The 72,089-nt window shown below is 44.6% G+C and overlaps 1 protein-coding gene across 2 annotated transcripts; it reads left to right on the forward strand.

The window, feature by feature from the left end:
* The first annotated feature begins 4,789 nt into the window (after positions 1-4,789).
* Positions 4,790-43,839, forward strand: LOC121272656 (transforming growth factor beta-1 proprotein-like). 2 transcript variants are annotated; one of them, XM_041179357.1, is made up of 7 exons: positions 4,793-5,829; positions 16,426-16,571; positions 28,016-28,130; positions 35,028-35,111; positions 36,156-36,294; positions 37,483-37,639; positions 43,343-43,839. In XM_041179357.1, exons 1-7 carry the CDS (start codon positions 5,493-5,495, stop codon positions 43,499-43,501), a joined length of 1,137 nt encoding a protein of 378 aa, XP_041035291.1. In that variant the 5' UTR covers positions 4,793-5,492; the 3' UTR covers positions 43,502-43,839. The 2 variants fall into 2 exon arrangements, with proteins under 2 accessions (XP_041035292.1, XP_041035291.1); XM_041179358.1 differs by lacking the exon at positions 35,028-35,111 and having other exon boundaries at positions 4,790-5,829.
* Positions 43,840-72,089: the final 28,250 nt, after the last annotated feature.

A 72,089-nucleotide genomic window follows, 5' to 3' on the forward strand; every position in this document is an offset into this window, starting at 1 on the left:
GGAACCATGAAACCATGTACTGTAGGCCACTGAACCACCTCAGCCAATCCCTCCTGTACACTAACTTGCCAAACAAGCCCATCCCTCTTGTACATTAAATCTCCCATTGGAACCTATAGTACTTACACATCAACAACTCCCAATCTTTTTCCCTCTTCTACTTGTTTGCATTTGGCATATTTTATAGTTTTGAAGTAAAGAAGTTTATCCTGATGTTTCAAAGTTCACTTTTCAGTTTACTGAAAGAGACTGGGAATGTATTTGTGTAATGAACTGATAGTAGAACAGTACTGGACTGGCAGCATGTTACAAGCGGCTTGCTTGTCTGAGCAGGAGGGATGGTGTGAACCACCGAGAATGCAGATCAGTCTTTGTGAAATAGGTTTTATGACTGAAGCTCAAGTTAAATACCACAACATCCTTCTACCCAGTCACAACGCACTTCACATTGACAATCCTATAATTCAGTCAGTCCTGTTACACACTCTCAGTCAGTGCTGTTATACACAGAGCTGGGGCACTCAGTCCTGTTACACACTCTGTCAGTGCTGTTCTACACACAGTTGGGACACTCAGTCCGCCCACCATGGGGCCGGAAAATCCTGGCCGCAGAGTAAAGCTCTCTCTACACTGTCCCCATCAAACATTCCCGGGGCAGGTACAGCACGGGGTTAGATACAGAGTAAAGCTCTATCTACATTGTCTCCATCAAACACTCCCAGGGCAGGTACAGCACGGGGTTAGATACAGAGTAAATCTCTCTCTAAGTTGTCCCCATCAAACACCCCCAGGACAGGTACAGCACGGGGTTAGATACAGAGTAAAGCTCTCTCTACACTGTCCCCATCAAACTCTCCCAGGGTAGGTACAGCACGGGGTTAGATACAGAGTAAAGCTCCCTCTACACTCTCCCCATCAAACACTCCCAGGACAGGTACAGCGCAGGGTTAGATACAGAGTAAAGCTCCCTCTACACTGTCCCATTCAAACACTCCCAGGGCAGGTACAGCGCGGGGTTAAATACAGAGTAAAGCTCCCTCTACACTGTCCCCATCAAACACTCCCAGGACAGGTACAGCACGGGGTTACATACAGAGTAAAGCTCTCTCTGCACTGTTCCCATCAAACACTCCCAGGACAGGTACAACACGGGGTTAGATACAGAGTAAAACTCCCTCTACACTGTCCCCATCAAATACTCCCAGGGCAGGTACAGCGCAAGGTTAGGGACCCTGTGTGTGCGGAACAGGACTGAGTGTCGTAGCACTGACTGTGCGTGTGTGTTGTACTTACAGCTGGGACACTCAGTCTGGCACACAGTCAATGCTGGAACACTCAGTCTTATTGCACACATGAAATTTAAAATTGAGAAGAAATAGTGGTCCTGTTCAACACAGACAAACCATAGTCCACAGACTGCATCTGTAAGGATTGTACCATTAATCCATTTATTGAATTCACCACATAGCAGGGGCATTATTACCTACATTGAGCTGCCTTGTGTTTTATAGGGTGGAAGTACAGATGGGTGACAGATTGGTGCATGCCCTTGGGATCGAGGATGACCTGCTTCCACTCCGATTCGAGACTCCAATGAGTGATCTGGAGATTCAGCCACATGCAAGGCAGGTGGTGCTTGAAGGGTTGGGTAGATGAGCTGCTTGGAGGCTTGAGTGCTCTCTCCTACATCTCAACTTCAACTCTCTGTGTTCCCGATGAAGTTTCTCTGTGCTCTTCCTGAAGTAACCTTCTCTATTTTGGATTCCCTTGATTCAGTGGGGATGTTTGACCTCTTCAGGGATGCTTTGAGGACATCCCATAAAGCATTTCCGCTCTCCTCCTGGGAGTCTCCTGTCACGAACAAGTTCCAAATGGAGCAGTTGCTTCGGGGATCTGGTGTCAGGCATACGAACGACACGTCCCACCTGGCGGAGCTGGTTTTGAATGATTAGCACCGCTTGAGAGAGGACACTGCTGTTGGACTGCCTTTCTTGTCACTGTATTTGGAGGATCTTGTGACGGTCCCGCTGGTGGTGGTACTACAGTGCTTTGAGGTGCCTGCTGTAGGTTGTCCAAGTCTCTGAAGCATTTAGGAGTACAGGGATCACCACTGCCCACTAAACTGTGACCTTAGTCTCAGGTAGGAGATCCTTGTCCTCAAATACTCTCTTCCTCAGTTGGCTGAGGCTGAGCTGGCACATTGGGGGCGATGATTAATTTTGTCATCTATGTCTGCCTTTGTCAAGAGGAGGCTCCCAAGATATGGAAAATGGTCCACACTCCTAGTATCCCACCATTGATCTTAATCGGCAGGGGGAGATGCTGTGCTGTAGGAGCTGGTTGGAAGAGGACCTTAGCTTTTCGGGTGTTTAGTGAAAGGCCCATTTTCTTACATAGTTCAGAGAAGAGGTTGACAATGATCTGGAGCTCAGTTTCTGAGTGAGTGGGCACATGTTATTGGAGCTCAGTGACAAGTTGGAATGGCTTTGGTTCTGGATTGAAGATGGAGTAGGTTAAACAGTTTACTCAGTGTTCTGCCGTGAAAGCCACTCTGTCTCCTGTCAAAAGCAAGAGGAGCAGAGCAGAGTAGATCTAGTGTTCTAACACACTTGTCCCAACTTTGTTTTACTTGCTCTGTTTGATGGGACGGTGTAGAGAGAGCTTTACTCTGTATCTAACCCCATGCTGTACCTGCCCTGGGAGTGTTTAACTGGATGTCCAACACCAAAAAGCTTTCCAAATATGCCATCCCTTAATTTTGCTGAGTAAATTTGATTCAAAAAAGATTGCTAGTTTGATTTAATTCATGTGTGAAACCGGCAGCAGACAAACAGGAGCTGAGTTGAAAGTGGCAGAGATAGTCTGTAATAATCTAATGTGTGATGTTGGAAAGCCCCTAATTAAGTGAGGAGTGGAGTCAGGAGTTTCATAACAATTAGGTAACATTAACTGGGAGGTACTCTTTGCTTCTGAATATGTTATTGTGTCTGTTCACAATTACTAGTGAAACTCTGAGTTGGATTATCAGCTCCTCATTATAACAATTATCCTGGGAAATTCAGGACAACAAGAAGAACTGGGAGAAATAAGGAGCAGGAACATCTGAACCATGGCATCTACACACGTCACACACAATTCCATCCTTCGCAGCATTCTGGTGTGGGTGGGCTGTTGGCCATTTTGTCTACAGGCAGGTCCCACAATGCGCATTAGTTTGGGAGTGACTGTATTTATTCCAATATTGTTTGAGGGATGAATGCCGGCCAAGCCACCTGCTATGGGTGGTGATTTCCACTTTGGATGCAAGTGGACTGGTGGTTGTCTGCTAATGCAAGCCCAGTCCTGGTTTCCTTTCTGTGAAGCCATTGTGGATAAGGGCAGGCTCATTCACAAGTACCAGCTCCCAGGGCAGGTACAGCAGGGGTTAGATACAGAGGAAAGCTCCCTCTACACTGTCCCCATCAAACACTGTCAGAACTGGTACAGCACGGGGTTAGATACAGAGTAAAGCTCCCTCTACACTCTCCCCATCAAACACTCCCAGGACAGTTATAGCACAGGGTTAGATACAGAGTAAAGCTCCCTCTACACTGTCCCCATCAAACACTCCAGGACAGGTACAGCACGGGGTTAGATACAGAGTAAAGCTCCTTCTACATTGTCCACATCAAACACTCCCAGGACAGGTACAGCACGGGGTTAGATACAGAGTAAAGCTCCCTCTACACTCTCCCCATCAAACACTCCCAGGACAGGTACAGCACGGGGTTAGATACAGAGTAAAGCTCCCTCTACACTGTCCGCACCAAACATTCCCAGGGCAGGTACAGCAAGGGTCGAGTAATATCCCTGCACACAATCCAAAACTAAAAATTAACACCTCCCCTACTCTTCCAGCACTGCCATGGGATCATTATCATCCTCCTGAGCAGGCAGGAAGAAACCTTGCTTTAATATCTCACCCAAAGGACAGCAGCTCCAACAGTGCTGCACTCTGTGCGTACCGCAGAGGGGTGTGCTGGCTGAGATGTTGGGCTTCTGTCACCGGAGCAGGGCTTGAACCCACAATTTCAAAAGAGAGCGAATGAAAGCTGCTGCACTGCCAGGTGTGCCGTTTTTCAGGTGAGACATTACACTGAGGCTCTGACTACCCCCTTGGCTGGATGTAAATTATGGGCACTATTTGGAAAAGAAGAGCAGCGAGTTCCCCCCGGGTGCCCTGGCCAGTATTTCTCCCTCAACCAACTGCTGAAACAGACGGTCTGCTCTGTATGGTTGCTCTTAATGGGAGCTTGCTGTGCGCAAACTGGCTGCTGCGTTTCCTGCAACAGTGGCTACACTCGAGATGTCCTGAGGTTGCGAGAAAGACTAGCAAAAATGCTGAGTTTTCACTAACCGGCCAAAATGTTGCAATGGGGGCAGTCAGTTGAAGTTGCTAAAAGGCGGAGGAAATGCAGTCATTTGTGTGTGTGTGTTTGTGTATGGGGAGAGAGAGAGAGAGAGACTCTGCTGGGCTCAGCAGTGCCGAGAGCCGCTTCCTCCCATTGCTTCAGATGTGCACAAACTGACTGTCGGCATTAAGCCCCTGGCCCACCCCCAGATTTAGCAGCAGCCTTGACACTGAGCAAGTCTGCAGAGCTTGGAGGGAACCTGGATGGGAGAAACACCTCCGCCAAGGAACAGAAAATACTAAGAAGGTCAGGCAAGCATCCGTGGAGAGAGAGGGAGGGAGGGAGGGCTGGTGGAGAAAGGAAGGAAAGTTAACTTTCCAGATCGATGACCTTTCGTCAGAATTTGCAGGTTAGTCTTTTTAGAAAAGGGTTCCAGGAGATTGCATTAATTGTTAGAGAAAAAAAACCCTATCTTGTTGCCTCTGTAACATGAAGGAAATGATTTACAGACATGCTGGAATAGAGGCGCACTATGTTACCCACAGCTGTTACACCACACCCACTTCCTGGGAGGAGTGTGTGCCTTATAAATTCTCAACTTCTCGCCCACAACAGCTTCGACTCTCCGGCACCAGCCTGTGATCTCCCTGGAGTATTTACCGAGTCGGTCTCAAACGCCGCGGCAACTTTCAAGGAGGGTAGCGAGAGAGAGAGGGAAAGAGAAAAGAGTTTCACTGAACTTTTTGTTGCATTTGTGTCAGACGAGATCAAAAACAACACACAAGATCAACAAATTTGCACTTTCCTGACTTGCTTGAAGAAAGGTATCGATTCTAGTCATGTCTCAATTTAAGCATGAGTTTGAAGCCTGCTGAATCTAATTTAAAAATAATTGTTAAAGATCTGGTTTGCCGCTCGGATTTGGACTTGCCTTTGCTGGGTGCTGTTGTCAAGTCATCTTTCCTGACCTGTCGTTATAAATGTAATTGATAAATCGTGTGCAAACGACAAGTTTTTTTTTGGGGAGGGGGAGAAAAAGAGAAAATAATAGCAAGTTTATCAGTTTCTGTGGTGACGTTGACGAGTGAGGGCCAGGGAAGGATGCAGCTCCGTGTTCTCCTCAACCTGCTTTTCCTGTGGGACATTCTCCCCGTCACCCTGTCCCTCTCCACTTGCAAGACCATCGACATGGACCAGATCCGGAAGAAGCGGATCGAGGCCATCAGGGGCCAGATCCTCAGCAAGCTCAAACTGTCCAGCCCCCCCAAGGCCGAGCAGGTGGCAGTCACCAACGATGTCATGGTTCTCTACAACAGTACCAAGGAACTGCTGCTCAAGGAGCAGCAGCAGGTAGTCACTGAGACCGTGGAGGATTATTACGCCAAGGAGATCCACCGCTTTGACATTTTAGAGGACAACACAGGAAACAGAGACCAGGGTAAGTGATGTTTACGGTCCTTTTGATTTAACGCGGTACTCACCCTCTCAACGCCAACACCCTCACAATCCACGTTAGCCCCCATCCCCCCCTCTTAAATTCAAATTTAATAAGTGCAGCATTAAATCCGAAAATGCTGGAACTCCTCACACAATCTGTGGAGTCATCGATCTGAAACATTTATCTGTTTCTCTTTCTGTGTGTGTGTCTCTCCCTCTCCACAGAAGCTGCCTGACCTTTTGAGTATTTCCAGAATTTTCTGGGTGTTTTCGTGTTTTTGTTTTAAAAAAAAAAGAAAAATCAGATTTGTTGTTCTGTGTTGGAAGTTGCGCTCAGTGCGGGAGAGACCCTGGAATGATCAAGGTTAAGACTTGTATAAGATCTGAAGGTGCCACAGGGTTGCTGTGCTCACCCCACACTTCGAGGCGAGAGGCCATCTGGCCCTCCCACCAGCCGGGGCGCAGATTGACCCTCGGCTATTCGACTGCAGGAGGCATCGCAGCCCTGCCCGTTTCTGTGCTCCTCGGCCCCAAATCTCCATCTCCTTTGCAGCAGCAGCAGCAGCAGCAGCCCAGGGATTTTGTAAGAGGAGCAGAGACAACCCAATCCCCCACACCGGCCCCCCACCCTCTCTAGTTCGGCTTTGGATTCTGCTTCTCCCCCCAACTGAAATCAGCTAACCTTCCCCCCTCCACCCCACACACACACAGGCCCTAGACTTTACTGACAGGGGCTCAGTCTTGCCTTAAATCTCAGGAAAGGAGCATCTAATGCTTACACTGATCTTATCCAAAGGTTGGAAGATGCATGTGTTTGATGATATCTCAAGATTGTCCTTGTGTGACCCAGGCTCCATAACTTTGCCTGGGCTACACTGCTGACCGAGGCCTCTGGATTGTGCTTGTGAGACAGAAACCGAGGGAATAGTGGAATGTGCTCCGTTAGGATAATAGAAATCCCTTTTGCAATTAAACCAAATTCTGGTGGAATCAGCAGGATTCCAGCTCTTGAGCGGCAGGGATCAATACCTGTTTGAGCTCAGGGCTTAAAATAGTTTGAAAACATCCATCCACCACTTGCAAAAAGGCGAACCAAAGTCAAAATTTGCCTGGCTGCTTTCTTTCAAGGGTCTGCACTGCTGGCTAGGGTTGCCAACCCTCCAGGATTGGCCTGGAGTCTCCAGGAATTGAGTATCAATCTCCAGGATGCTGCTGTGTGCCACCCTGGAGAAAAATCATCGGGGCATTAAAAGAGTTTTTTTTTTTAAAAGATTTCTTTGAATATTTCTCTTTATCAGATACAAAAATACTGAAAATTGGAGGGGGGGGGCAAAAAAGGTTGTTTGGCTGACAGTCAAGCGTCATCCAATTGGGTCTTCTTGCTTTCCAATTGGTGTAGGAAGGCCATACGTCACAAGGATGGACGTGTTGGCCGACTAATGGCTGGAGCGTGGGGGCAAGTCATGTGATGAAACCTCCAGGGATACATTTAATCACAGTTGGCAACCCTGTGTTCCCTAGGGATCTGCAATATCAGTATTTCTGAGCCATGCACCTGCAGTTCCTGATGTGAGTGTTCAGCTGTCAGTTCCACCTCCCAACATCATTCCTAGAGTCCACAGGGATTCTCGAACAATTTGTGTATTTGCCCAAAACGTCAGTGCCAGATATCAAGTGTCAGCTGTGGCTCCGTCGGTGGCTCTCCCACCTCTGAGCCAAGAAGCTTGTGGGTTCGCAACCCACACCAGGACTTGAGTGTGAAAATGAAGGCCGACACTGTCAGAGATGTCATCTTCTGAATGAGATGTTAAACCAAGGCCCAGACAGGGGGGAAAAATCCCAGGACACTCAATGGAGAGCAGGGGAGTTCTCCCTGGAGCACTGGTCCATGTTCGTCCCACAAACAACATCACAAAAAAGAAGAGGTGATCTGGTCATTATCACGTTGCTGTTTGTGGAAGCTTGCTGTGCGCAATTGGCTGCAACATTTCCTGCATTAAAACACCGACTGTACTTCAAAAGCCTTTAACCAAAACAGAAAGCGCTGGAAAAACTCAGTAGGTCTGACAGCATCTGTTTCTACAGGGTTAACGTTTCAAATCCGTATGACTTCTTCAGAGCCCAAAAGCCCTTGATTGGCCATAAAGTTCTTTGGGATGTCCTGTGGTCCTGAAAGGCGCTATATAAATGCAAGTAGCTACAGCAGCCAGCTTGCATTTATATAGCACCTTTAACATAGTAAATTCGTTCTCCACTAGATGAACCTCCTCCCTACTGCTCAGGGAGCAACACAACCCTCCAAATAGTACATTGGTCGAAACGGCACCTGGGCATGTCCTAGATTGACACTGCTTTTGGACTGAGGCTGTTTTACCTCTCCAGTAACTGGTGAGAGAAAGGAAACTACTTACGAATGGTTATATGACAGCAGGGAAATGGGCCGTTCAGCCCATCTGGCCCATTCTGGTATTTATGCTCCTCAGCAGCCTCCTCCCACCTCCTCCTCATCTCACCTATCAGCATGTGCTCTTCCTTTCTCACCCCCTCATGTGTTTGGCTTCCCCTTATGTGCACCCATGCTAGCTGCCTTATTTGGTAGTGAGACACACACTCTGGGTATTAATTAAAACAGCCAGAGCTTGATTTGGATGGGCCTTTGCTGCATTTTATTGGCCAGTGGGGAGTGAAACAGGATGCAAGAGCGTATTAGGGGAGCACATTGTTAAGAAGCAAAATTGACTTTTATCCAGTCGTATCTGTTTAAAAATTGACCGTGGGAACTTCTGGTTTCATTTAGCATTAATATGCTCAGTTGGTGAGACAGGGACTGTCTCCATGGCCCTTGGCAGCTCTGGGTTGAGTGGTTAGATAAAGGTGGCAGAGCTATTCCTGACTTGCCCTGTAACTTGGCAATTCAGGGAGGCTATTCCCAATTAGGAATAACAAGAGCCCAAGTGTGTATATAGCGCCTGACCAAGCCATGTCCGGATGTATTAGGGCAGAAGATGCCTGAAAGCTTGAGGCAGGTTTACAGAGCATTTTTAAAGGAGGACATGGAGATGGAGAGGCTTTGTGAGGAAATTCCAGAGTTTGGGGTCCAGCATGGAAATGGGATGGTCATCAGTGGTGCTCATTGACAACTGTGGATGAGCACGTGTCCAGAGTTAGAGGAACACAAAGATCGAGGAGGGCTGTGGGGCTGGAGGAGGTCACGGAGATGGACAGGGGTGAGGCCATGGAGGGATTTGAACACATTAAAAAATGGAACCTGCCAATCCACTGCTTTTCAATGGAGCTTGGAGTGTCAGTTGCCTTGGGTGAGAATGTTGTGTTATGTATTAACATGCATTACCTCAACCAACCTGGGACAATCAGGATGATCTTTTGAAAGGTATTCGTATACACGGTGTATGACATTCCAAACACTCAGTAAATGCTCCAAGTGAACTGTAGCTGAATACTGCAGCTTCTGTGGGTATGCATGCGTGACTGGCATTTATAGATCTCTGTGTGCGTGTGCTTTAATGTGTATATATGTTTGTTTGTGTTTGTGTGCACATGCAATATTCATTCTATATGTTTACATGACCAGCAGTTGTTTTATGTGTGTATGCCATAGTGTTTATATGTATATGCAATACTGTTCATTTGTGTGTGTGTGTTTGTTGACATTTATATATTTGGTTGCATTGCCATTAGTTTGGTGTTGGTACAGAGCCAGAGGGAGAGAGTGGGACAGTGGGATTAGCTTAACCTGTACTGTACCTGCCTTGGGAGCATTTGATGGGGATGGTGTAGAGGGAGCTTTACTCTGTATCTAACCCCGTGCTGTACCTGCCCTGGGAGTGTTTGATGGGGACAGTGTAGAAGGAGATTTACTCTGTATCTAACCCTGTGCTGTACCTGTCCTGGGAGTGTTTGATGGGGACAGTGTAGAGGGAGCTTTACTCTGTATCTAACCCCGTGCTGTACCTGTCCTGGGAGTGTTTGATGGGGACAGTGTAGAGGGAGATTTACTCTGTATCTAACCCCGTGCTGTACCTGCCCTGGGAGAGTCTGTTGGGGACAGTGTAGAGGGAGATTTACTCTGTATCTAACCCCGTGCTGTACCTGCCCTGGGAGAGTTTGTTGGGGACAGTGTAGAGGGAGATTTACTCTGTATCTAATCCTGGGAGTGATTGATAGAACTTCCCATACCTCTGCCTTTATCTTTCCCCTTTCTCTTTGCTTCATTTCCCCTCTGGAAGCTAAATTATCCCTTTACTCAGCCCCTCCCTCCTCAGCCTCTGGAAACGCACATCTCTCTCCATTATGCCTGGGAGCACAGACTATGTTAGTTCTCTCCCATAAGCAGTAGGACATTAATTCTCCATTAATTCGACGTTGTGAAACCGATTTTTTTTTTTTTTTTTGGCCTTCTCGCCATATTGTCCACTCCGGCCACCAAACACACCCAACCCCAGCGGGTCGGACGATTCCACCCATGGTTTCCAAAGCTGTCCACCGCTGGGGGCTTTCTTGCCTCACCTCTGGGTCAGTTATAGACTATTTGCGAATTGGTGTGATTAGTCAAGGAGCAGTTTATCATGTGACTACCAGGAAGATAGAAGACCAACGAGATTGACCTCGTCCTGCAATTCCTGTGTTGCTTTGAAGTAAATAATGAGTCATGTTATCTGAAGTGACTGGGATATGTTTGTGGGTGGATTTGGCAAAACAATGATAACCCACAATGAGATTACAGTTCAATATTACAAAGAGAAGAGTCGATACCACTTGAAATTGTGCCCATGCCCTCTTGCGAGCTCCTCTCAAATTCACACTCTCAATACTGACTGTTCCTCAATTATCAGCGAACTTTCCTCTCCCAATTTCCTCATTCACTGTCCTGGCATGGACTCTCTTGCTGGGTTACGATTCCATCAGGCTCTCTGGTATCTTCCTACTCGAGGATGTATGAAGCAGGAGTAGGCCAAATTGCCCCTCAAGCCAGCTCTGCTATTCAGTACGACTGTGGCTGACCTACCTCAACTCTACTTTTCTGCCCCATTCCCATATCCCTTTGATTCCCTTAAGGGTCCCTTAGTCTCTTTGGCCATTCTTCATGTGAATCTAGACTGGCCACCCAGTTATTCAACTGTGGAGAGCATCACAGCTGAGTCTGCTCCCGTCCGCCCTCAGCATCCACACACGCAGCCTGCCCAGAGCTGGTTACTGGACGGCAGTCAGGCTGATTTTCTTTCCCACCATAATCTCAGAGCCAGTGAATGGCTACGGGAGCGCCTTCCCCTCCCTTCTGTTGGGGAGCTGGTCAGTGCCACTGCTGAGTCAGAAGATTGTGGGTTCAAATCCCACTCCAGAGGTAAAATCCATTCTGACAGTTCAGTGCTGCACTCCTGGAGTTTCAGGCTTGCGGATGAGACATTGAACCCAGGGCCACATCTGCTCTCTCAGATGAATGTAAAATATCCCAGGGCACTATTTCAAGGAAGAGAAACAGAATTCTCCCCTGTGTCCTTGCCATTATTTATTCCTCAACCAACATCACGAAAACTGATTATCATGACATCTGTCACGTTGTTGTATGTGGGATCTTGCTGTGCACAAATTGGCTGCTACGCATTCTATATTTCAGCACTGACCACTACAAAGTAACTTCATTGGTTGGATGTAAAGCGCTTTGGGACAGATTGAAAGGCGCTGTATAAAGTGCACATTCTTTTTCCTCAAATTCTTCTTCCCTGGATTGATCTGATAATAAATGGCAAGTAACACTCGCGCCACACAAGTGCCAGGCAATGACCATCTCCAACAAGAGAGAATCCAACCATCACCCCTTGACATTCAATGGTATTACCATTGCTGAATCCGCCCCCTCCCCCCCCCCCCGCAAAAAGCCTGTCCACCATCTACAAGGCATAAGTCAGAAGTGTGATGGAATACTCTCCACTTGCCTGGATGAGTGCAGCTCCATCAACACTCAAGAAGTTTGTAACCATCCCGGGCAAAGCAGCCTGTCTGATTGGCACCACATCCATAAACATTCGCTCCCTCCACCACCGACACACAGTGGCAGCAGTGAGTACCATCTACAAGATGCCCTGCAGTAACTCACCAAGGCCCCTTCGGCAGCACCTTCTAAACCCACGACCATTACCATCTAGAAGGACAAGGGCTGCAGATACATGGGAACACCACCACCTGAAGGTTCCCCTCCAAGCCACTCACCATCCTGATTGGGCCAAAATCCTGGAACTCCCTCCCTAACAGCACTGTGGGTGTACCTACACCACGTGGACTGCAGCGGTTGAAGAAGGCAGCACACCACCACCTTCTCAAGGGCAATTAGGGATAAGCAGTAAATGGTGGCCCAGCCAGCGACATTCACAACCCCTGAAAAGAATTTTTTAAAGAATTTAAAAAAAAACTCTCTAGAGATTGCGGGGTGGGGGTATTGTGGAGGGGTACATCATAATATCAAGGCCAGACCTTGGTGTTTCTTGAAGTTTGGAAAATTATGAGAGCTGACCCAAAGAAGTTGTGATATTTGACAGTACAAGAGGAAGACCCAGTTAATGAAAACATTGTTATAAAACTGTCTGAGGAGATCAGCTACTGTGGAACACACAAAAAAGCAGTTGTAGTAAACAGCAGGAAATTTTAACCTTGGGGGACGGTAGATTTGCTTGGAATTTTCTGCTTCTGTTTTGTGGTCAGTCCAAAGCAAGAGGACAATGAATCAGCGGGTAAATGAGTGACAAGTTCTGGGGACGTTTGTTTTTTTTCTGAATACTTCTTCCTGCCTCTTGCTACAGAGGAAGTAGAGATCAATTTCTGGAAACTGCAACAGTGGCAACAACAGTAGCTTGAATTTATGTAGCGGCCTTAGCGCAGTAAAATGTCCCAAGGTGCTTCACAGGCGTGATTATCAAACCAAATTGACACAATGATAACTTCCACATGCACACTGATGACGTGGAGCTCCACCTAACCACCAGCTCTGTCCCTCAACCCCTATACTGCTAATGATTTGTTGCTGCTTGTCCAACATTCAGTATTGGTCAAGTAGGAATTTCTTCCATTTAAATATTGGGAATTCTAGAACCATTGGCTTCGGCCTCACCACAAATTTGATGAGGACAAGGGTCAATCGCCACCAACCTCCACCTCCCATAACCTTGAGAACACCTGAACCTCTACTGCCAGTGTCCTAATTCACCCCCAGTCCCTTCCACCCTTGTGCTCACTGACCTCCATTGGCATCTGGTCTTGCAAGGGCTCAATTTAAAACAAATTCTTATCATTATCTGCAAATCCCTCCATCGTCTCGCCACAATCCCATCTCCGTAGCGACCATCAGCTTTGCAACACCACCACCCCCGACATCTCTGTGTACCTCCGATGTAGGCCTCTTGCACTTCCCTGCTTTCCGTCGCCCTATCATCGGTGGCCGTGCCTCCGGGTACCTCAGCTTTAAGCTTTGGGACTTCTTCCCTGATGCTGGCAGCCTCCCTCCTTTAAGGTTTTCCAAAAAAAGACTACTGTCGCCTGTCTGAATATCGCCTTAGACAGCACAGTGTCCAAAATTGTGCTCCTGTGAGGTGCCTGGGGATGTTTCGCTATTCTGAAGGCGCTACATAAATGCACGTTGACCGTTAAGATCTAGGTAATTCCATCATCCGACAATGAAGGGAAAACCTTCCAGCAGAAATCACTGGAGAGTGAGCCTGAAATGGAGACCTGGCTGATTTCATTTTCCTTTTGAGCACAGGGGCACTATGTTCGATCGTAGCATACCAACTCCTACCCAGGCCGAGCTCACTTATAAAGGGAAACAACATGATACACCAGGCAAAAAGGAGTAGAAGGTTACGCTGAAAGGGTTAGATGAATGACGTAAGAAATAGGAGCAGGAGTAAGCCATACAGCTGCCCCCACCCCCACCCAACCAAGCCTGTTGCACAGCTTAACACAATCATAGCTGATCTTCTGCCTCAACACATTCCTGCCTGTTCCCCATATCCCTTGACTTCCCTGAGAGATCAAAAATCTGTCTATCCCCAGCCTTGTCAGCATTCACCGATGGAGCATCCACAACCCCCTAGGGTAGGAATTCCAAAATTCACCACCCTTTGAGTGAAGAAATTTCTCCAAATCTCAGCGGGGAGATGGTGACGTAATGGTAATGTGGCACTGGACTAGTAATCCAGAGGCTCAGGCGAATGATCTCGGGACATGGGTTCAAATCCCACCCCAGGAGCTGGTGGAATTTAAATTCGGGTTAATCAATTCGCTGGAGTTCAAAAGCTCAGTGATGGTGACCATGACAACTATCATCGATTGTTGTTAAAACCCATCTGGTTCACTAATGTCCTTTTAGGGGAGGAAGTCTGCCAATCTCACCTGGTCTGGCCTACATGTGACTCCAGACCCACAGTAATGTGGTTGACTCTTAACTGCCCCCCTGAAATGGCCTAGTGAGCCCACTCAGTTCGAGGGCAATTAGGGATGGGCAACAAATGAAGGCCTTGCCAGCGGCGCCCACGTCCCATGAAGGAAATTTTTTTAAAAAAAGCACTAAATAATCCTGAAACCGGATTCCCCAGCCAGGGGAAACAATCTCTGTGTCTACCCTGTCAGACCCCTTCAGAGACCTCGTAGGAGGATGGACACTGGCATAGAGCAGTTGGGCAGAATGGCCTGGTCCTACATTGTAAATTCAATGTAATTCCCTGTAGTCATAAACTCAGTGGAAACTTGGGGATTGAGAAACTTTAAAAAAAAAAAAAAAAAATTTTGTTGTCATTAAACAACCGGAGCATTTAACCTATCGGTATTTCCATTTCCGATCCCCAGTTCAACTCATTGTTTGCTGCTTTTATTCCTTGCCAGCAGACGTGTGAGAGAAATGTGCCTGTGAGTATTCAGGCTGGGAACTGCCTTTTGGCCTCTGGAGATCTGTGTACAGTTGGGCCTCTCAGAGTTATCATGCACCGCATTGCTTCCCTTTTCAGTGAGGGGGCTGGAAAAAAAAAATGCTCCCTTGTTTTTCAGCCACGGCCAGTCCCCTTGCACACAGCGGCCGGGAGCACAAGGAGGAAGGCTTTCAGTTTGAATTGTGTAGCATGGAAGGAGGCCATTCGGCCCATAGTGCCCATGCTATGTACGCCCCTTTGCAAGAGTCAGCCCATTTGTCCCCGGCAAATGTTTCCCTCTCATATTAGGACATGACTTGGAAGAGAGTGTTAGAGGGTTTTGGTGATTGAACCTGCCGGTTTTGAAAGGGGTGGAGAAGAAAGATAGAAGGGTCTCTTTGTTGCCTCGTTTTGTCCCTGGCAGTCAGTGTTCGCTGAAGCTGCTTTCACTTCTCAATCTCGTCACTTTTCCTGTAAGTTACAGCAGTAGGTCAGAGGGCAACATTCAACGAGGATTTTCACCAACTTGTGCAAAGGTTGAATTGCAAGATGAGGGTCAGCTGGTGATACCCCACTGGCAGGTCACCTCCAGGACAGAATTCAAACCTGGCACAGGGTGATGTAAGGGAAGCAACCCCCTACCTGCTGCTCTGAGGGCTCTGACCATGAATCGTCCCAACCCAGTGTCTGCTGGGTCCTCGCAAAGCAAAATCAGCACCAATTGGCAGAGTCAGGCCATTGACAGGGAAGTCTTGCAAACAAAGCAAGTGCAATGGCAGTAGAGGGTCCTCTTCGAACTTTAGGATTAAAAGATATCGTTAGGAGAGAGCTTTATTCTGTATCAAATCCCGTGCTGTACCTGTCATGGGAGTGTTTGATGGGGACAATGTAGAGGGAGCTTTACTCTGTATCTAACCCCATGCTGTACCTGCCCTAGGAGTGTTTGATGGGGACAGTGTAGAGGGAACTTTACTCTGTATCTAACCCTGTGCTGTACCTGTCCTGGGAGTGTTTGATGGGGACAGTGTACAGGGAGCTTTACTCTGTATCTAACCCCGTGCTGTACCTGTCCTGGGAGTGTTTGATGGGGACAGTGTACAGGGAGCTTTACTCTGTATCTAACCCCATGCTGTACCTGTCCTGGGAGTGTTTGATGCGGATAGTGTAGAGGGAGTTTTACTCTGTATCTGACCCCGTGCTGTCCCTGCCCTGGGAGTGTTTGATGGGGACAGTGTACAGGGAGCTTTACTCTGTATCTAACCCCGTGCTGTACCTGTCCTGGGAGTGTTTGATGGGGACAGTGTACAGGGAGCTTTACTCTGTATCTAACCCCATGCTGTACCTGTCCTGGGAGTGTTTGATGGGGACAGTGTACAGGGAGCTTTACTCTGTATCTAACCCCATGCTGTACCTGTCCTGGGAGTGTTTGATGGGGACAGTGTACAGGGAGCTTTACTCTGTATCTAACCCCATGCTGTACCTGTCCTGGGAGTGTTTGATGCGGATAGTGTAGAGGGAGTTTTATTCTGTATCTAACCCTGTGCTGTACCTACTCTGATGTACCTTGGTGGGTTTTGTGTTTGCCCTGATTATTTGACCTGTTGCACTGACTGGGGCAACATTTCTGTAGAAATGTTATGATTTGCATGTTTTGCTGATCTGATCACTCTGCTTCCTTGTAGATGGTAACGCCAACCACAAAACCTATCGGTTCAACATCTTTCTGAATGCTTCCAGTGAATCCTTCCTGCATCGTGCCGAGTTCCGACTTTATCGAGTCGCCAGGGATGATGCAGAGCAAATGGAGCAGAGGGTGGAACTCTATCAGGTAATGCAGAGTGATGTTTGCAGACAGCTTATAGCCTACATGGGAAGTCTCTCACCTATTTATCATGCTCTGAGCATTAAAAAAAACATTGGTGCATTCTGGACTGCAGTAGAGGCAGTGAATAAATTTTAGTTGAGCGAATTATTCTCTTTTACCCACTGTCTACTGTACAGTTATGGGAGTGTATCAGATGACTGAATTTACCCACTGTGTATTGTACAGTGAGATATACACACACACGTGGGAATAAAATTTCCACTGCCTCTGGCTACTGTTGCTCATACCTTCACCCTGGCTGCAATGGAGGATTATTATCTGAGTCACAGTTTGTCTTGTTTAGCTCCTGGTGGTGTGAGCCTGATACCCTTCCTGATCCCTCTTTGTGTTGAAGCCTTTGGGATGGCGTTCCTGAGGGACAGGTTGAATCTCGACCAGAGCCTGGCACACGGTGGGCCCCCTTTTTTTTTTTGCTGTGGAGCCCACATAGCATAGTCGCAGGAGCCGTTCTCTCTTTAATTGCTGCCAGTGTCTGGCGATCGTGTCCCGTCTCGAGGCTCTTGTCCAAACTGAATGGATCCGCCCTGGGGAGCGGCAATTGCTGACTGGCTAATAGAGCGGCATGTTTCTACATGAGAGTGTTTCAGTGGATTCCAAACCTGGCAGAGTTTAATGCCCATGGTTTCCCGTGTTCCCAATGTGCTGTCTTGGTTGACATATTTTGTACCTGTGCAGTTTTATCCCTTTGCATCACTTGGCTGCTTGATTAGAATTGTGGAGCCAAGAAATGAGGCCAAACTTGTTAAGTGTGGCATTGAACTTCAGACTGAAACGGAAGGAAAATAAACAGTATCAAGATCAGGGACAGGCCCACAGGCCCCTGTGAACTTTCATACATCAGGTCACCTTGGGGAGCGTGGGTGGCACGTTGCCTTTTGACTCCAGAGTTTGAGTTCAGATGCATTGCAGCTCATTGGGTTGCTGAAAGTTTGGCCGGTTTCTATTGGAGAGCAGACGCTGAGGCAGCCCAATGGAGCCGCTTCAAAATATGAAGCTGATTGAGGTACTTTCCTCATTTATGACCAAGGAGAACAGAATGCCGCATTCTGACCAATGAAGCAAGCAAGGCAGACTTGCATTTATATAGCGCCATGAACAACCTTGGGACATCCAAAGCGCTATACAGCCAATAAAATACTTTTGAAGTGTAGCCACTTTTGTAACATAGGAAACATGGCAGCCAATTTGTGCACAGCAAGCTCCCGCAAACAGAAGCGTGATAATGATTTTTTTTAAAATTCATTCACGAGATGTGGGCTTCACTGGCTGGGCCAGCATTAATTGCCATCCCTAGTTGCCCTTGAGAAGGTGGTGGTGAGCTGCCTTCTTGAACCGCTGCAGTCCATGTGGTGTAGGTACACCCACAGTGCTGTTAGGAAGGGAGTTCCACGATTTTGACTCAGCGACAGTGAAGGAATGGCGATATATTTCCAAGTCGGGATGGTGAGTGGCTTGGAGGGGAACTTGCAGGTGGTGGTGTTCCCATCTATCTGCTGCCCTTGTCCTTCTAGGTGGTAGTGGTCATGGGTTATATACTCTGTTTCGTTGATGTTGGATGAGGGCAGGACACCAGAGAGAACTCACCTAGTTGCCTTTGAAATGGTTTTTTTTTTTAAGTCCACCTGAGATGACAGATGCTGCATCGGTTTAACAGCATCTGAAAGACGGCACCTCTGACAGTGCAGCACTCCCACAACGCGGCACTGGGCATGTCAGCCTAGATTATGTGCTCCAGTCTCTGGAGTGGGACTTGGACTCATGACCTTTCTGACCCATATTTCGAATGCTAGCCATTGAGCCACAGCTGATGGGACTATCCCATGGGAGGTTTAAGGGTTACGATGAGAAGGCGGGAAGAGACCAACCATCAATGTGGAAGAGTCCCCCTGCCCCAATCCTTGTGTGTGCTAGTAGCACACATCACAACATGGCCAACACCTAGTCCCTGTTGTAGAGAGGCCGCAGAATGCAATATTTACTTGGGATTCTCGCGACATCATACAAAAGGAAATAAGGTTTGAAGGCTGATGCCCAGTTGAGCTAAAATATCCCTACCGCAGACCCACCCATAAGATAACTCCCAGACGCATGCCCAAGTCTCTGCCACCTCCAGCCTCACAGGGTGGAGAGGCTGCAGGTTCAGGGTTTGTATGTAACCTACACAGCGTACCTCGTTCCGAATTTGTTGGCGATCCCAGAAGCATGGGCATGTGCTCCACGCTCTCTCTCGACTTCAGTCGAGCTTCTGTTGAGACAGAGAGTCCCTGTTGACGAGCCATTGTCGAGGATCCTATATTGGAACAGGCTGGCGTTAGAAATTCAAAGGACAACCAAGGAGGGACATGACTTTAAATCTATGTCTACTATTTACCACTTCATGGGCCAGAGAAAATAGCTTCAGTTACCGTGAACATTGTAAGGAAGGGCAGAGAGCAAATCAGGCGGTTCCTAACATGCAATCTAGTGTACATAAGCCACCGTTATAATGTCTCCCCACCCCCATCACCCCCAGCTGAGTAGCTTTGTCTAGGTGCATGAAGATAGTCGCAGGGTAAGAGAGCACGTTAGCTTTCAAGACTTTGAATTGTCTCTCGCTGTGACCCAGTGGCTTTAGAGAAGGGAAGGAGATCAGGGGCAGGAGCAGAAGTGATTTGCTCACTTGTCAGTGGCTGGATATAATGTTATAGAATGGCTACTACAGCATCAGAGTACTTAATTCTTAAATTTATTTAGCACCTTTCACGTCTTCAGGATGTTCCAACCTGCTTTATAGCCGATTAAATACTTCTTAAAGTGTAGTTACTGTTGCCATTTAGGAAATATGGCAGCCAATTTAAGACACAGCAAGATTCCACAAAATGACCAGATAGTCTGTTCTTCTGTTAGATGTTGGTTGAGGGATAAATATTGGCCAGGACATCGAGGAGTGCTCCCCTGCTCGTTTTCAAATAGCGTGCGCACCTGAGAGCACAGATGGAGCCTTGGTTTAACCTCTCACCCCAAAAGACGGCACCTCTGACTTTGCAGCACTCCCTCTTTGGTGGCTTACATTTCATGCTCAAGTCTCAGGAATGGAAGATTCTGCCTCTGGGTTGGGGGGGGGTGAGATGGAGCTCACAGAGCCATACCTGACAAGATGAGAGGGAGGGGTGCAAATGAATCATATGCTCATTAGAGGTTCAACAAGGTTGGTCACCATGGATTTTATTGGTTTTTGCAGTAGGTCAAGGTTCAAGTAACAGTCGAATTATAGAAGGTCAGAAAAATTTCAGTCTGGGGCTGCTATTTTTTTTTTAAAGTTTTCAATTTATGTACTTTGACACTGAGACAAACACTAATATTACAGTAATAAATTGTCTCCAATGTCAGGCCAGCTTCATCACTAAAATATCAGACCTAAATCACTAAACAGAAGATCTAAAATACATTTTTAATCAAAAGCAATCTTACCTACTTTTTATAACTGAGAAAATGCTGAACTACACAGCAGGCCAGTCAATACTTTGTACCCTGACTGAACGGATTAACTTTTAGGGTGTGAATATTTATTAGAATTGAGAACTGAGAGGTCAATAAGCAGGAAAAGGTAATATGGGGGAGGAGTGTGGTGGGAAGGAAGTAGGCTATATAGAATGACGCTGCTATTCTTGGTCAGAATGGAGATGATTAATCATTGATTAACAATGATCTTGTTAATCATTCCTGCAGAATACACTGCGAAAGATGACTGTGCTTCATTTTACCCACAGTGTTGATGTTGCTATCCTCCACTCACTGCGTTTTGCTGGAGAAGTAACCCTGCTTTTATCAGGAAACATTGCTGCCGTTTTGGTCATGTGTCCTGTTTGCTGTAGTCCATGGAGATACTTTTTAAACAGATTCTGCAGCCTGCTTGACAGGACGTACAGCCAGCAGTCTATTTATTCAATGCAAACAGCCTACAGAGTCTATTTAGAATGTGCCTTGATGAACTACAGCAATCAGAATTCATGACCCAGACTACAGCAACTAAGGCTCTTCTAATGATAGAATTGGATGACTCTTTGGAGAGGGATGGTGTGGCCTGAAGGTGTGCCATTTCTACACTAACACAGGAGAAAGAGGACAGGGAGACACATTGAGCAACATTGCCACGCATTCAATGAGCTCCCAGAGCCCAGAAAGGAATCTTCAGATACTGACATTATTCTACAGGAACTCTCCAGTCTGAACATACCCCAGGAGTGACCATGGAAGCAAAACATAGGAGGAGGCCATTCAGCCCTTCAAATCTATTGTGCCATTCACTTAGTTCATGAATGATATCTATTGTAACTCCATCTACGCACCTTGGCTCCGTAACTCTTAAATACCCTTGCCCAACAAAAATTAGAAACCAAGGGCATTGAAGTCATTAGAGTCATTACAGCACAAAAGGAGGCCATTTGGCATGGACTTACTGGTCTGAATGGCCTCCTTCTGTGCCATAATGACACTCAGTTCGGGAATCGCTGGGATGAATATCCTCATATGCAAATCCTCATGACGTTGAAGATCTCCTTAAATCTGCTGACAGCAAACCTATTAAAATATGAAGGGGAGAAACCACCAGGAGCAACCACAATGGCAAGAATCCTTCAACCAGCCATCGTAACTGCTGATAATTTAATAATCCTTAACCAGTTCCAAATGCATCAAGCATAATGCAGCCAGTATGAGTGTGAATGAAATGCAGCAGCATTTCCCAGTCTGTGCAACCACAAGAGAAGCTGGTGCACATTTAGTCTTGTTACCATAAGTGGTCTGGAGAAGCTCACTCAGCACTGTCCCGGATAGATTTGGAGTTTCTTTTGTAACATTCTCCTGTGCGTCTTGTGACGGGGCAGCCCATCGGTGTTAATATCATTAACGTAAAAACAAAATACTGTGGGCGCTGGAAACCTGAACTAAAAACAGAAAATGCTGGAAAAACTCGGCCGGTCTGGCAGCACCTGTGGCGAGAGAAACAGAGTTAACGTTTCGAGTCTATATGACTCTTCTTCCGAGCGTTAATATCACACAGGGTTGGGAGTCAGTTGTTCCACTGTGAATCCATACCTTTGAACGCTCTCTTGAATATGTTGAAGACTCAAAGTACACGGGTTAAGTCGAGGAACTTAAAAAGGACAGAAAAAGCTTGCACTTGTTTTTTTCATTCGTTCACGGGATGTGGGTGTCGCTGGCTGGGCCAGCATTTATTGCCCACTCCTAATTGCCCTTGAGAAGGTGGCGGTGAGCTGCCTTCTTGAACCGCTGCAGTCCATGTGGTGTAGATACACCCCACCGTGCTGTTAGTGAGGGTGTTCCAGGATTTTGACCCAGCGACAGTGAAGGAACGGCCGATATATTTCCAGGTCAGGATGGTGTGTGGCTTGGAGGGGAACTTCCGGGTGGTGGTGTTTCCATGTGTCTGCTGCTCTTGTCCTTCTAGATGGTAGAGGTCATGGGTTTGGAAGGTGCTGTTGAAGGAGGCTTGGCGAGTCGCTGCACCGTGTAGATGGTACACACTGCTGCCACTGTGCATTGGTGATGGAGGAAGTGGAATGTTTGTGGATAGGGTGCCAATCCAGCCGGCTGCTTTGTCCTGGATGGTGTCGAGCTTCTTGAGTGTTGTGGGAGCTGCACTCATCCAGGCAAGTGGAGAGTATTCCATCACACTCCTGACTTGTGCCTTGTAGATGGTGGACAGGCTTTTGGGAGTCAGGAGGTGAGTTACTCATCGCATGATTCCCAGCCTCTGACCTGCTTTTATAGCCATAGTATTTATATGGCTAGTCCAGTTCAGATTCTGGTCAATGGTAACCCCCCAGGATGGTGATACTGGGGGATTCAGCAATGATAATGCCATTGAACATCAAGGGGTGATGGTTAAATTCCCTCTTGTTGGAGGTGGTCATTGCCAGGCATTTGTTTGGCGCGAATGTTACCTGTCAGCTAAAGCCTGGATATTGTCCGGGTCTTGCTGCATTTGGACCTGGGCTGTTTCACTCTGTTTTAATGATGTTTGTTGAAGAATAATTGACCGGAATGTCTACTTTTTCCAAGAGCTCCACAGGATCTTTAACCACCTGAGTTGGTGGATGGGGCCTTAATTTAGCATCTTACCTAAAAGATGGCACCTCCCACAGTGTTGCACACTCCCAGTGCTGCACTGGGAATGTCAACCTGGATTTTACCCTCAAACTCTAGAAAGAAGGGAAGTCCAGGGAACTTTTCACCCAGAGCTGTGGAGTAATTTTCCAGGGAAGGAATTGGAGTGACTGTGTGAGAGGGTCGCAGTCAGATGGGATTCCAGTGAGGAAGGGGATTGAGGGATCGAATACGTTTGTCATTCCCAGCTGTGGCCCAGTGGGCAACACTACCCCCTCTCCGTCAGGAGATCAGTGAGTTGAGTACCAATGCAAAGACTTGAACATATAATCCAGCAGGCCCTTAAGTGCAGTGAAAGAAAGACTTGTATTTATATAGCTCCTCTCACAACCCCCAGACGTCACTTTGAAACCACTGAAGTACTTTTGAAGTGCCGCCACTGTTGCAACATAGGAAATGTGGCAGCCAATTTGAATGGAACAAGATCCCACAAACTGCAATGATGTAATGACCAGATCTTTTGTTTTTTGTGCTATTGATTGAGGGATAAGTATTAGCCAGGACTCTGGGGAGAACTCCCCTGCTCTCTTCTTCAAAATGGTGCCTTGGGACCTTTTACATCTACCATGGAGGATAGATGGTTTTAATGTCTCCTCCAAAAGACGGTACCTACGATAGTGCAGTACTCCATCAGTACTGCACTGTTAACCTTGGTTTTTTCTTTAGCTCAAGTTCTGGTGGTGGGACTGAACCCAGAACCTTCTGACTTGGAGGTAGGAGTGACACCCACTGAGCCACAGCTGACACACTGAATACTGAGGGAATGCTGCACTGCTGGGGGCGTCTTTCAGCTGTGGCATTAGACTGAGGCTGCGTCTCAGCTGGATAGGAAAGATCCCATGGCAGTATTTCAAAGAAGAAATGTTTATCCCTTGGCTAGCATCAACGAAACAGATGGTCTGGTTGCTATCACATTGCTGTTGTGCTGTGCATAGCTTGAATGCTGTGACATTTCAAAAGTACTTCAGTGGCTGCAAAGATCTTTGGACATCCTGAGGTTGTGAAAGGGGCTATAGAAATGCACGGTCTTTCTTTGTCTAGGTGATTATTTATCTGATGAGTAAGGTTGGGACAGCTGCAGCCTGAGATCTCGATACTTGGGTGTGAGATTATTTTAATAACAACTTGAGTTGTTTAAACTGATTGTAACCCAAGATCTCTCTGTGAGATTGAGCAGGTCATGCAGAATTGAGATTTTAACAGTTTGATAAGTCACATTGGCTTTCTTCATTTTATCTGTTTCAGGAGAAGATGGGCTTGTGACCAACTGCAAACCAAAATCACTGAATTAGATCGGTCCGTTTCAATGCTGTAAAATTCATTCGGCCCAACTGTTCTATACCAGCTTTTATCCTTCAACTGAGCCTCTACCTGCCTTCAGTAGAGGGGAAGGGGGGTGTGAGAGATCAAATTTGGCAAGATGTAGTAAACCAAGAGTAGAGACAAGGCAAGAAAGAAAAGATTAATATGGGAAATGATAGGCAGGTGACAGGAAGGGACAGAGGGTACAAATCTAAGAGTAAATTGGCAGATAAGTTAGACGCTCAATAATAAAAGGACAAAACTAAAGGCTCTGTATCTAATGCACGTAGCATTTGAAACACAATAGATGAACTGTTAGCACAAATAGAAATTAGTAGTTACGATCTGATAGCCATGGCAGAGACATGTCTACAGGATGACATAGATTGGGCCCTAAATATTGAAGGGTACATGACATTTAGGAAGGACAGGAAGTTAGGAAAAGGTGGAGGGGTGGCTCTGTTAATTAATGATGGTATTAGCACCTTAGAGAGGGTTGACCTAGGTTCAGAAAACCTGGATGTAGAAGCGGTTTGGGTGAGATGAGAAATGACAAAGGCAAGAAGCCGCTTGTGGGAGTGGTGTACTGGCCCCCTAATTGTAACTATACAGTAGGATGGAGTGTAAAAGAAGGGATAATGGGAGCTTGTCAGAAAGGTACAGCAACAATCGTGGGGGATTTTAATCTACATATAGACTGGAAAAATCAAATGGGCAAAAGTAGTGTAGATGAGTTCATAGAATGTTTTTGGGCTAGAACAGCATGTTCTGGAGCCAACCAGAGAGTAAGCTGTATTAAACTTGGTACTGAGTAACGCGACAGGATTAATTGATTACCTCCTAGTGAAGGCACCCCTAGGTAGCAGCGATCATAATATGAGTGAATTTTACATTCATTTTGATGGAGAAACAAGTGCATCCAAGACTAGTATTTTAAACTTAAACAAGGGGCAATTATGAGGCCATGAAAGCAGAGGTAGCTAAAGTGAACTGGCAACTGAGGTTAAGGGATAGGTCAATAGAAGTTCAGTGGCAGACATTAAAAAGTAATATTTCAGAATAGATACATTCCAATGAGAAAGAAAAATTCCAAGGGGAGGACCCACCATCCGTGGTTAACTAAAAAAGTTAAAGACGGTATCAGACTTAAGGAAAAAGCATATAATTACGCAATGACAGGTGGCAGGTCAGAAGATTGGAAACAATGTAAAGAACAGCAAAGAATGACAAAAAGGTTAATAAGGAGGGAAAATTAGAGTACAGCTAGTTAATAATATAAAGACAGAAAGTAAGAGTTTCTATAGATATCTAAATAAGAAAAGAGTTAACAAGCTGAGCAAAAGCGCATCTGGGGAGTTGATATTGGCAAGTAGGGAGATGATAGATGAATTAAACAGGTATTTTGCTTAGGCTTTCACTGTAGAAGACACAAGTAACATCCCGGAAATAGCTGTAAATCAGGAAGTGGAAGAGAGGGAGGAACTTAGGAAAATTACAATCACCGGGCAAGTGGTATTGAGCAAATTGTTGGGGCTGTGGGGCTGACAAATCCCCAGATCGGATGGACTTCACCCTAAGGTCCTGAAAGAAGCGGCTAGTGAGATAGTTGATGCGTTGGTTTTAATTTTCCAAAATTCCCCAGATTTGGGGAAGGTCCCATTAGATTAGAAAATAGCAAATATAACTCCTTTATTCAAAAAAGGAGGGAGACAGAAAGCAGCAAACTACAGGCCAATTAGGTTAATATCTGTCATAGGGAAAATGTCAGAAGCTATTATTAAAGATGGTATGGCAGGGCACTTAGAAAAATTCAAGGCAATCAGACAATAGTTTTGTGACAGGGAAAATCATGTTTAACCAATTTATTGGAATTCTTTGAAGGAGTCACATGTGCTGTGGATAAAGCAGAACTGGAGGATGTACAGTTCTTAGATTTCCAGAAGGCATTTGATAAGGTGCCACATCAAAGGTTATTGTGGAAAATAAAAGCTCATGGTGTAGAGGGTAACATATTGAGGTGTTTGAAGATTGGCCAGCTAACAGGAAGCAGAGAGTTGGCATAAATGGGTCTTTTTCTGGCTGGCAGGATGTGATGAGTGATGTCCACAAGGATCAGTGCTGGGACCTCAACTTTTTACAATTTACGTAAATGACTTGAAGGGACCAAAGGAATGATTGCTAAATTTGCTGACAGCACAAATATAGGTAGGAAAGTAAATTGTGAAGAGGACATAGGAGGCTGTAAAGGGATATAGGTAGGTTAAGTGAATGGGCAAAGATCTAGTAAATGGAGTATAATGTGGGAAAATGTGAAATTGTCCATTTTGGCAGGAAGAATAAATAAGAAGCTTATTATCTAAATGGTGAGAGATTGCAGAGCTCTGAGATTCAGAGAGATCTGGTTGTCCTAGTGCATGAATCGCAAAAGGTTAGTACGCAGGTACAGCAGGTAATTAGGAAAGCTAATAGAATGTTATCATTTATTGTGAGGGAATTGAATATGAAAGGAGGTTATGCTTCAGTTATTCAGGGCACTGGTGAGACCACATCTGGAGTACTGTGTTCTTATTTAAGGAAGGATGCGAATTTGTTAGAAGCAGTTCAGAGAAGGTTTAGTGGACTAATGCTAGGAATGGTCTTATGAGGAAAGGTTGGGCAGGTTAGGCTTGTATCTGCTGGAGTTTAGAAGAGTAAGAGGCAACTTGATTGAAACCTTTAAGATCCTTAGGGATCTTGACAGGGTGGATGAAGAGAGGATGTTTCCTCTTGTGGGAGAATCTAGAACTAGGGGCCTCTGTTTTAAAAATAAGGGGTCGCTCATTTAAGACAGAGATGAGGAGAAATTTGTTCTCTGAGAGGGTTGTGAGTCTTTGGAACTCTCTTCAAAAGGCGGTGGAAGCAGAGTCTTTGAATATTTTTAAGGCAGAATTAGATAGATTCTTGATTAACAAGGGGGTGAAAGGTTATCTGGGATAGGCAGGAATGTGGGGTTGAGGTTACATTCAGATCAGCTATGATCTTATTGAATGGGGGAGCAGGCTCGAGGGGCTGAGTGGCCTACTCCTGCTCCTAATTCATATGTTCGTATGTTCATCTATCCATTATTTTATTTTTATATCTATTGTATATCTCTATATAAAAAACCTTTCATTTCTTTCTCCCTCATGCATGTACCTAGCTTCCCCTAAAATACACCAATGTTCACCTTAGCTACTCCTTGTAGTAGCGAATTCCAAACACTAACCACCCTCTGGGTACAGACGTTTTCTGGAATTTATTAGTGATTATCGTTTTCTACATCTACCCTATTGAACCTCTTCCTAATTCTAAAGACCTCTAACCAGGTTGTCCCTCTTCAAGGGGGAAAAGAGACCCAGCCTGTTCTGATCTATTCAGAAGTGTAGAATATCACTTTTATAATTCTTTCCTGGGGTGTGGACATCACTATCAAGGCTGGAATTCGTTGCCTGTCTTTGAAATGTGTGGCTTGCTAGGCCATTTCAGAGGGAAGCTAAGAGCCAACCACATTGCTGTAGGTCTGGGGTCACATATAGGCCAGACCAGAAAAAGATGGCAGATTTCCTTCCCTAAAGGACCTTAGTGAACCAGATTGGTTTTTATGACAATCGATGGTCACCATGACCATCTGAGACTAGCTTTCAATTCCTAAATTTTATTAATTCATTGAATTTAAATTCCATCAGCTGCCGTGGTGAGGTTTGAACCCATGTCCCCAAGGTATTAGCCTGGGCCTCTGCTCTGCTCGTCCAATGACATTACCACCCTGCCACTGTCTTCCTTTGGGGACGTCTAATTGGGTTTGTTTGGTTTAGGTGGTGGGGTGGGGGGAAGGTGGTGAGGTGGAGGTTAAGCTACAGACCACATTATTCATAAGGCATCTGTACTGTTTAACCCAGGTCAGTTCAAACGGCAACACATACCTAGACAATCGCCTGCTGAAAACCAAGGCAAGTGATGAGTGGATCTCATTTGATGTGACGCAAACAGTGAAAGAATGGCTACTGAATAAAGGTAAGAGGAACACAAGTTAAATCCAATTTCCAAATGGAGAGGAAAGGAAGACTTGTATTGATATTGTGACCTCTGCACGTCCCGAAAGACTTGACAGCCAGTGAAATACTTTTCAATGAAGATTGGATTAGTCGCTATTATTATTTAGGACGCGTGGTAGCCAGTTTGTGCGTAGATTACCTGCTGCGTTGCCTAGACTCCTAAATGGTTAGCTGCTCCCAGGCATGTGTTCTAGGTAGAACCCTTCTTGCCATTGACGTCTAATGCCTGCTTTTTCCTGAAACATTACGACTTTTGTAAAGAGTGCTTTTGTAACTGGGTTTTAGTCATAGTGTCATAGAGGTCTACAACACAGAAAAAGGCCCTTCGGCCCATCGAGTCTGCACCGGCCAAACAAGTACCTAACTATTCTAATCCCATTTTCCAGGACTAGGCCCATAGCCTCGTATGCCATGGCATCGCGTGCACATCCAACTATTTCTTAAATATCATGAGGGTTTCTGCCTCTACCACCCTTTCAGGCAGTGAGTTCCAGATTCCCACCACCCTCTGGGTGAAAATATTCTTCCTCACATCCCCTCTAAACCTCCTGCCCCTTATCTTAAATCTATGCCCCCTGGTTATTTATCCCTCCACCAAGGGGAAAAGTTCCTTCCTGTCTACCCTATCTATGCCCCTTATAATTTTATACACTTCAATCTCCTCTGCTCCAGGGAAAATAACCCCAGTCTATCCAATCTCTCCTCATAACTAAAACTCTCCAGCCCAGGCAACATCCTGGTAAATCTCCTCTGCACTCGCTCCAGTGCAATCACATCCTTCCTATAATGCAGATTCCAGAACTGCACACAATACTCTAGCTGTGGCCTAACCAATGTTTTATACAGTTCCAGCATAACCTCCCTGCTCTTATATTCTATGCCTCAGCTAATAAAGGCAAGCATCCCACATGCCTTCCTAACCACTTTATCTACCTGTCCCGCTACCTTAAGAGACTGGTGGACATGCACACCGAGGTCCCTCTGATCCTCGGTATTTCCCAGGGTCCTACCATTTCATCATGTATTCTAGTGCCTTGTTTGTCCTGCCCAAGTGCATCACTTCACACTTATCCAGATTAAATTCCATTTGCCACTGATCAGCTCATCTGACCAGCCCATCTATATCCTCCTGTAATCTAAGGCTATCCTCCTCACTACTTACCACCCCACCAATTTTCGTGTCATCTGCAAATTTACTGACAAACGCTCCTACGTTCAAGTCTAAATTGTTTATATATACCACAAACAGCAAGGGACCCAACACCGATCCCTGTGGAACCCCACTGGACACAGGCATCCAGTCACAAAAACACCCCTCGACCATCACCCTCTGCTTCCTGCCACTCAGCCAATTCTGGATCCAATTTGCCAAATTGCCTTGGATCCCATGGGCTCTTACCTTCATTATCAGTCTCCCATGTGGGACCTTATCAAAACCCTTGCTGAAGTCCAAGTTGACGACATCAACTGCATTGCCCTCATCTACACACCTGGTCACCTCTTCGAAAAATTCAATCAAATTGGTCGGACATGACCTCCCCTTAACAAAACCATGCTGACTGTCCTTGATTAATCCCTGCCTCTCCAAGTGTAGATTAATTCTGTCCCTCTATTAGTTTCCCACCACTGAGGTTAGACTGACTGGCCTGGGTCCCCTGGTCTATCCCTTCCTCCCTTCTTGAATAATGGTACCGTATTGGCTGTCCTCCAGTCTTCTGGCACCTCTCCTGTGGCCAGAGAGGTATTGAAAATTATTGCCAGTGCCCCCTGCCATCTCCTCCCTTGCCTCACTCAATAGCCTGAGAGACATTTCATCTGGGCCTGGGGATTTATCTACTATTAAGCCTGCCGGACCACCTAGAACCTCCTCTCTTTCTATGCTAATTCCTTTAATTATATCACAGTTCTTCTGCCTACCCATGTCGTCCCTCTCACTTGTGAACATTGACACAAAGTATTTATTTAGAACCCTAACTACGTCTTCCGGCTCCACACACAAATCACCACTATGGTCCTTAATGGGCCTTACTCTTTCCCTAGTTATCCTCTTACTCTTAATGTACTTGTAAAATAACCTTGAATTTTCCTTTATTTTACCTGCCAATGTTTTCTCATGCCCCCTTTTTGCTCTCCTAATTTCCTTTTTAAGTTTTCCCCCTACGCATTCTATACTCCTCTAGGGCTTCCGCTGTTTTGAGCCCTTGGTATCTGCCATAAGCCTCCCTTTTTCTCTTTACCCAATCCTGTATATCCCTCGACATCCAGGGTTCCCTGGATTTTTTGGTCCCACCCTTTATCTTTACTAGAATATGTTGGCCCTGTACTCTCCCTATTTCCTTCTTGAATGAGTCCCACTGCTCTGACACAGATTTATCTTAAAGTAGCTGCTCCCAGTCCACTCTGGTCAAATCATACATGATCTTATTAAAATCGGCCTTCCCCCAATTTATAACTCTGATTTCTGGCCCATCCTTGTCCTTTCCCATAACAATCTTGAATCTGATGGAGTTATGATCACTTTCTGCAAAATGCTCCCCCACTGATACCTCTACCACTTGCCTGGCTTCATTTCCTAAAATTAAGTCCAGGACCGCCCCCTCTCTCTTGTGGGATCTTCTACATACTGGCTTAAAAATCTCTCCTGGATATGCTTTAAGAATTCCACTCCCTCTAAACCTATCACACTATGACCAACCCAGTTAATGTTGGGGAAGTTGAAATCCCCCACTATTACTACCCTATTATTTTTACACTTCTCTGAAATTTGCCTACATATCTGCTTTTCTATTTCTCTCTAACTGTTTGGGGGCCTGTAGAACACTCCCAGCAATGTGATTGCTCCTTTTTTGTTTTTCAGTTCTACCCATGTGGCTTCATTTGAGGAGCCTTCTAAAATGTCATCCCTCCTTACTGCTGTAATTGATTCCTTGATCAATATTGCGATACCCCCTCCTTCCCTGTCTCGCCTGAAGACCCTATATCCTGGAATATTGAGCTGCCAATCCTGTCCCTCTTTCAACCATGTCTCTGTGACAGCAATGACATTATACTTCCATGTGTTAATTTATGCTCTTAACTCATCTGCCTTTTTCGTCAGGCTCCTTGCATTAAAATAAATACCATTCAACCTTGCCAAACTCCCTTGTGCCTTAACTGGCCTACAATTTCTATGCCTTCCAGACTCACTTGCTCTCCCTCCTAATTTTAGCTGTGCATCTCCCCCTGCTGAGCCTCCTGACAGGTTAGTTTAAACCCTCCCCAACAGTACTAGCAAACCTCCCCGCAATGTTGGTCCCATTCCGGTTCAGTCCAGAAAGGTTCATTGGCCGTGTAGATCCAGTATGAAATGTGGTTGGAGAGTTTCAGATCAGCTTCTGGTGCACCACAGCTAAAGGTCACCTACAAATTGACAATAATCTAGTACCTTGCCCAGACTTCAAAGAGGCCAGTGTAGAAAATTTCAAAATTCAGCCTGGAGTTAGGTGTTCAGTGTTCCTCTCATATTAGGGAATCAGCATAAATTATTGGGACAGTGTAGAGGGAGCTTTACTCTGTATCTAATCCCGTGCTGTACCTGTCCTGGGAGTGTTTGATGGGGACAGTGTAGAGGGAGCTTTACTCTGTATCTAACCCCATGCTGTACCTGCCCTGGGAGTGTTTGATGGGGACAGTGTAGAGGGAGTTTTACTCAGTATCTAACCCCGTGCTGTATCTGTCCTGGGAGTGTTTGATGGGGACAGTGTAGAGAGAGCTTTACTCTGTATCTAATCCCATGCTGTACCTGTCCAGGGAGTGTTTGATGGCCAGTGTAGAGGGAGCTTTACTCTGTATCTAACCCCGTGCTGTACCTGTCCTGGGAGTGTTTGATGGAGTTGTGGGGCCTGAACTGAAATTGCTTCCATTAATAACACTCCAGTGTAGAGGGAGCTTTACCCTATGGTAATCAACGACATGAGATGGCCATATAAAGGCCATTTCACTGATCTAGTAATCCAGTTCAAATCAGATTGAGGATTTGAACAGAATTTTATATAATTTAGAAATGAAGCATTGGTAACAAGGTGACGATGAAGCTGTTGGATTGTTGTTTAATAAAAACAGCTGGTTTGGTAATTTCCATTGGGGAAGGCCCCCAGCTCTGCCTACCCGGTTGAGCTTACATATAACACCAGTCCCGCACCACCGTGATTCATTCTTGACTGCCCTCTGAACCGTCCTAGAATACTATTCAGTTGTACTGAAAACCACAACTGCTGTGGTTCATGGACACAGCCCACCATCTCCCACCATCTTCCCCTCCCGGCAATTTAAGGAAAGTGACTGAGTTTTAAAATAAAAAATATGGATGGTCAGGTTTGGGCTCAAACTCTTGGTGAGGAATTCTGGGCACTGCATTTTAGAAGGGATGTAAAGGCATTTGATAGGGTGCAGAAAAGACTTACGAGAATGGCTGTAGCGATGAGATACTTCAATTACGTGGATAGCTTGGAGAAGTTGGGACTGTTCTACTTGGAGAAGAGAAGGTTGAGAGGCCATTTGATTGAGGCTTTCAAAATCATGCAGGGCCTGGGCAGAGTAGATAGAGAGAAACAGTTCTCATTGGATGGCTCAAAATACCAGAGGACATTGATTTAAAGCGTATGGTAAAAAAAACAACAAAGGAGAAACGAGGATAATCACTTTTACGCAGTGAGTGGTTAGGGTCCAGAATAGACTGCTGGGGTGTGTGGTGGAGGCTGATAGAACCTTGGCTTTCTCAAGGAAATTGGGGGGAAAAAATGGTGGCGCTACAAGGAAAAGGTGGGGGGAGTGGGAGAAGCCAAATTGCTCTTGCAGAGAGCAGACACAGACATGATAGATCAAATGGCCTCCTTCTGTGCTGTAACCATTCTATAGTTCTAATAACCTTAATAGCATGAAGATTGCTGTCAATTGCTGAAAAAAGAGACATGCTGTTAAAGTTTTTCATCTTGTACTCATCAGGACAGATGTAATACCAAATTTAGGGTATCAACAACATAATTCACTGGGCATTGTGCGTTGTTTTTTTTGAATTGAACTAAAGTGTGGGGGACAATAGTTCCTTGGTGCATTCACCATGGCAACGCCTCGACCAATCTGAGACGACTTGCCGACCAGTCCACACCATGCAGTATAAATTGTTGTTCCTTTTGAAATTTGCAGCACCGTTTAGGGTCATAAAACTTCACAAGGGAGTGTAAACCGATCAAGTTTGACACGGAGCCACGTAAAGCAGTATTAAGGCTGGTTACCAAAGGCTCAGTCAAAGTGATTTAAGGAGTGCCATAAAGGATGAGAGAGACATATAGAGAGGCAAAGAGATTTAGGGATGGAATTGCAGAGCTTACAGATTTAGACAGTTAAAGGCACGACCACCAATGGTAAGAGGGAAGAAAATTGGGGATGTACAAAAAGCCAGAATTGGAGACTCGAAGGGTTGTTGGGCTGGTTACAGGGAGAGCTGGGGAGAGGCCATGGAGGGGTTAGACACTATGTTCATGTAATGATCCATATGTTCTATATCAACTTCACAATAAGAGCAGCTGAGGCCCCTGTGGGAGTCAGGCATCTCTCAATCCTATGTGCACTCCCCAAATTCTGTGCCTGGGCCTCTCTTTTTATATTCCGTGGCCTGTGTGGATAAATATTGCTAATTAATTATACAGTTTCACCCCTGGAGCTTAGTTTTAGTTCCCACAGAATTTTAGAGTCCCTATCATTGAGCTAAAGTTTCCATCTGTTGTGAGTGCAGCCTCAGGCTTTGCGGTTTCCATTGGAGTCATCAGAAGCTGAGATTCTTTCCGACCTTACTGTGAGCCTGCTTTAACTTTAAATATCCCGAACCTGCAAATCAACCAATGATGTGTTTCTTTTGTACGTTCAGGAATTTACATGCATCAGTTCTGAAAGATGCACAGGAACAGATTATTAGATCAGACTTGATTCTCACTCCAATGGAGTAGCGAGAGAGTGCTGCACTGTCAGATGTGTCACTTTTCAGGCGAAACGTTAATTTGAGGCCATGCCTGCCCCCTCAAGTGGACATAAAGATCCTGTGAGCACTATTTCGAAGAAAAGCAGGAGATTTTCCTCGGTCAATATTTAGCCTTCAGCCAACATCACTAAAAACTGATCATCTGACCACTATCTCATTGTGGGAGCTTTCTGTGTGCAAATTGGCTACCACATTTCCTACGTTACAGCAGTGACCACAATTCAAAGTACTCCATTGGCGGCAAAGAGTTTTGCAACACCCTGAGGTCATGAACTGCACTATAGAAATGCAAGTTCTTTTCTTTATTCACTGGTACATCAGGAGTTATCACTGGAGTTTGATAGAGGTCACCATGCCTCCATTGAGAGCAGTACTGGGCCTTCTCTGACAACCACCAATGTTTCATAAGCTTCTGGTCAATGGTGATCTCCAGGATGTTGATGGTGGGGCATTCAGCAATGATAATCCCATTGAATGTCAAGGGGAGATGGTTAGAACCTCTCTTGTTTGAGATGGTCATTGTCTGGCACCTGTGTGGCCCAAATATTACTCTCACTTATCAGTCCAGGCCTGATTGTTGTCCAGGCCTTGCTGCATGGGAGTGCAGACTGCTTCAGCATCTGAGGAGTTGTGATTGGAACTGAACAGTGTGTGGTAGCCCGGAATTGTAGTGGATCTGGTTGCAAGAAGCCCAGATCGGTTTTGTAGGCACGCTGCGTCTCAATAATTTTCACTAAGTATACTTTGTGCTTCAAAATAAAACCGATTTGTTCAACAAACTTGACTCGAGCTCTATACAGCGAACAATACTCACCACCCTCACACTCTGTTCCCTTGCAGTGACTGACCAGCAGTTGAAAATCAGTGTCCACTGCCCTTGTGAGAACTCTGACTCGAAACGGAGCCTTCAACTAAAATTCTACGGTAATAAGACCACCCTGTCTGTAATGCGGCTTTGTCACAGATAATATGGATAATTTTATTTTTCTTATAATCTTTTGCTCTGTCCCTCAAACGGTGGATAGTGACCAGCTATTGAACTTCATTCATTAAACCGGGGGTGAGGACAATTTTTAGCTCAATGTGGAGGATTCCTATCGTTCTGTATCTAAAATCCCATTCCCCCAACCTCTTGATTAGATTCTAGTCTGTAACTCAATCCCAGTATCTGTTATTCTATATGTAAACCACCCGAACCCCACCATTAGATTCCAGCATGTAACTCACTCCCGGGTACCTGCTAATCTATATATAAACCACCCGAACCCCTCGATGAGATTTCAGTCAGTAACTCACTCCTGTGTATCTGTTATTCTGTATGTACACCACCTGAACCTCTTGATTAGATTCCAGTCTGTAACTCACTCCCGGGTATCTGTTATTCTATATATAAACCACCCGAACCCCTCGATGAGATTTCAGTCTGTAACTCACTCCCGTGTATCTGTTGTTCTATATATAAACCACCTGAACCCCTCAATTAGATGCCAGTCTGTAACTCACTCTTGGATATCTGTTATTCTATATATAAACCTCCCCTGAACCCCTCGATTAGATTCCACTTTGTAACTCACTCCCGGATATCTGTTATTCTATATATAAACCCCCCCCGAATGCCTCGATTAGATGCCAGTCTGTAACTCACTCCCGGATATCTGTTATTCTATATAGGTAGTAAGAATTTTCAAAGAGTATTTAATTTTTAATTTGGGACTTGCTGCAGTTGCAACTTTTGGTACAGGTCACTATGTATTTAAAGTTAACTGTTGGTGTATTAATGGACTTGGGGGTTGCTGTGGATGGGGGTGGTGGGACATGACTGCAGGACAGTTGCAGGATGGAAGGAAATCCTGGAAGGGAAACGGGGGTATCTGTTGAACTGCCTGGATGCGAATGGGAATGGCACAAGGTGTGGGGTCTCTCGGACAGCTCCATCACCTCTTTCACCTTCTTCTGTTTGAAACACAGAACCGCCGCGGGGGGATATGCATACCGTGGCAAAGCGGAATCGGAAGATCGCCCACATTCTCATCATGTCTAACCCATCAACCAGGGCTGAGACGCACAGTCGAAGAAAACGGGACCTCAACACAGAGTACTGCTTCTCGTAGGTGTCCCTTTAACCTTCCTGCGGCGGGGTCTCACTGAGTTAATTCACTATGTGATAATGCATTCAAACCAGGTGGACGACCACTAGCCCAGCCCCTAGTCTGTGCTGAATAGGGAGAGGAACAGGCCATTTAACCCCTCAAACCTGTTCTGCAAGTGAGTTGGATCCATGGCTGATCTGTATCGCTATCCTTGGCTTAAAAATCCCTTGACACCGTTACTCCTCCTCTTGCTTCAGGTACCATACCCTAAGGGGGCATTGGCAACCATGGACATCCATTGGATTGGTCCATCATTCTGCTTGGCAAAGTACCACAGTGGTTTGCCGTTGCCTTCTGCAGTATGGCTGACCTGGAAACACTCCTGTTCTTAACACCAATGACCAGGCTTATTGGAAGGATTTCCAGGCTGATAATCAACCTGTTTGGCAATGTTATGAACACACCTTCCATGGCCATCAAGTCCTCGAGTGGAACTTGAACCAGGAGCTTCTGGCCCAGAGATAGGGACGCCACCCACTGTGCCACAAGACCTCCCTTTGACACCCTTACCCGACAAATATAAATCGATCAATCCTGCTTTTGAAATTCAATTGAACACTTCCACCCAACCTTCCCCATGTAGCCTCCGCAGCCTTCTGGGAGAGAAGGGGGTCCCAGGTTCCGGAATTAGCTGATCTCAGCCACTCTGAGGACTACAGTTGGCATCTGTGCCGAAGAGGGGCAAATCAGCCGGGCCACTATCCAGAGATGTCAGCTGGCAAGTACAACAACAACTTGCGCTTGCATAGCATCTTTCATGCAGTAAAGCACACCAAGCTGCTTCACAAGGGCCATATCGGACTATGTTTGACACCAAGTAGCATGTAGAGAAATTAGCGCAGGTGACCAAAGTCTTGAAGGAAGGAGAAGAGGGGTCAAGGGAGGATGTGGTTTAGGGAGGGCATGTCAGGGCTTGGGGTCCAGGCAGCTGAAGGCAGTGGCAGAGCAATGATAAGTGGGGTTGTGCAAGAGACCAGACTTGCAGGAGTGGCTTACAGCGATAGAGAGGGGCAAGCCGAGGGTTTTGCTTCAGGACAGGACTGAACAGCCTAACACTCTGAGGCCCACAGGTGAGCAGTGCTCACGTAGATGAGATATTTAGATGAGTGTTTTGCTAAAACACTGCATTTTACCCACCATAACAGGCCCAGTGAGGAGAAGAACTGCTGTGTGCGCCCCATGTACATTGATTTTCGAAAGGATCTCAACTGGAAGTGGATCCATGAGCCCAAAGGCTACTATGCGAACTTCTGCATGGGACCCTGTCCATACATATGGAGCTCAGATACCCAGTACAGCACTGTAAGTATTGGGAGAATCACATAATCTCAGACCCTGCCAAACTCTGATCTTCCCACACAGTATCCAGCAACTCAATCCATCAATTTTGTTGTGACTCGAGTGTTATTAATGGCAGCAATTTCAGTTCAAGCACCACAATGCCACCAAACACTCCCAGAAAAGGTACAGCACGGGGTTAGATACAGAGTAAAGCTCCCTCTACACTGTCCCCATCAAACACTCCCAGGACAGGTACAGCACGGGGTTAGATACAGAGTAAAGGTCATTCTACACTGTCCCCATCAAACACTCCCAGGACAGGTACAGCACAGGGTTTAGATACAGAGTAAAGCTCCTTCTACACTGTCCCCATCAAACACTCCCAGGACAGGTACAGCACGGGGTTAGATACAGAGTAAAGCTCCCTCTACACTGTCCCCATCAAACACTCCCAGGACAGGTACAGCACGGGGTTAGATACAGAGTAAAGCTCCTTCTACATTGTCCACATCAAACACTCCCAGGACAGGTACAGCACGGGGTTAGATACAGAGTAAAGCTCCCTCTACACTGTCCCCATCAAACACTCCCAGGACAGGTACAGCACGGGGTTAGATACAGAGTAAAGCTCCCTCTACACTGTCCCCATCAAACACTCCCAGGCCAGGTACAGCACGGGGTTAGATACAGAGTAAAGCTCCCTCTACACTGTCCCCATCAAACACTCCCAGGACAGGTACAGCACGGGGTTAGATACAGAGTAAAGCTCCTTCTACATTGTCCACATCAAACACTCCCAGGACAGGTACAGCACGGGGTTAGATACAGAGTAAAGCTCCCTCTACACTGTCCCCATCAAACACTCCCAGGACAGGTACAGCACGGGGTTAGATACAGAGTAAAGCTCCCTCTACACTGTCCCCATCAAACACTCCCAGGACAGGTACAGCACGGGGTTAGATACAGAGTAAAGCTCCTTCTACATTGTCCACATCAAACACTCCCAGGACAGGTACAGCACGGGGTTAGATACAGAGTAAAGCTCCCTCTACACTGTCCCCATCAAACACTCCCAGGACAGGTACAGCACGGGGTTAGATACAGAGTAAAGCTCCCTCTACACTGTCCCCATCAAACACTCCCAGGACAGGTACAGCATGGGGTTAGATACAGAGTAAAGCTCCCTCTACACTGTCCCCTTCAAACACTCCCAGGACAGGTACAGCACGGGGTTAGATACAGAGTAAAGCTCCTTCTACATTGTCCCCATCAAACACTCCCAGGACAGGTACAGCACGGGGTTAGATACAGAGTAAAGCTCCCCCTACACTGTCTCCATCAAACACTCTCAGGACAGGTACAGCACGGGGTTAGATACAGAGTAAAGCTCCCCCTACACTGTCTCCATCAAACACTCTCAGGACAGGTACAGCACGGGGTTAGATACAGAGTAAAGCTCCCTCTACACTGTCTCCATCAAACACTCTCAGGACAGGTACAGCACGGGGTTAGATACAGAGTAAAGCTCCCCCTACACTGTCCCCATCAAACACTCCCAGGACAGGTACAGCACGGGGTTAGATACAGAGTAAAGCTCCTTCTACCCTGTCCCCATCAAACACTCCCAGGACAGGTACAGCACGGGGTTAGATACAGAGTAAAGCTCCTTCTACACTGTCCCCATCAAACACTCCCAGGACAGGTACAGCACGGGGTTAGATACAGAGTAAAGCTCCTTCTACACTGTCCCCATCAAACACTCCCAGGACAGGTACAGCACGGGGTTAGATACAGAGTAAAGCTCCCCCTACACTGTCCCCATCAAACACTCCCAGGACAGGTACAGCACGGGGTTAGATACAGAGTAAAGCTCCCTCTACACCGTCCCCATCAAACACTCCCAGGACAGGTACAGCACGGGGTTAGATACAGAGTAAAGCTTCCTCTACACCGTCCCCATCAAACACTCCCAGGACAGGTACAGCACGGGGTTAGATACAGAGTAAAGCTCCCTCTACACTGTCCCCATCAAACACTCCCAGGACAGGTACAGCACGGGGTTAGATACAGAGTAAAGCTCCTTCTACACTGTCCCCATCAAACACTCCCAGGACAGGTACAGCACGGGGTTAGATACAGAGTAAAGCTCCCCCTACACTGTCCCCATCAAACACTCCCAGGACAGGTACAGCACGGGGTTAGATACAGAGTAAAGCTCCTTCTACATTGTCCACATCAAACACTCCCAGGGCAGGTACAGCACGGGGTTAGATACAGAGTAAAGCTCCCCCTACACTGTCCCCATCAAACACTCCCAGGACAGGTACAGCACGGGGTTAGATACAGAGTAAAGCTCCCTCTACACTGTCCCCATCAAACACTCCCAGGACAGGTACAGCACGGGGTTAGATACAGAGTAAAGCTCCCTCTACACTGTCCCCATCAAACACTCCCAGGACAGGTACAGCACGGGGTTAGATACAGAGTAAATCTCCCTCTACATTGTCCCCATCAAACACTCCCAGGACAGGTACAGCACAGGGTTAGATACAGAGTAAAGCTCCCTCTACACTGTCCCCTTCAAACACTCCCAGGACAGGTACAGCATGGGGTTAGATACAGAGTAAAGCTCCCTCTACACTGTCCCCATCAAACACTCCCAGGACAGGTACAGCACGGGTTAGATACAGAGTAAAGTTCCCTCTACACTGTCCCCATCAAACACTCTGGGGACAGGTACAGCACAGGGTTTAGGTACAGAGTAAAGCTCCCTCTACACTGTCCCCATCAAACACTCCCAGGGCAGGTACGGCATGGGGTTAGATACAGAGTAAAGCTCCCTCTACACTGTCCCCATCAAACACTCTGGGGACAGGTACAGCACAGGGTTTAGGTACAGAGTAAAGCTCCCTCTACACTGTCCCCATCAAACACTCCCAGGGCAGTTACTGCATGGGATCGATGCAGAGTAAAGCTCCCTCTACACTGCCCCGTCAAACACTCCTAGGGCAGGTACAGCATAGGATTGATCTCAAGTGAAGCTTTAACTGCGTCCAGGAGATCTTACTGACTCTGATCTATTCCACTGTTTTCCAGAAAATGAACAACTACCTAAATGTAACCCAATTCTGCCATCCTGCAACTTATAACTATAGCACTGTGACTGATCCTCTCTAACCTATTAAGTTGAAATTATTAGTCTAGATCAACACAATCTTGTCCCATCGTTATTTTATAAGTCTCATTGAAATTGTCCGAGTCTGTGCTTTTCACAATTAAACGTACAGACTCAGCTTTGGGCCTAACTAAGGTATTTTAAATTTGGGAATTAATTTTGAGGCCCTCTGCCCTTTCCAAAGCCTCAGTGTCTCCCATCAGATTGGCAAGGTGACTGAAACGGAACAGAGTACTTAACTGAGGCCCAACTAAGGCTTTTGGCGAGCAGTGTTTGACATCATCACCCAGAGACAAAAGGCTGTGAAATAGCCTGTATGAACAGGCCTGAGCTATCCGCCTTAGGAAGGGCGGTGCATTCATCCTGAAACTCCTTTTAACGTGTCGATAAAATAATAGAGTTGGATTTGAGCTGGCAAGTGGGTATGGGGCATGCAGCTGGGTGTTAAAGAGAAGTTGTGCGGTGAATGGAATTTCCCCATTAATTAATCTCCGATCTATTGGTGCTCTGCACATCCGAAATTATATAGCTCAGGGAGCTTGAGCTGCTGAATAATTCGATGAGAAAGATTTGAGTTGGAAACCCCTTTTTTTTTTGACCAGACTTTCCCCGAGGGAGAGAACAGTGTTTGGTTCAGTGCAGACACGGAGAGAACACTGGGAGCGATACTGCTGTTTGAGATTGCAGTGGGCATGTACGCTGGTACAGAGCCACGGATACATACTAGTAGAGACACATGTACACACTGGCACAGAGATGCATATGCACTCTTGTGTTGTGTTAACAGAAACACTCCACCAAGCTTACGACCTGAGTTGCATGAATCTAAAGTGCCTGTACCTTATATAGCAGAAAGCAGAATGTTGGGAATTGAAACTGAGAGCAAAATATTAGCAATAGCCCAAGCGACATTTGAAAAAGATGACAGTAGATTTTTGCTTTCAACTCTGACAAGCCCCTGTCCGTTTTTGATGTTGGAATGTCTAAATTTAGCAAGTGTCCGGACTCTCTAATGCATCAATACCAGGTGCTCTCTGGACTGGAATCTCAGGGGATTTCCTCTGCCTTAACTATTGTGTTTAATTTTCCCCAATGTACCCTCTCTGAATCGAGGGACTTCTCTACCAATTTGCTGGGGTTTTCCAGCTCGCCTGGAGCTGGAGCTTTTCCCATTGTTGCCAGGGAGCTGACTTGCTGGTGCTTTACATAGAAACAAGAAGAGGCCATTCAGCCAGTCAAGTCTATTACTCTGTTCGTTTAAATGATTGCTCATTTGTACCTTTGTTCTGCTTACTTGTCTTACCTGGCAAAAATTAGCCCTGAAAGTTTCAATCATTTTCCAGCACTTTGGAAGGAGAGAGTTCCAGATTTCCACTACCCTTTGTACAAAGAAGCACTTCTTGATTTCACCCCTGAACCGCCTAACTCTAATTTTAAGATTATGCCCAACTCCCAGGGCAAGTACAGCATGGGGTTAGATACAGAGTAAATCTCCTCTACACTGTCCCCATCAAACACTCCCAGGACAGGTACAGCACGGGGTTAGATACAGAGTAAAGCTCCCTCTACACTGACCCATCAAACGCTCCCAGGGCAGGTACAGCACGGGGTTAGATACAGAGTAAAGCTCCCTCTACACTGTCCCCATCAAACACTCCCAGGGCAGGTACAGCACGGGGTTAGATACAGAGTAAAGCTCCCTCTACACCGACCCATCAAACGCTCCCAGGGCAGGTACAGCACGGGGTTAGATACAGAGCAAAGCTCCCTCTACACTGTCCCCATCAAACACTCCCAGGGCAGGTACAGCACGGAGTTAGATACTGATTATCTGTAGTGCTGAGGGCCAGGGATTGGACTGAGACTGACCAAATTAACTTCACACCCACGCTGTTAAAGCCAACAGAGGCCATTCATCCCATCTCTCTGGGTTGGATAATGATGCAGGGGTGAAAGGTGAAGGTGTAGTGCAAAGGTCTGGTCCCCACTCCCCATACATTGCATTAAAATGAGGTTTATCTTTAGAAATTTGGAAATTTGTAGATCTCTCAATGAGAGATTTTTGATAAGGTGAAGAAAGGCGTGTGTGCGCAGGTGTGTGCGCATGCGTGTGTAGCGTTACACAGAAACTGCCCATTTGGCAGTCCCAATCATTGGCTGTCTCCACTTCCACCCTCGTTGGCAGCAAGTACCAGGTCATTACACCCACTCTAACAAACCTTGTCATAATTTGAAAGACCTCTCTTGGACCCCCTTCTCTAGGGCAGAGTGTCCCAGCCTGCTCGATCTTTCCTGATAGGGATAACCTCTCAGTTCTGGTATAATCCTTGTAAGTCCTCTTTTACACTTTCTCCAGTGTACACCCTTTTTGTCAAATGGAGACTGTAACTGTGCAGCACTTTATGGCTTACCAAGGTTCCGTATGAGTTTGAAGCGTTTTAAATCTTGAAGTAGTGGCATGTTCGAGGCCACCAGCCTTGCCAATGTTTGACCACATGCGTGCGTGTAAAACCTAATGAGATTGCCACCTCTCTCTCCTTCCCTTGCAGGTCTTGGCTCTGTACAACTTGCACAACCCTGGAGGGTCTGCATCCCCTTGCTGTGTCCCTCAGGTCCTGGAGCCCCTTCCTATCCTCTACTATGTAGGCCGGCAACCCAAAGTGGAGCAACTCTCCAACATGATTGTCAAGTCGTGCAAGTGCAGCTGAAGAAACTGAGGGAGAGGGCCCGGTGTCATCAAAATCCAGAGCCAAACTCGAACCATCTCCATAAGCCTGAGGGTGGATTATATCTGCACGGACAAGTTCAGCACACGATTATTGTGCGAAAATAGAGGTTCTGTGTTTGTTTTTTTTTTGTTCAGCGACTGAGAACTTTGTCCCACTAATTTCTGCCAGAGCTACTGGACAGTCTGACTCATGTCTTTAGCCTCCAGATTTCCAGCAGGGGCACAATTCTAAGTTGGAGATTGATTTTTTTTTTAGTGTTTTTATATTTTTAAATGACAGATGATCCTATAATTTATAAATCTAGGGCTTTTTTTGAACTGGGTTGTTCTAGAGCCTGCTTCACGTAGCCCCATTAATTCGTCGCATTGCACACAAAAGGCCCTGTCCCCTAGGCTTTGAAAGCCTGTTGACTCGTGGACCAACATTCTCTTGAAGTCTGCAACACTTTTAACAGTAGGAGTGCCCTGTGTCTCTGTGATGCTGCACGTGAAAATGATTATGCCCCCTAAACCAGTTCAAAACGCCTGGACAGCTGGTTAAGGGGCAGCAAGTCATTGAGATGGATGAACTTGTCTGATGCTCAACAGGGGCAGCCTTTGAGGAATGAGTTGCTACAGGACTGGGCCTTGGGCCTTAGGCCTTAGCCTGGCAGGACAACAGGTTCAAAGGGCAAAAATAACAAAGAAGAAAGAAATGGTTACACAGTCATGGACTAAATACGTCAAAAATCAGCTCGAAAAGGATAATGAAACTATTTCAAAACAAGCCAAAGGTGGGATGACATCAAGATGACGAGCCCTTGAGAACAAGGGCCTAATAAACAGGGATGGGTTTTGGGAATGGTAGGGCTGAAAGTCGAGCTCCTTGTTAACACCGTCCAGTCCGTCCTGAGTATTTCATTGAGTTTCTGTGTTTTAGGCTGCAAACAGGATAAAGGCCACAATCTGGCATGTTGAGATCCGAAATGTGCCACCATCCATTCCCACCGAACTAGAAAGTGCCTTTCTAAAAAGTAATTGATTCTCAATGTTCTGTGTACCTGTTGTCCTTTTAATATTTCAAGGGGAGGAGGATGGGGAGAAACTGCTCGTCAAGAACGTTCCCACATTACTCTGCTCCTGGATGTTCCGTTAGGATTGAACGCTGAGAAGATTAAGCTCGCGTGTGGACAACTCTCACAACAAATCATCCTCCGTCTGCGCTACTGTTCTGTGCGGTTTCAGGCCCCTTGTGATGTGACAATGCTTAGAATCATCTTAACTAGATTGTTCCAATGTTTGGGCTCCTTCAAGATGCACTGGCTCTGCTGCCCCCATGGAAGTGAATGGCGGTTAATCCCCGCTCGATGGCCAGGGGTGGGCTGAGGTTGTTGGGTGGGGGAGGGAGGTGGGGGTGGGGGGGGAGTGGGGCAGCCGCGAGCAGTCGTGAACCAAAACCTTCCATCTGCCTCATATTGTGCTCGAAATCCCTTTGAACCCGGGATGTTCCAAACTCAGCATTGAACCTAGTTCCGTAGAGCGCCGGGGGGAGCCTTGCCCCACTCAATTCCGTTCCGTTCACTGCCCGTCCCTGTTGTCTCGTGAATTCCTGACTCTCACCCAGAACCACCTGCGGGCGGGGAAGGTTCCGTTGCCCATCTCCACCCCGCAGGGCAGGAGAGATGCGAGAAAGGAACTGGTAACCTCATCATCGTTTCGGCTGGGTAGTCACAGGTTAGGGCAGGGCTTTTCAAAGGACAACCACAAGGGATTCAGACAGACAAGAAAATAACCTTTTAAAAAAAAACAATGTTAATACGGTGATTGGAAGTGTAGACATTGGCTAATGGCTTTGCAGTTGGCATGTTCGGTCTGGATCCATTGGGTTGATGGCATAGGAAGTGTCGAGTTTAATGGTACCTGTGGAGTTTTGGTCCAAGCTCTAGATTCTCCCTATCCACCAGTGACCCTCCCACATGCCCTGCTTATCCCCGTTAATTAAGGATTTAATTGTTTTGACTTTCTTTCCCCCCCACCCCTTGCCCCTGCACTACTCAATCTAATCAAGGGTAGATGTTTGAAATGAATGTGAGAATGTGGTGTTTTTAAACCAGTGGGTAGCCCCAACATTATTTTGCGCTATTTGTGAAACAGGCTTGGTGGCCTACCTTTCCCGGATCCCATTGAGAGGAAGGAAGTTTCAATTCTTACCAGAGTATATAGACAGGACCACCCTGCCTCCCCACCACTGCCCCCCAGCACCTTCCCATTTTCATTCCTCTATCCAACGCTGAAACAGAAGCAGCAGAAGGTAACAGCTGCCAGTGTGATGCCCCGGAGTTAGCTTTGGTAGTGACACCGCAAGGTGGCTATTTGCACTCTGACCATGGCATCGTTTGGCTATTTGCCAACTGGATTTCCCACTTGTGTAACTGGGGAAGAGAAGATAACCCTCAGAGGTCTCGCCCCTCCCTGTCTCTGTAACCTCCTCCAGCCCAACAACCCTCCACAATCTCAGTGACCCTCTGATTCTGGCCCCTCGAGCAACCTTGATTTCCTTCATTCCACCATAGGTGGCCATGCCTTTACCTGCCTACACCCTAAACTCTGGAATTCTCTATTCCCCTCTCTACCCCTCTTTCTTACTTAAAGATGCTTCTTAAAATATACCTCTCTGACTAAGCCTTTGGTCATCTGGCCTAATACCTCCCCATGTAGCTTGGGGTCAAACTTTGTCTGATAATGCTCCTGCGAAGTGCCTTGGTTACTATGTTAAAGGGGCTATATAAATGCACTTTGCTGCTTTTGTGTTGACAGTGACACTAAAGGGCACCAAAATGAATCATATCAAATCCACAGATCAGGGTCTGTTGATCTGTGTCGGATGGGTTTCACAGACTGTGTGACCCGCCCAGGTGACCCTTCCAGTAATTGGAGGAAGTTGTTCCGCAGAAACACCTTTGTTATAAGGCAACATGTCAAATATTTGACTGCAGCCAAATAATTTGAACTCCCGTAATAATGAGGTACCGAGACAAGATTCATAACAGGGGTCAGTCCTGTGGGGCTCAGTGTCTTTGATGAGATTAGTCTCGGTTCACATCACTCTCCCTCGTGAAGCAACTGCAAGAGTTTCTATGATGTTCTCCAGTTACTGAGAACAGTCTCTGTTATTAGCACTTACTGTGTGAATAAAGTGGCAAGTCGCTTGGTAATACAGAATTTGAATCTTGCTGAAAAGAGAGACATGTTGCCGGAGTTTTTCAACTTGCACTCATCAGGACAAATGCAAGAATGCCAAATTTCAGACAATCACAACAATTTATACTGCAGGAGAAAAGGGTGCTGATTGGTTGGCAAGTCAACTCTCTTCTCAGCAATATTTAAGTTCTCATTCATACGCGAGGACCAGTCCTCTGCAAACAAACGGAATACATTAGAGCCTCGCACCTTTTTTGAATTACCTGTGAGCTCGGGGAGGGGGCGCCTATAGCTCCCCATTGTTTTCTCCATGGCCTCAGCCAATCAGAGTTGAAATTTGTTTTGACTGTTTGAAATTTGGCATTCTTGCGTTTGACCCAAGGAGTGCCAGACCAAAAGCTTTGGCGACATGTCTCTCTTTCCAACTTTATTAAAGCGTCAAATGTAAGTCGTGCTTCCTCATTCTCACAGGGTTAGGCTGAAGAGGGCCAAACTGCTTTGTTCTGAAAAACATTCCAAAATTATTTACAGTCAGTAACTCGGGACAGCTGCTAAACTGTGAGCAGCCAACAGTTCACCTGGCAGGGCTGGAGTATGGTTGGACTAGGACTGGGACAGCACTGGACTATTAATGGCCCAGGACTAGGTGTGGGATTGGCCTGGACTTTGGTTGGCCCATGACTGGGATTGAACTGGACCATTAAGGGCCCACAGACTGGACTGGACTGGAATTTGAATGGCCCGTGGACTGGGCCTGGAGTGGACTTTGGTCCATAGACTACGACTAGCCTGTTTAATGGGCTGTGGCTGAGATTGGGGACTGGGACCATGGATGGTTCAGGGCTGTGATTGTTACAGTACCTGCACTAGTACTAAACAGGGACCTAGCACGAAATTTCCTCTGCTACAGGGCAGGAGCTGGTATGTGGAGCAAGGGGGCAAAGTGTCACACTTCAAGGGTATAGCACTGTTGATGCTGTTTATCTTGCCTGCAGCCTGCCCTGTTGGAGAAGGTTGTGCGTGTGTAGATCATTTTAGGGATGTGATTAAACCCTCTTGAATACATGAATTATTGACTTTCTTTCCCCCCCACCCATGCCCCTGCACCACTCAATCTAATCAAGGGTAGATGTTTGAAAAGAATGTGAGAATGTGGTGTTGTTAGCCCTAACATTATTTTGCGCTATTTGTGACAATATGACAAAGAGAACTCGGTCTGAACCTTTGTGTTTTAAACATGAATCTTATTAAAAATAGCTGGCGCCACCTTGGTAACTACCCTGGACAACTTTGAGGAGTAGAGGGTGGGTGCTGTACAGGCCCATCCACTATCCGAACACTATGGGAACCCCAACATCGGTGCTGGAATCACTGAAAACGAAGAGGAATTGTGTAACCACGACAGGAAAGGGAAGGGCTCCGTTCGTCATGGGTCGAAATAAGTTCTGTAGATCGCTTTACATCCTCATTAATGTTTCATGCGCAGTTAGAAACCTATGTCAGCTGTGGCTCTGAAGCTCTTCACAAGGCCCTGAGTTCAAGTCCGGCCATGGGACGTGAGCATTCAAGTCAAGGCTGACATTACAGTGCCACCTTTCAAACTGAGGTCGCATCTGCCTGCTGGGGTAAGTATGAAAGATCCTACTGCACTATTTCAAAGAAGAGCAGGAGAGTTCTCCCCGGTGTCCTGGCCAATATTTATCCCTCAATCACCATCACAAAAACAGATTATTATGATCATTATTACATCGCTGTTTGTGAGAGCTTGCTGTGTGCAAATTGGCTCCTACATTTCCTACATCCCAACAGTGATTACACTTCAAAAGTACTTCATTGGCTGTAAAGTGCTTTGAGAAGTGGGGTGGTCTTAAAAGGCACTATCCAAACATAAGTCTTTTTTCTATTTGACATAACCGTCCACAACAGGAACACTCAATAGACCACAAACTAGATGATCAACGGGCACAGCATGTCAGAGGTAGTGTAGTGTCCTTTATCATTTTAATGCAGGTTCCATGTTTAGCATACTCTATTTGATATGTGACTGCTAGGGCACTTAATGGAAAAACAATGCTTTAGTACAGCCGTAGACTGAACAATGCGTAATGAAGGTCAGCTGAGAAAAAAGAGGCCCCACAAGAGGGTTTCTGATGTGGACCCTCACTAGAATGCGTGGGACAGCAGTATTGTACCTGGTGTGTGTTCTCAACATTATGCCCACTGTTAGTCCGAGGATTCTGAAAGCAATGGAATCATTTTTGAGATTCACATCCCAACATAAGAGCTTGATTTGGCCATTGGGCTTTAATACAGTAGGGTGAATGCTGCTGTCTAGTTGGGCTCCAAATTGGCCTAATAAATGTCCATTCAGAGTGCATTCAACTTTCCCCTCCCTCAGTGCTAGACTTCAATCTTTGACCCGAGTAGCAACAGTTGTGAAAATTTGGTGCAATAATGCTGCATTGTGCCAATAGGATCTTGGCTTGGCGTGCTCAGGGCCAACTCCGAATGTCCTGCGAAAGTGCTTCTTTAGGATATCAGCCCTACAGTGTTTGCAAAAGGTGCTACAGTGGCAGTGCAACAATTTGTTTCTTCCCTTCACATTGCTAGGCTGTCCAGTGTGGACATCTAGGACTCTTCTGGCAGAGCTAAGCTGGGTAACCAATGCACTGTTGGACAGTTGGGACTCAGCCAGGCTCCATGTAGCACACCAGAAGGCGAGACGCACACAACCAGCAGCAGCTGCAGCAGCAGAAGAACAAACCTCCCTGTCCTGTACATTGTACATCGCTGTGCTGGGTGCAGTCGGGAGGCATGTTCCTCGCTAGGTATCTCATACTTCACCGAAGTGGAAATTTTTGTTCTTTTAGGATTGCACTATGACATTTTGGGCAGGTTTTAATATTTTTTGAAACGAGGAAAATCTGTAACTCTTTGTAACGCTGTAAATTTGCTCCGGGGCGTGTCCAGGTCTTTAGGGCCAGTGATTGCACAGAAAGAGGTTGTCCTCCTGTATTTACTTGCGTTTAGAACACACCCCAAATGTGAGCTTTCTCCCTTTGTTGGCTGCATCCCCAACTTAAAATGATTTGTGTGTGTGTGTGTGTGTGTGTGTGTGTGTGTGTGGTGGGTGGGGGTGGGGGGGTGGGGTGTGTGTGTGTGTGTGTGTGTGTTTGGTGGCGGGGGTGTGTGTGTGTGTTCAAGCAGTATAGCTGATTAATGAAGATCTAAAGACTTTGCAAACCCTTTCCCCAAATTGATTTAAAACCCAGCAGCTCCATTGGAAAAAAATGTCCACCCTGACTTTTGAATTTTCTTTTTCCTTAACACACGAAATGATGTTTCTCAATGAACTAAATCCAGGTTTCTTCGAAACTCAGTGTAACCAATCTTTGGTGTCTTCTGTGCATTGGTTCAGTATTATCAAAGTCCCTGTTGTCTCACCCCCATGTTTTGAATGTTTTTTAATGTATAGAACCACAATTGTAAATAGTTAATAAAGAATTTTACAAATGCCTCCAGATACCCGTGTCTCTTTGTTCTCCAAACACCATGCTTGGTCTCCTGTACTAAGTGTACTGGCTTTCTGTGACTAAATGTTTTACAGATACTTTGCCCTACGCTTCTTCATCTATGTATCCCTATAAAATATCATAGATTCAACCTGCACGAGCACCATTATAAATTTTCTATTAAATATTCTTTCATCCACAGTTATGATGGAAACAGCGTACGTAAATGTGTCACACTGTAATCTCACACTTTGAGGGGAGGAGGTGGCATAGTGATATTATCATTGGACTAGTAATCCAGATACCCAGGGTAATACTCTGGGGACTTGGGTTCAAATCCCATCACGGCAGATGGTGAAATTTGAATTCAATAAATATCTGGAATTAAAAGTCTAATGACGACGATGTCGATTGTCATAAAAATCCATCTGGTTCGCTAATGTCCTTTAGGGAAGGAAATCTGCCATCCTTACCTGGTCTGGCCTGGCCTACATTTGACTCCAGACCCACAGTTGACTCTTAAAAATGCTCTCTGAACAAGGGGCAATTAGCGAAGGGCAACGAATGCTGGCCTTGCCAGCGATGCCCACATCCCACAAATGAATATAAAAAAAGCCCCCAGCAAGCGGGGGCACTATAATGGTGGGAAATGTAATCTCAGCATGAGAAGCTTACATAGGGTGATTCCACTGTTCATGGTACGCAAGCATATCAAAATTGGGATCGACTATAACTTGGCTTGAGTTACAGGAATAAAAATATCCAGTCTCTCAAGGCTGTTCCGTCATTCAATAAGATCATGATGGATATGTTCCTTAATCCCATTTAACTGCCTTGGGTCCATAACCCTTACTGTCCTTGCCTAACAACCATCTATCAATCCTGGTTTTGAAATATTCCAATGACTCTCAGCCTCAACAGCTCTTTTGGGCGAGAGAGTCCGATTTCGATTACCCTTTGAAAAAGTGCTTCCTAACATCACCCCTGACAAGCCCAGCTCTAATTTTAAGGATATTCCCCCTCATTCTTGACTGCCCCCACCAGGAGAATGTTTCTTTAAACCTAACCTATCGAGTTGTCTTATCATCCAAAACACTGCGATTAGATCACCCCTTAATCTCCATTGCTCAAGGGAACACAAGCCTGGCCCATGCAACCTGCCTTCACGAATTAACCCTTTTAACCCCAGTATCGCTCTGGTGAATCTGCGCTGCACTACCCCCATGGCCAATATTTCCTTCCTAAGGTGTGGTACCCAGAACTGAGTGCAGTGCTTGAGATATGCTCTAACCAGAGCTTTATCTTAAGGAAGTTATCTTAAACCTGCATAAAGCACTGGTTTGGCTTCAACTGGAGTATTACATCTAGGCACCACACCTTGGTTGGATGTGAAGGCAGTGGATAGGGCACAGAAAGGATTCACATGAATGGTTCCAGGGGTGAGGAACCTCAGTTATCCGATGAGCGAAGCCGGGACTGTTTCTGCTCGGAGAAGGGAAGGTTGAGAGGAGATTTGATAGGGGGTGTTCAAAATCATGAGGGGCTTGGACAGAGGGGATAGGGAGAAACTGTTCCCACTGGTGGGAGGATTGAGGGTGAGAGGGCGCAGGTCTGAGGCAATTGCCAAAAGAAGCGGTGGCAACAGGAGGAGAAACTTTCTCACGCAGCGAGCGCTTAGGATTGGAATGCGTTGCCTGTGTGTGGAGGTGGAGGCAGGTTCAATCGAGGCATTCAAGGCGGAATTGCATCCTTAACTGAAGTGAAAGAACATGCAGGGTTATAAGGAAAAGGCAAGGGAGCGGCACTAGGTGAATTGCTCCTTCGGAGAGGCAGCCAAATGGCCTCTTTAACCATTCCGTGATTCAATAACTGTAACTTCACCTCCTTCAGTTTTTTTAGTCCAGCCATCTTGAGAAAAAGGCCAACATTCTATTAACACTTTAAGTGATATTTTTGTACTTGTTCACCATCTTTTAGTGATTCCTGTACTTGGACCCCCTAAATCTTTCTATTACTCCTCAGGTCCTAACTTCTCACCATTTTGGTAACACTCTGAACTATTTTTCTTGGCTCCAAAGTCAATGACCTCACACTTCCCCACATTGAGCTCCACCTGCCACAGATTTTATCCACTCACTATGAATGTTCCTTTACAAGTTTTTTACCACCTCATCCCCCCTCCCCGAGCTATACTGCTAGCTGCACCACCAAACTTGGCATTGTCAGCAAACTTGGCTGTTTATTCCTTCATCTAAGTCATTGGCGAATAAAGTGAAAAGCTGAGGCCCCATTACAGATCGTTGGATAACACCATTCGTCACTTCCTTCCAACTGAAGTACAAACCTTTTGTACCAACTCTTTCAACTTCTTCCTAACCAAATCCCTACCCATGAATTGATTCAGTTATCAAACTCATCTCAGAGTAACATTCTGAGGCTACTCCTAAGGGTAGTTAGGGCTCTTTACCTTTGGTTGCAACCTCCCTTGGAGATGCTACTCGGATGAACAACACCTTGAGGAAGGCAACTGGAAACCACCTCAGCTCCCCTTCGCTGGTAAGTGGAGTGAGGACCTAACCCTGGGGAGCGGGGCTCAACAACTGGCCGGGCCTGACATTGAAATTTTCAAAAATTCACAAGACTTGCCATGGGAACTGGGATATGGAATGAGCGACTTGCATTTATATAGCACCTTTCACGATCTCAGGACATCCCCAAGTTCTTTACAGCCAATGAAGTACTTTTGAAGTGTAGCCAATGTTGTTGTATAGGACACGCAGCAGCCCAACTTGCACACAGCAAGGTCCCACAAACAGCGTTGTGACTAATCACCAGTTCATTTTTTTTTTTAGTGACTTCAGTCGAGGGATAAACATAGGCAGGATGCCAGAGAGTGCTTGCCTGCTCTTCTATGAATAGCGCTAATGGATCTTGCATGCCCTCTTGAGAGGATAGACGTTTTAACGCCTGCTCAGAATTTGGCACCTCCAACAGTGCAGCGCTCCCTCAGCACTGCACTGGAGTTGACACAACCAGTGCAAGAGAGACAGATACAGCATTGTTTTGATGAGCGTCAGTCACTGCCCACTCTCTCCAACCCTTTGTTTAGAAAATCAGCCTTGGCAAGTACTTTCCCAACAGACCCATTCCAGTGAGCAATTGGGCTAAATTTGGAATCAGATGGAAGCCAAGTGGAGAACCTGTTGCTGGGTTAGCGCCTCTGGAGAAGCCAAGACAAGTATATAGAGGATTTCCTGCAGGAAGCCATCAAACTGGGCTAACAGGGATTGGACCACATGTCAATTCCACTCCATGCCCGAAGGATATACCCTTTGATAACGTGGTGTGGGACAGGGTTGGACGGGAAGGCATGAAATTTTGTCTGTGCCTGGCATCAACCACGCCAATGCTGCCCATCTGACGGGAAGGGGACGGGCAGGTGGTCAAAGTGGCCACGGTGTTTCGGATGCATTTTCGCCTGCTACCGGTTTTAACTATTCCTGGTCAAAAGTAGGAGCCAACCACAACAAGCGGCTAGGGGCCTAATTAATGTTTAAATGTTACATAGGATTACATAGGATGTATGGCACAGACACAGGCCATTCGGCCCAACCATGCTGGCATTTATATTCCACTCAAGCCTCGTCCCATCATCGTAACCCTCTACCCCCTTCTCCCTCATATAATTGTCCACTTCCTCCTTAAATGTATCCATACTGTTCACTTCAACCACTCCCTGCGGTAGCACGTTCCACATTCTCACCGCATTTTGGGTAATTTAAAAAAAAAATTCTTTTAAGAATTTTGCTGGAAGCCTGTTGTGACTTCCACCTTGGATCATAGCAAGATGGTGGCGAGCGATGATAGAGGTGGGATGCAGAAGAGGACTCAAAAGTAGGCCGCATGAGCAAGCCTCTCAGAGGGAACGAGGCCAAGGAGGGATTTGAAAACAAGGATTAACATTTTTAAGTTGAGGCGTTGCCAGGCTGACAGTCAGCGTTTTATATCTTGGGTAAATAAGTTCCTTGGCCAACCGAACTCTAACTCCATGCATTCCTACGTTCTCATCAACTGCTGCTTGCAATCTATAACGGGGAGGGACTGATGTAAGAATAAACAGTGATGGTTTATTGAGACATAGGGCAGAGCGTACATGCTCACTCAGAAACCTCCAGTCCAAGACTTCCGGTTCCCAGTTGCCCACGCTGTACAGTGATTCGTCAGTGCTGCCACATTATCAGTACACTTGCATTCTCTTAAAAGGGCAAGGTACCCCACTTTACCACACAGTGTAAATTAGCGAGCACAGGGGTGATAGTTGAATGGGACTTGGGTGTGAGTCGGCAGCAGAGTTCTGCTGATTTCGAGTTTATGGAGGGGGGGCGGGGGCACATGGGAGGCTGGCCAGGCGTTCGTTTGAATAATCAGGCCGCGAGGTAACCAAGGCATGGAAGAGCTGAGGCAGGGGCAGAGACGGGTATCCTCGACAGAGGCGGAAGCCGGCTGTCCTGGACATGGCGCAGGTATGTGGGTGGGATCTCATCTTGGGGTCAAATGTGGACTCTGAGCTTATGAGCCGCCTTGTTCAGCCTCAGACAGTTAAGGAAAAGAGATGGAGTCAGTGGCTAGGGAGTGGATTTTGTGGTGGGGACTGAAAACAATGGCTTCGGTCTTCCCAACATTTAATTGGAGAAAATTCCTGCTCTTCCAGGACTTAATGCATATATAAATGTGCAATGCCCTATGTATTAAATGTACAGGCTTTCTGTGTATATAGTTATGGATGTATAAATAATTATAATTGTTTTTGCTCTTTCTCAACTTACTCGTTAACCGACTGTTCCCTCAATGCATTCCAGGGCTCCGCTAACAAGTTACATTCTGGTCTCCTTGTTTCTAGAACAAGCTGTTTCTTGTTCGAGCTCAGTCACTGATGTCAGGTATCATCGCAGGAACTGCTAGTGTCTCTCACACCATCTTTGTACAATCTGGTGCTCTCAAATATCCACTCCGCGTTTCAGATTTTAGTGTGTACTGCGGCTTTTAACCCTTCGAAAGTGCCTCACCTGCACCAGCCTGACAAGATATCTCAAATTTTTTTCTGAGATTGCAAACAGAGATTTAACCCGCAGGCTGAAGGGTTCGATTATTTCCCCCGATGGATTCACATTGAAATTTGCAGCACTGCCGCAAGCCATTTGGCCCATCAGGTCCATACTGGCCTTTACAAGCCACGCAAGTCGATTTTTCAACAGGCTACTGCAAGATAGTCCCAGTGCTCATTCGCTTTCCATTGGCTCCCTGCCCAGATACCCCTCTATTTTAGAATTCTCATCCTTGTTTTCAAATCTCTCCATTACTTCGCCCATTCCCTATCACTCCGTGACCTGCTCCAGTCCTAAAATATTCCAAGACCTCTGCCTCCCTTCAATTCTGGCCTGATTTCCATCGCTCCACTATTGGTAGCCTGGCCTTCAGGTGCCTGGGCCCTAAGCTCTGGAATTTCCTCCCTAAACCTTGTAGCCTCTTCCTCCTCCTTTAAGAGGCTCCTTAAAATCTACCTCTTTGACCAAGCTTTGTTTCACTTGGTCCTAATATCTCTTTATGTGGCTTAGTGTCAATTGTTCTCTGATTACGTTCTTGCGTAGCTCCTTGGAGTGTTTTACCATGTGTAAGGCTGCTAGGTAAATGTGAGTTATTTTTTATGCTCCACCTGAGTTGGTTTGGGACAAGCTATCGAGCCTCATATCACAGTATATGTGGGGTTATTCACTCTCTGATGGTTATCATCTCTCCTGGGAGTGCCGGCCCATAGTCGGGTAAGGTCTCCTCGAGCCTGTCCTATCATTCAGTTAGATAGTGGCTGATCTGTATTTTAGCTCCGTCTATCTGCCTTGGTTTTGTGTGGCCGGTAAGACTTCTGCATGGCAAAAAAAATTACGTGTCTCCCATTCCAGGGTGGTAACCTGTTGCTTTGAAAAGCCTCTCTGGGCTAAGAAAGGTGGCAACACTTTTGGAATGCCCTCCTTGCCATCTGCAATTGTAGGAAATAGGCAACAAGAGCACTTTGGAATTAGCGTGGACTCGCCAAGGCCTCTTCAACAGTGCCTTCTAAACCCGCGAACTCTACCACCTTGAAGGACAAGGGCAGCAGACACACGGGGACACCACCACCTGGAAGTTCCCCTCCAAGCCACTCGCCATCCTGACTTGGAAATATATCACCGTTCCTTCACTGTCGCTGGGTCAAAATTCTGGAACTCCCTCCCTAACATCACAGTGGGTGTGCCTACACCACATGGACTGCAGCGGCTCAAGAAGGCAGCTCACCACCACCTTCTCAAGGGGCAATTAGGGATGGGCAATAAATGTTGGCCCAGCCAGTGAAGCCCACATCCCATGAAAGAATTAAAAAAGAGTGATTACACTCATGGCAGTCAGTTGTGGTACAGATTCAATAGCCCAAATCTTCCTCAGCACGTAAACAAAACCAGCCACAATTACTGTCTTGTGGGCTCCGTCCAATCACTGGTGTTCAAAAAAGAGGTCCACCTCCAACCTTTTCGAGCGCAGAGAGGGATGGGCAATAAATGTAGGCTTTACCAGTGACACCCACATCCCAAAAACGAGTTATGAACAAATCTGCCCTACAACTCACGGCATGTGACAAATTCCTCACTGAGAGGTGGGAATGACAGGAAAGGATTATCTCCTTTCCCATTCATCGTGGGCACCTCCTTCAGGTTAGATTACAGGCTGCTGGGCAATATGTTGTAAACATTTTCTGTTGTGACCTCCTGTTTACGATGAGCCAACTGAGTTAGTCATCAGTCATGAGTCAGAAGGAGGTGTTGTCCACCAGTATGGGCTTGCTTCATGCTTTGGAAACCGTCAGAGGCTCCCTGTGGATATTGTTTGCACATCATCATATCAACTTCAGTAATTACACACTCATTACTCAGAAGAAGTTGTGGGCTGTAGCCTCGAATGGTCTGGCTAATTCACCAGCAGCTCAATTGCTACATGAGGGTTTGTTTAAAGTATTTTTTTTCACCCAGGTTCATTTTTTGTTTACTCCTCAGTCTCTGACTGTCACTTGGGCAAACCTGCATACAGAGAGTTTGACCAGATGCAAGGGTCCAGTGAGTGAACCCAGTCAATGTTGGTGGGTTCCTCATGCCTGATACCAATTTCTCACTGATAAGCTTGAGTAATCCTCTCAAACTATACCTGACAGTACCCTCGCTCCAGGATCCACACCTGAACCCTCGCCCCATACCCACAATCTCTCCTCTCCCCATACCCGTGCTCCATCACCCCTAAATGGCCACACTGCCACACTCCATCCTTTCTCCCATATCCACATTCCATCCCCTCCCTCAAATCCGCATCCCATCCTCTCCCCAATATCCACACTCCATTACTCCCACATAACCACATTCCAACAGCACCCACACCCACATCCCATCCTCTCCCTCATATCAGCAACTCATCAGCTCCCCCATATCCACACTCTATCCTCTCCTCATATCAACACTCCACCCCCTCCCCATATCCACACTCCATCTTCTTCCCATATCCATACTCCATCCGCTCCCCATATCCTCATTCCATCTTCTTCCTATATCCACTTGCCATAATACTCCATTTCTATACTCCATCCTCTCCCCATATCCATACTCCACCCTCTCTCCCATATCCACGCTCCATAATCCCTCATATCCACACTCCATCCTCTCCCCAAATCCTCACTTCACCATCTCCCCATATCCACACTCCATCCTTGCTTCCATATCCACACTCCATCCTCTCCCCATATCCACACTCCATCCTTGCTCCCATATCCACACTCCATCCTCTCCCCAAATCCTCACTTCACCATCTCCCCATATCCACAGTCCATCTTCTTCCCATATCCACACTCCATAATCCCACCATATCCACACTCCATCCTTGCTCCCATATCCACACTCCATCCTCTCCCCATATCCACACTCCATCCTTGCTCCCATATCCACACTCCATCCTCTCCCCATATCCACACTCCATCCTTGCTCCCATATCCACACTCCATCCTCTCCCCATATCCACACTCCATCCTTGCTTCCATATCCACACTCCATCCTCTCCCCATATCCACACTCCATCCTTGCTCCCATATCCACACTCTATCCTCTCCCCATATCCACACTCCATACTTGCTCCCATATCCACACTCCATCCTCTCCCCATATCCACACTCCATACTTGCTCCCATATCCACACTCCATCCTTTCCCCATATCCACACTCCATCCTTTCCCCCATATCCCCAGCCTAACCTCTCCCTGACAGCCATATGAGTATTGCTGCCCTATCTCCGCCTGAGCAGAATTCTCTGCTCTTTGTGCTGGAGTAGCAATGGGGAGAAGAAATGAATAATATTTGCAGTGACAAAGTGTCTCTGAGTAAAGGCATTTTATCCGACCCCCATGCCTCCTCACTAGTCCACAAGAAGCCCAGGTACAGCTGGCTGTTTGCAGTGATGCCCAGCTGGAGGGAAAAGGGGCAGAGTTTGAGTCTCCATCGCCGTCATGCACAGTCACACCAGGAGCATAATTAACAGTGAGTGGACACTGTTCACTGTCTGTTCTGGTGCAGAATGTTCCGAAAGACACTTAATTAACATTCCCCAAGGAGGATAGACACCAGCGCACAGATTGTCAAACATTTCTGGGATATTTTCATTCAAGCAATGAATCAAATGTTCTTCAGAACTGGATGAACATCACCAATCACATTAAAACAATATCCCATTAACGTCAATCCCATTAATATCACGAATCCCATTAACATCAATCACATTAACACACCTATCCCATTAACACACTATCCCATTAACACACCTATCCCATTAACGCACATATCCCATTAACAAGCCTATCCAATTAACACACCTATCCCATTAACACACTATCCCATTAACACACCTATCCCATTAACACATCTATCCAATTAACATCAATCCCATTAACATCACCAATCCCATTAACATCAATCCCATTAACAAACCTATCCCATTAACACATATTCCATTAACACACCTATGCCATTAACATCAATCCCATTAACATCACCAATCCCATTAACATCAATTCCATTAACACACCTGTCCCATTAACACACCTATCCCATTAACAAGCATATCCCATTAACACACCTATCCCATTAACACACTACCCATTAACACCCCTATCCTATTAACACACCTATCCCATTAACACTCCTATCCCATTAACACCCCTATCCTATTAGCACACCTATCATATTAACACACCTATCCCATTAAAACGCGTATCCCATTAAGACACCTATCCCATTAACACACCTATCCTATTAACACACCGATCCTATTAACACACCTATCCCATTAACACACCTATCCTATTAACACACTATCCCATTAACAAACTATCCCATGAACACACCTATCCTATTAAAACAGCTAACCCATTAGCACACCTATTCTATTAACACACTATCCTATTAACACACCTATCCTATTAACATGCTTATCCCATTAACACACCTCTTCTATTAACATCACCTATCCAATTAACACACCTATCATATTAACACACCTATCCTATTAACATCACCTATGCTATTAACACACCAATCCCATTAACACACCTATCCCATTAACACACCTATCCTATTAACATTACCTATCCTATTAACATCAGCTATCGTTTGAACACACCTATCCCATTAACACACCTATCTTATTAATAAACCTATCCCATTAACACACCTATCCCATTAACACACCTATCCTATTAACGCACCTATCCCATTGACACACCTATCCCATTAACACACATCTCCTATTAACACATCTATCCATTAACATCACCTATCCCATTAACACACCTATCCTATTAACACACCTATCCTAATAACATCAACTATCCTATTAACACACCTATCCCATTAACATCACCTATCCTATTAACACACATATCCTATTAACATCACCTATCCTATTAACACACCTATCCTATTAACACACCTCTTTTATTAACACACCTATCCTATTAACACACCTAATCTATTAACATCACCTATCCTATTAACACACCGATCCTATTAACAAACCTATCCTATTAACACACACATCCTAATAATACTCCTATCGCATTAACACACCTAACCCATTAACACACCTATCACATTAACATGAACTACCCTATTAACATCACCTATCGTTTCAACACAACTATCTCATTAACACACCTATCCCATTAACACGCCTATCCTATTAACAGGCCCATCCTATTAACACACCTATCTTATAAACACACTGTCCCATTAACATCACCTATCCTATTAACGCACCTATCTTATTAACACAGCTATCGCATTAACACACCTAACCCATTAACACACCTATCCTATTAACACACCTATTGCATTAACACACCTAACCCATTAACACACCGATCCTATTAACCCACCTATCCTATTAATGCACATATCGCATTAACACACCAAACCCATTAACACACCTAAACTATCCTATTAACACACCGATCCTATTAACATCAACTATCGCATTAAAACACATATCCTATTAACACACTATCCCATTAACACACCTATCCTATTAACACACCAATCCTATTAACACACCTAACACATTAACAGGCCTATCCCATTAACACACCTATCCTATTAACACACCAATCCTATTAACACACCTAACACATTAACAGGCCTATCCCATTAACACGCCTATCCTATTAACGTCACCTATCCTATTAACACGCCTATCCTATTAACACACTATCCCATTAGCACACTATCCTACTAACATCAGCTATGTTACTAACATCATGAATTCTAATAACAAACCTATCCTATTAACACACCTATCCCATTAACATGCCTATCCTATTAACATCACCTATCCTATTAACATCACCTAATGTTTTAACACACCTATCCCATTAACACACCTATCCCATTAACAAACCTATCCTATTAACACACCTATCCTATTAACACACTATCCTATTAACACGTCTATCCTATTAACACACTATCCCATTAACAAACCTATCCTATTTACACGCCAATCCCATTAACACACCTATCCTATTAACCCACTTATTCCATTAACAAACCTATCCTATTAACACTCCTATCCTATTAACACACCGATCCTATTAACATGCCTATCCTATTAACACATTATCCTTTTAACACACTAACCCATTAGCACGCCTATCCCATTAACACTCCTATCCAATTAACACACCTATCCCATTAACACACTATCCTAATAACACGCCTATCCTATTAACACACCTATCCTATTAGCATGCCTATCCTATTAATACACTATCCTTTTAACACACTAACCCATTAACATGCCTATCCCATTAACACACCTATCCCATTAAGACACCTATCCCATTAACACACCTATCCTATTAACACACCAATCCCATTAACAGGCCTATCCCATTAACAGGCCTATCCCATTAACACGCCTATCCCATTAACACACTATCCGATTAACACACCTATCCTATTAACACACCTATCCCATTAGCACATCTATCCTATTAACATGCCTATCCCATTGACACACCTATCCTATTAACACACTATCCTATTAACACACCTATGCTATTAACACACCTGTCCCATTAACACACCTATCCTATTAACACACCAATCCAATTAACACACCTATCCACTTAACATGCCTATCCTATTACCATCACCTATCCTATTAACACACCTATCCTGTTAACATGCCTATCCCATTGACACACCTATGCTATTAACAAACTATATTATCATACATATGCTATTAATACACCTATCTCATTAACATGCCTATCCTATTAAAGCACCTATCTTATTAACACACCTAACCAATTAACACACCTATCCCATTAACATCACCTATCCTATTAACACACCTATCCTATTAACACACCTATCCTATTAACACACTTATCCGATTAACTTCACCTATCCTATTAACACACCTATCCTATAAACACACGTATCCTATTAACACACCTATCCCATTAATACGCCTAACCCATTAACCCACCTATCCGATTAACACACCTATCCCATTAACACACATAACCCATTAACACACCAATCCTATTAACGCACCTATCCTATTAACACGCCTATCCTATTAACACGTCTATCCTATTAACACGTCTATCCTATTAACACACAATCCTATTCACAGACCTGTCCTATTAACACACCTATCCTATTAACACACTATCCTTTTAACACACTAACCCATTAACACGCCTCTTCAATTAACACAACTATTCCATTAACACACCTATCCCATTAACACACCTATTCTTTTAACACACCTATCCCTTTAACACATCTATCCTATTAACATGCCTATCCCATTGAGACACCTATCCTATTAACACACTATCATATTAACACATCTATGCTATTAACACACCTATCCCATTAACACACCTATACTATTAACACACCTATCCCATTAACACACCTGTGATATTAACATGCCTATCCCATTGACACACCTATGCTATTAACACACTATACTATTAACACACGTATGCTATTAATACACCTATTCCATTAACATGCATATCCTATTAAAACACCTATCTTATTAACACACCTATCCCATTAACAAACCTATCCCATTAACATCACCTATCCTATTAACACACCTATCCTATTAACACACCTATCCGATTAACATCACCTATCCTATTACCACCCCTCTCCTATTAACACACCTATCCCATTAACATCTCCTATATGATTAACACACCTATCCTATTAAAATCACCTATCCTATTAACATCACCTATCCCATTAACACACCTATCCTATTAACACACTTTCCCATTAACACACCTATCCTAGTAACATTGCCTATCGCTTTAACTCACCTATCCTATTAACACAACTATCCAATTAACACACCTATCCTATTAACAAGCCTATCATATTAACACGCCTATCCTATTAACAAGCCTATCATATTAACACGCCTATCCTATTAACACACCTATCATATTAACACGCCTATCCTATTAACACACTATCCCATTAACACGACTATCCCATTAACATTACCTATTCTATAAACACCACCTATCCTATTAACACACTTTCTCATTAACACACCTATCCTAGTAACATTGCCTATCGCTTTAACTCACCTATCCTATTAACATCACCTATCCTATTAACACACCTATGTTATTAACACACCTATCGCATTAACACACCTAACCCATTAACACACCTATCCTATTAACATCACCTACCCTATTAACACGCCTATCCTATTAATACACCTAAACTATTAACACACCTATCCTATTAACACACTATCAAATTAACACACCTATCCTAGTAACATCGCCCATCCCATTAACACACCTACCCTATTAACACGCCTATCCCATTTACACGCCTATCCTATTAACACACTATCCTATTAACACACCTATCCCATTAACATGCCTGTTCTATTAACATCACCTATCCTATTAACATCACCTATCGATTTAACACACCTATCCCATTAACACGCCTACCCTATTAACATGCCTATCCTATTAACACACCTATCTTATTAACACACTATCCTATTAACATCACCTCTTCCATTAACACGACTATCCCATTAACATCACCTATTCTATAAACACCACCTATCCTATTAACACACGATTCCATTAACATCACCTATCCTATTAACACAACTAATATATTAACACACCTATCGCATTAACATACCTAACCTGTAGACACACGTATCCTGTTAACACACCTATTCTATTAACACGCTAACCCATTAACACACCTTTCTAAGTAACACACTATCCTATTAACACTCCTATCCTATTAACACACCTATCTTATTAGCACACCTATCCTATTAACATCACCTAACCTATTAACACGCCTATCTCATTAACACACCTATCCTATTAACACACCTATCCTATTAACACAACTATCCCATTAACACACCTATCCTATAAACATCACCTCTCCTATTAACACACCTATCACATTAACACACCTATCCTAGTAAGACACCTATCCTATTAACATCACCTATCCTATTAACATCACCTATGCTATTAACACACCTATCATATTAACACACCTATCCTATTAACATCACCTATGCTATTAACAAACCAATCCCATTAACACACCTATCCCATTAACACACCTAGCCTATTAACATTACCTATCCTATTAACATCAGCTATCGTTTGAACACACCTATCCCATTTACACACCTATCCTATTAATTCACCTATCCCATTAACACGCTTTTCCTATTAAAATGCCTATCTTATTAGCACACCCATCCTATTAACACACCTATCCCATTAACACACCTATCCCATAAACACGCCTATCCCATTAATTCACCTATCCGATTAACACACCTATCCCATTAACACACCTATCCTATTAACAAGCCTATCTCATTGACACACCTATCCTATTAGCACACTATCCTATTAACACAGCTATCCTATTAACATCACGTGTCATTTTAAAACACCTATCCTATTAACACACCTAAACTATTAACACACTATCCAAGCAGCACACCTATCCCATTAACATCACCTATCCTATTAACACACCTATCCCATTAACACACCTATCTTATTAACATACCTATACTATTAACATCACCTATCCAATTAACACACCTATCATATTAACACACCTATCCTATTAACATCACCTATGCTATTAACACACCAAGCCCACTAACACACCTATCCCATTAACACACCTATCCTATTAACAGTAACTATCCTATTAACATCAGCTATTGTTTGAACACACCTATCCCATTCACACACCTATCCCATTAACACACATCTCCTATTAACACATCTATCCATTAACATCACCTATCCTATTAACACACCGATCTTAATTACATCAACTCTCCTATTAACACACCAATCCCATTAATATCACCTATCCTATTAACATACCTATCCTATTAACACACCTCTTTTATTAACACACCTATCCTATTAACACACCTAAACTCTTAACATCACCTATCCTATTAACACAGCTATCCTATTAATAAACCTATCCTTTTAACACACCTATCCCATTAACACACCTATGCTATTAACACACCTATCACATTAACACACCTGTCCCATTAACACACCTATCCCATTAGCACACCTATCCTATTAAGACACCTATCCCATTAACACAGCTATCCTATTAAAACACCTATCCAATTAACACACCTATCCTATTAACACACCTAACCCATTAACACACCTATCCTATTAACACACCTATTGCATTAACACACCTAACCCATTAACATTTCCTGTACGATTAACACACCTATCCTATTAACATCACCAATCTTATTAACATCAGCTATCCCAATAAGACACCTATCCTATTAACACACTATCCCATTAACACGCCTATCCTAGTAACATTGCCTATTGCTTTAACTCACCTATCCTATTAACATCATCTATCCTATTAACACACCGAACCTATTAACACGCCTACCCCATTAACACACATATCCTATTAACACACCAATCCTATTAACATCACCGATCCTATTAACACGCCTGACCCATTAACATGCCTATCCTATTAACACACCTATCACATTAACACACTATCCTATTAACATCACCTATCCTATTAACACACCTATCCTATTAACATCACCTATCCTATTAACATCACCTATCGTTTCAACACAACTATCCCATTAACACACCTATCCCATTTACACACCTATCCTATTAATTCACCTATCCCATTAACACGCTTTTCCTATTAAAACGCCTATCTTATTAACACAACTGTCTTATTAACACACTGTCCCATTAACATCGCCTATCCTATTAACATCATCTATACTATTAAGACACTATTCCATTAACATCACCTATCCTATTAACATCACCTATCCTATTAACATCACCTATCGTTTCAACACAACTATCCCATTAACACACCTATCCCATTTACACACCTATCCTATTAATTCACCTATCCCATTAACACGCTTTTCCTATTAAAACGCCTATCTTATTAACACAACTGTCTTATTAACACACTGTCCCATTAACATCGCCTATCCTATTAACATCATCTATACTATTAAGACACTATTCCATTAACATCACCTATCCTATTAACACACCTATCCTATTAACACACCTGTCGCATTAACACACCCAACCCATTAACACACCTATCCTATTAACACACCTATCCTATTAACATCACCTATCGTATTAACACGCCTATCCCATTAACACACCTATCCTAGTAACATCGCTTATCCCATTAACACAACTATACTATTAACACGCCTATCCCATTAACACGCCTATCCTATTAACATCACCTATCCTATTAACACGCCTATCCTATTAGCACACTATCCCATTAACACACTATCCTATTAACACACTGTCCTATTAACATCACCTATCCCATTAACACACGTAGCCTATTAACACACAATCCCATTAACACACCGATCCTAGTAACATCGCCTATCCCATTAACACGCTTATCCCATTAATACGCCTAACCTATTAGCACCACCTATCCTATTAACACGACTATCCTATTAACACACTATCCCATTAACACACTATCCTATTAACTTCACCTATCCTATTAACATCACGAATCCTATTAACACACCTATCCCATTAACACACCTAGCCTATTAACATTACCTATCCTATTAACATCAGCTATCGTTATAACACACCTATCCTATTAACATAACTATCTTATTAATACACCTATCCCATTAACACACCTATCCTATTAACACACCTATCCCATTAACACACCTATCCCATTAATACACCTATCCCAGTAACACACCTATCCTATTAACACACTTATCCCATTAACACACCTAACCCGTTAACACACCTATCCTATTAACACACCTATTCTATTAACACACCTATCCCATTAACACTCCTATCCCATTAACACACCTATCCCACTAACACACCTATGCTATTAACACACCTATCCGATTAACACACATCCTATTAACACACATAATCCATTAACACACCTATCCTATTAGCACACCTATCCTATTAACACACTATCCTATTAACACACCTATCCCATTAACAGAACTATCTTATTAATACACCTATCCCATTAACACACCTATCCCAGTAACACACCTATCCTATTAACACACCTATCCTATTAACACACCTATCCCATTAACACACCTATCCCAGTAACACACCTATCCTATTAACACACCTATCCCACTAACACACCTATCCTATTAACACACCTATCCGATTAACACACCTATCCTATTAACACACCTAACCCACTAACACACCTATCCTATTAACGCACCTATCCTATTAACACACCTATCCCATTAACACACCTCTCCTATTAACACAGCTATCCATCAACATCACCTGTCACTTTAACACACCTATCCTATTAACACACCTATCCTAATAACATCACCTATCGTTTTAACACACCTATCCTATTAACACACCAATCCTATTAACACACTATCCTATTAACACACCTATCCCATTAACACGACTTATCCTATTAACACACATATCCTATTAACATCACCTGTCCTATTAACACACCTATCCTATTAACACACCTATCCCATTAACACACCTATCTCATTAACACACCTCTCCTATTAACACAGCTATCCATTAACATCACCTGTCGCTTTAACACACGTATCCTATTAACACACCTATCCTATTAACATCACCTATCGTTTTAACACAGCTATCCCATTAACACACTATCCTATTAACACACTATCCTATTAACATCACCTATCCTATTAACACACCAATCCAATTAACACACCTAACCTACTAACATTACCTATCCTATTAACATAAGCTATCTTTATAACACACCTATCCCATTAACACAACTATCTTATTAATACACCTATCCCATTAACACACCTATCCCATTAACACATATATCCTATTAACACACCTATCCCATTAACACACCTATCCCATTAACACACCTCTCCTATTAACACAGCTATCCATTAACATCACCTGTCACTTTAACAAACCTATCCTATTAACACACCTATCCTATTAACATCACCTAACGTTTTAACACACCTATCCTATTAACACACCTATCCTATTAACACACTATCCTATTAACACACCTATCCCATTAACACAACTATCTTATTAATACACCTATCCCATTAACACACCTATCCCAGTAACACATCTATCCTATTAACACACCTATCCTATTAACACACCTATCCCATTAACACACCTATCCCAGTAACACACCTATCCTATTAACACACTGATCCCACTAACACACCTATCCTATTAACACACCTATCCGATTAACACACCTATCCTATTAACACACCTAACCCACTAACACATCTATCCTATTAACACACCTACCCCATTAACACACCTATCCCATTAACACAACTATCTTACTAATACACCTATCCCATTAACACACCTATCCCATTAACACATATATCCTATTAACACACCTATCCCATTAACAGACCTATCCCATTAACACACCTCTCCTATTAACACAGCTATCCATTAACATCACCTGTCACTTTAACAGACCTATCCTATTAACACACCTATCCTATTAACATCACCTATCATTTTAACACACCTATCCTATTAACACACCTATCCTATTAACACACTATCCTATTAACACACCTATCCCATTAACAGAACTATCTTATTAATACACGTATCCCATTGACACACCTATCCCAGTAACACACCTATCCTATTAACACACCTATCCTATTAACACACCTATCCCAGTAACACACCTATCCTATTAACACACCTATCCCACTAACACACCTATCCTATTAACACACCTATCCGATTAACACACCTATCCTATTAACACACCTAACCCACTAACACACCTATCCTATTAACGCACCTATCCTATTAACACACCTATCCCATTAACACACCTCTCCTATTAACACAGCTATCCATCAACATCACCTGTCACTTTAACACACCTATCCTATTAACACACCTATCCTAATAACATCACCTATCGTTTTAACACACCTATCCTATTAACACACCAATCCTATTAACACACTATCCTATTAACACACCTATCCCATTAACACGACTTATCCTATTAACACACATATCCTATTAACATCACCTGTCCTATTAACACACCTATCCTATTAACACACCTATCCCATTAACACACCTATCTCATTAACACACCTCTCCTATTAACACAGCTATCCATTAACATCACCTGTCGCTTTAACACACGTATCCTATTAACACACCTATCCTATTAACATCACCTATCGTTTTAACACAGCTATCCTATTAACACACCTATCCTATTAACACACTATCCTATTAACACACCTATCCCATCAACATCACTTATCCTATTAACACACATATCCTATTAACATCACATATCCTATTACCACACGTCTTCTATTAACACACATATCCTATTAACGCACCTAAACTATTAACATCAACTATCCTATTAAAACAGCTATCCTAATAACAAACCTATCCTATTAACAGACCTATCCCATTAACACACCTAACCCATTAACACACCTATCCTATTAACACATCTATCCCATTAACACACCTATCCCATTAACATACCTATCCCAGTAACACACCTATCCTATTAACACACCTATCCCATTAACACACCTATCCGATTAACACACCTCTCCTATTAACACACCTAACCCATTAGCACACCTATCCTATTAACACACCTATCCTATTAACTCACCTATCCTATTAACACACTGTCCCATTAACACACCTATCCTATTAACACACCTATCCTATTATCACACCTATCCCATTAACATCACCCATCCTATTAACACACTATTCCATTAAAACACATATCCTATTAACACACCTATCCTATTAACACACTATTCCATTAACATCACCTATCCTATTAACACACCTATCCTATTAACACACCTATCACTTTAACACACCTAACCCTTTAACACAGCTATGCTATTAACACACCTATCTCGTTAACACACCTAACACATTAACACACCTATCCTATTAACATCACCTATCGTATTAACACGCCTATCCTATTAACACACCTATCCTATTAATACACCTATCGCATTAACACACCTAACACATTAACACAACTATCGTATTAACTTCACCTATCCTATTAACATGCCTATCCTATTTACACAGCTCTACTATTAACACACCTAAACTATTAACACACCTATCCTATTAAGACACCTATCCTATTAACATCACCTATCCCATTAACACATATATCCTATTAACACACTATCCCATTAACACACCTGTTCTATTAACACGCCAATCCCATTAACACGCTCATCCTATTAACATCACCTATCCTTTTAAGACACCTATCCCATTAACACACTATCGCATTAAAACACTATCCTATTAACATCACCTATCCTATTAACATCACCAATCCTATTAACACACTTATACCATTAACACACTTATCCTATTAACACACCTATCCTATTAACATCACCTGTTGTTTTAACACATCTATCCCATTAACACGCTTAACCTATTAAGACACCTATCCTATTAAGACACCTATCCCATTAACACGCCTTTCCTATTAACACACCTATCCTATTAACACACTATCGCATTAACATTACCACTCCCATTAACACGCCTATCCCGTTAACATCACCTATTCTATTAACATCAACTATCCTATTAACACACCATTCCATTAACATCATCTATCCTATTAAGACAACTATTATATTAACACACCTATCGCATTAACATATCTAACCTATGAAGACACCTATACTATTAACTGACCTATCGCATTAACGCCCATCACCCATTAACACACCTATCCTATTAATATCACCGATAATATTAACATACCTATCCTATTAACACACCTGTTCTATTAACACGTTAACCCATTAACACACCTATCCAACTAACACACTATCCTATTAACACTCCTATCCTATTAACACACCAATATATTAGCACACCTATCCCATTAACACCACTATCCCATTAACATCACCTATCCTATTAACATCACCTATTCTATTAACACAACATTCCATTAACATCAACTATCCTATTTACCTCACGTATCTTATTAACACGCCTATGCTATTAACACACCTATCCTATTAATACACCAATTGCATTAACACACCTAACCCTTAACACACCTATCCTATTAACATCAACTATCCTATTAATATGCCTATCCCATTAACACAGCTGTGCTATTAATACACCTATCCTATTAACATCAGCTATCCCATTAACACACATATCCTATTAAGACACTATCCCATTAATACGCCTATCCTATTAACACAACCTATCCTATTAACACGCCTATCCTATTAACACACTATCCCATTAACACACTATCCTATTAACTTCACCTATCCTATTAACATCACGAATCCTATTAACACACCTATCCCATTAACACACCTAGCCTATTAACATTACCTATCCTATTAACATCAGCTATCGTTATAACACACCTATCTTATTAATACACCTATCCCATTAACACACCTATACCATTAACACACCTATCCTATTAACACACCTATCCTATTAACACACCTATCCCATTAACACACCTATCCCATTAATACAGCTATCCCAGTAACACACCTATCCTATTAACACACCTATCCCATTAACACACCTAACCCATTAAC

The sequence above is a fragment of the Carcharodon carcharias genome, chromosome 34 (assembly GCF_017639515.1).
Source record: "Carcharodon carcharias isolate sCarCar2 chromosome 34, sCarCar2.pri, whole genome shotgun sequence".
Classification (NCBI taxonomy): domain Eukaryota; kingdom Metazoa; phylum Chordata; class Chondrichthyes; order Lamniformes; family Lamnidae; genus Carcharodon; species Carcharodon carcharias.

What these genes read in the sequence shown, in the direction of transcription:
- LOC121272656 (XM_041179357.1), top strand. Translation starts at nt 5,493, where the DNA reads ATGCAGCTCCGTGTTCTCCTCAACCTGCTTTTCCTGTGGGACATTCTC. An exon ending in CCTTCAACTAAAATTCTACG is followed by an intron (nt 35,112 to 36,155) that starts GTAATAAGACCA and finishes TTTGAAACACAG; the next exon opens with AACCGCCGCGGGGGGATATG. An exon ending in CAGATACCCAGTACAGCACT is followed by an intron (nt 37,640 to 43,342) that starts GTAAGTATTGGG and finishes CTTCCCTTGCAG; the next exon opens with GTCTTGGCTCTGTACAACTT.